Source organism: Nicotiana tomentosiformis, chromosome 8 (assembly GCF_000390325.3).
Source record: "Nicotiana tomentosiformis chromosome 8, ASM39032v3, whole genome shotgun sequence".
NCBI lineage: Eukaryota > Viridiplantae > Streptophyta > Magnoliopsida > Solanales > Solanaceae > Nicotiana > Nicotiana tomentosiformis.
Genome location: NC_090819.1, coordinates 76,582,459 through 76,654,547, shown reverse-complemented (window position 1 = coordinate 76,654,547; position 72,089 = coordinate 76,582,459). Strand labels below are relative to the sequence as shown.

Below are 72,089 nucleotides of genomic sequence, written 5' to 3'. Positions count from 1 at the left end.
GGTGCCAACGGTTTGGGCCAAAATGGAATGTCTGCCAAGAAATTCCGGAGCCATTCAACTTCTTCACCGGCTTTATCTAAGGCTATGAATTCAGCCTCTATTGTAGAGCGGGCAATACTTGTTTATTTGGACGACTTCCAAGATACCGCTCCTCCACCAATAGTGAATACATATCCATTCGTGGACTTAGAATCAGTTGAACCGGTGATCCAATTTGCATCACAGTATCCCTCAATCACCACAGGGAATTTACTGTAGTGCAATTCAAAGTTTTGGGTATGTTCTAAATATCCCAAAACTCATTTCATTGCCATCCAATGAGATTGGCCTTGATTGCTCATATATCGACTCAATTTACTTATAGCACAAGCTATATCTGGTCGTGTACAATTCGTGATATATATTAAGCATCCCAACACACGAGCATAATCCAATTGTGATATGCTTTGGCCTTTATTCTTTGCTAATGCAAGATTCACGTCAATTGGAGTCTTTGCAACTTTAAAGCCCAAGTGCTTGAATTTTTCAAGTACTGTCTTAATATAATGAGATTGTGACAATGCCAGACCTTGAGGAGTCTTATGGATCTTAATTCCCAGAATTAAATCAGCAACTCCCAAGTCTTTCATATCAAACTTGCTATTGAGCATACGCTTAGTAGCATTTATGTTGGCAATGTCATTACTCATTATCAGCATATCATCCACATATAGGCAAACAATGACTATGTGATTTGGAACATTTTTAATGTACACACATTTATCACATTCATTTATCTTAAAACCATTTGACAACATTGTTTGGTCAAATTTCGCATGCCATTGTTTGGGTGCTTGTTTTAGTCCGTAAAGAGACTTAACAAGTCTACATACCTTCTTTTCTTTACCTGGAACCACAAACCCTTCAGGTTGTTCCATGTAAATTTCTTCCTCCAACTCTCCATTTAAGAAGGCCGTCTTAACATCCATTTGATGAATTTCAAGACCATACACTGCAGCTAATGCTACTAACATCCGTATGGACGTAATTCTTGTAACTGGAGAGTATGTATCAAAGTAGTCTAGACCTTCTCGTTGTCTATACCCTTTGACTACGAGTCTTGCCTTGAATTTATCAATAGTGCCATCATCTTTGATTTTTCTCTTAAAAATCCATTTAGAACCCAAAGGTTTATTTCCAGGAGGAAGATCAACCAATTCCCATGTATGGTTGTTCAATATGGATTCTATTTCACTATTGACTGCCTCTTTCCAAAACAATGATTCCGAAGAAGTCATAACTTCTTTAAATATTTGAGACTCATTATCCAATAAGAAAGTCACAAAATCTGGTCCAAATGAAGTAGACGTTCTTTGACGTTTACTACGTCTTGGATCCTCCTGATTACATGTACTTTCTTTTGTTTCTTCCCGAGGTCGTTTAGATCCTTCACCAAACGACTCACATTCCTTTTTATACGGATATATATTTTCAAAAAACTCAGCATTATCTGATTCTATAACCGTATTATTATGAATGTCGGGATTTTCTGATTTATGAACCAGAAATCGATATGCTTTACTATTTGTCGCATATCCTATGAAAACACAATCAACGGTTTTCGGTCCTATCTTTACCCTTTTGGGTTTAGGAACTTGCACTTTTGCCAAACACCCCCACACTTTAAAATAATTCAAGTTGGGCTTCCTTCCTTTCCATTTTTCATATGGAATGGATTGTGTTTTGCTATGGGGCACTCGATTTAATATTCGATTAGCCGTAAGAATGGCTTCCCCCCACAAGTTCTGTGGCAAACCAGAACTTATCAACAACGCATTCATCATCTCCTTTAATGTGCGATTCTTTCTTTCCGCAATCCCATTAGATTGGGGCGTGTAAGGGGCTGTTGTTTGATGAATAATTCCATATTCTAAACATATTTCTTCAAAAGGAGATTCATATTCACCACCCCTATCACTTCTTATCATTTTTACTTTCTTGTTAAGTTGCGTTTCAACTTCATTTTTGTATTGCCTGAATGCGTCTATTGCTTCATCTTTACTATTCAGTAAGTAAACATAGCAATATCGAGTACCATCGTCAATAAAAGTTATGAAATACTTCTTTCCACCGCGAGATGGTATTGACTTCATGTCACAAATATCTGTGTGAATTAAGTCTAAAGGATTTGAATTCCTTTCAACTGACTTATAAGGATGTTTAACATACTTAGATTCCACACATGTTTGACATTTTGATTTTTCGCATTCAAACTTAGGCAGTACTTCCAAGTTAATCATTTTTCGCAAGGTTTTATAATTGACATTTGACGTCTCCATGCTACTGTATACATTATACAGATTATTATCCACTCCGCTAAGAATATAATTCTTGCATAAAAATTAGAATGCTTCCACGCTTCAATCACGAGAAAGCGTTAATTCTCTGGAATTTTATCTGGCAGATCAGGAATATCTTCCTTGATGAACTTCTATAGACATAACGTAGTTAAGTAGAAGAACATCTTCTGCTGCCAGCGCTTGAAATCAATCCCGGAAAATTTTTCGAATTTTTCTGCCGGTGCCAACGCCGGTGTTCGGCTTGTCGATGCGTTGGCAGTCACCGTCGGAACATCTTGGTTTTCGCTATCAGTCATCATTTTTTCTATAAAAAAAAATGACACAAACAAACGTTTAATATACGTTTTCAAACTGGAGTAAAAAATCACGTAAATTTTAATCTCCAACAAAACGCCACGAAGGCTTTACTCTCCAAAACGGGAGTACACAAAACCACAAAGGTTTTTGTTTGCAGAATAATAAGAATAACACAAATACAGAAATAAATATTAAATTCCTTAAGATTGTTAGTCCCGCCAATATTGCTGTATTTGTAAATAATAATTCTGCAAAATATAAGTTAACGTAATGAAACAGTAATTAATTCGAGCCCACTGAATTAACAGTATTTTCTTAAGGAATTTAATCCCCTCCTAGTATCCAAGGTAATGTATTATTTCCTCCCAGGATAGAACGAATCACACACTGGTGTAGCGGTACTTCAAACCTGGTGTAGCGGTACTTCAAACCCCAGTGTTTCAGCAAACACAAAGTTCGGTAGCAAATCACACTTACAGTTGCTTTGTTTGAAGTTAAAATAATGTAGAACGAAGGAGTAGAAACTCAGAAAATCGTATGGAAATGCTGAGAGGAAGGAGTGCAATGTATAGCCAAGTCTGTTGAGCGATTTCAGTCTTGTGTGTTGAGTGTCTTTCTTCAACATCTGCTGCACATATATATAGCAGCCAGTGTTGAAGAAGACCAAACGTCCACCCTCCATGGTGGAGCAAGCATTAGCTTGTTTGTGGAGCAAGCACATTCATGGTGGGAAGAGTATTAGGCGGCTGCCAAATGGTCAATACACGGATTGGAAAATATCCGTTACAAATTCAAAGCCGAAGCCGAAGCCGTAGCCGAGCCGAGCGAGCGACGACGACGGCGCCAGGCTTGCTTTCTTCTTAACTCTTTAAGAGCTACAAGAAGAGCAATTATATATATACCCACCAAAAATCTTTTCTTCTTCCAATATGGGACAATGTCTCATTGTCAAGAGGGGGAAACTTAAAATTTTACTCAAAATTTCATTTTCACTCCATTTCCCATTCACCCTCATTTTAAGACTATTTCATCTTAAAAACAAAAAACTCAACAAGTACATGGTGCGTTCACTTCAACAGTGGATTAACATGAGAACATTTTTGAAATCTAACCGTGGTAATCACTGGTTGATTACATGATTTGAAGACAAGGCCAAAGTATTGCCTTGGGTAACATTGGATTCGCAAATATAAGTATTTGAAGATTGCTAAAGCATAATCAAAATTTTATTGATGTGGAAAACCGATATATATCTCACGGTCCATGAATCAGTGAGTGGCAAGGGGTGTGAATTCAGTGAGATTTTCAACTAAATTGAATGTCGTTGTTGCAACTAATGTCGTGACTTTTCGAATTAGTTTTGTCCAGTGAATTTGTTTCATCGTTCTGTTAGTATGTGGAAATCCATAATAATTTCCAATTCACTTAAAAGTTGTCTTGTGATGATGGAAAGCCGAGCAGTGACTGTAAGTAAACATTGTTGCAGCCATGTAACGTTGGGCGTTCCCCGCAAAACCGGGAAAGTCGCAAAAACGACTAAGTGGAATTGAAAGAATAATATTTCAAAAGGAATTATGTCCTTATATAAATATGATTGTTTTGATATCTCATGGGAACTCTGTCATGTAGTGGAGAGAAATCTCCTGACATGGACGCATTAAAGCATAAATGTGGGATATTCGATCTTGCACTTTGTGATACAACGTTCACATAAGAATCTAGTTAGATTCTTGGTCCAAAGTGTGAATTTCAAAGTTGACATTGAAAATTAAAATATTAATGTGATTTTGTTCATCCGACGTTGGACTACAGGTAGAAGACCCACAATTATATGAATGCTAAAGTGTTGTGACCAATATGACTGACATGGATGACACGTCACAAGCCAACGTGGACACGGTGACTCAGCAGGAGGTTGAAGGCGTGAGAAGGAGTCAGCGCGTGAAGATTCCGTATAAAAGGCTAACTGATTTCGTTGTTGGAGTTGCGGGAAAATAGCGTGGTGCAGAGCATGAGAGCTGGGGGCATATGTGGATACATGATAGTATAGTAGCTAATAACAGACTAGTAGAGTAGGCTATTTTGTTGCATAAGTTCTGGTTTCCTCATCTATCAATTCTCTGTATTCTCTCCTCACCTCTTCTCTGGTTTTCCTTATTTACAACTTACAATTTCATTGCTACAATTGTAATCCGTTTGGTTGAGCTAAATACAATCAGTTGTTTGGGTTTGTTAATTGATTGCTTCGTTGGTGCTTTCATTCAGAGGTCTTTAATGGAAGACCAAAAAGTACTCAAGGCCTTTATCGACTAGTCAATTCGTACCACAGTTCAGGAACTGAAGGATTCGTTTGCCAAGAATCTCACAGAGATGCGAGATATTCTCATGGAAGTGGTCGCAAACACAGCTCCGACGGGTAATAACCGGCGTGGAGCGACAATGGAACTCGCACGACAGGAGCAAACTTATAGTCAGAAGGTAGAGCTTAGTCAATTTCATGGCGAAAACCCAGAAGCTTGGATATTCCAAGCGGAACGTTACTTCGATTTTAATAAAGTCGAAGACGGCCATCAACTTACGGTGGCGTCGTTCTATCTCGACAGCGAGGCTCTACAGTGGTATCGATGGCTCTTTAGGAACAAACAGTTAGTTGACTGGCCGCATTTCGCAGATAAGGTGCGAATTTGCTTTTAGCAGAAGGGGCTGGAGTCGCCGGAAGGGATGTTAGCAAAACTCCGTCTGGTTACCACCGTGACAGAACATCAGGGGAGGTTTGAAGCCATAGCTAATGAGACAGATGATATTTCCGATCTGTTGATGCTGAAACTTTTCATCTCTCGGCTTAGGGACGATATCATAAATTCAGTCCAAAGTCACGGGCACAAAACATTTGACTAAGCCTTAACCCAAGCCCACATACACGAGTGGAGGATCTAGGCGGAAAAGGGGCCGATCCGGCCCGCATTCGCTAACAAATGTACCCCCTTCTCTCTAACCCCATCCACACAACTTCATATCAAAATACCTCTGCCACCCTTGTTCCTTCCAGATCTCCTATTTCCACAGTAAACCGACCTCCTTTGAAACGACTCACACACACTGAAATTCAGAGTGAGCGTGAACGTGGTTATGTTATTATTGTGAGGAGAAGTACACACCGGGACACAAATGTAAATCTCCATCCCAATTATTTGTAACGACCCGGCCGGTCGTTTCAGGAGTTATAGCTCTGTTTCCTCCATTTCTATTTCCTTTATGATCTTAAGCTATATTATAATATACCGGATTAGTTGGTTCGGACGCGGAGTGGTTTCGAAGTGGAATGAGACACTTAGTCTCTTATTTAGAACCTTAAGTTGGAAAAGTCAACTGGATGTTGACCTATGTCTAAACGATCTCGGATTTGAATTCCGATGGTTCTGTTAGCTCCGTTAAGTAATTTTGGACTTAGGAGCGCGTCCAGAATGTGATTTGGAGGTCCGTGGTAGAATTAGGCTTGAATTGGAAATTTGGCGATTTCAGTCGGCAGTGAAAAATTTGATATCAGGGTCGAAATGGAATTCCAGAAGTTGAAGTAAGTTAGTAGTGTCATTTGTTATGTGTGTGCAAAATTTGATGTCATTCGGACGTGGTTCGGTTGGTTTCGACATCAGTTGACGAATTTGGAAATTTAAAAGTTCTTAGGATTGAATCCGAGGGTAATTTGATGATATAATGTTGTTTTGAGTGATTCGAAGATTCGACTAAGTTTGTATGTTGATATATGACTTGTTGATATTTTTGGTTGAGGTCCCAAGGGCCTCGGGATGATTCCGGGTGGTTAACAGATTTGTCGAAGTTGGAAAATGCAGCTAAAGCTGCTGCTACTGCTATTTTTGCACCTGCGGAAGAAAGAGTCGCAGGTGCGAGGCCGCTGGTGCGTTTGGGGAAGCCGCAGATGCGGAATGGAAGGCCAAGGCTGGGAATGTAGGTGTGAAGAATTGGCCGCATCTGCGCACCCGCAGGTGCGAGTCCTTGAGCGCAGATGCGGAAAGGAAGAGTTGGGCCGGTTCCACAGAAGCGGAAATATTACGCAGGTGCGCGCCCGCAGGTGTAGAACCTGGGGTCGCAGGTGCAGAATTGAGGGCTTAAGTGGTTCTCGCAGGTGCGAGGATTCGACCGTAGGTGCGGTTCCGCAGGAGCGGACATATGGCCGCATGTGCGACTGTGCTGGGCGGAAAAGCCCCAGCTCGTGTGTTTTGTCTTTATTTTCCATTTTTGGATTTGAGAAACTCGGGAGAGAGGCGATTTTTCGAAGGTTTTCAAGGAGCAACGTTGGGGTAAGTGATTCTAACACATAATGGTATAAATTTCGTGAATCTATGGCCTTGTTCATCATTAATTAGTAGGATTTTGGAGTGAAAGTAGGGGGTTAGGTCTTGGAATATTTAAGAGTTTAATTTAAGGATTTGAAGGACCAAACGATGTCGGATTTTGATGAATTTGGTATGGTTAGATTCGTGAGTGAATGACCTTTCTAGTTTTGTAAATTTTGTCGGATTTCGAGACATGGGCCGGGTTTGAGCCAATTTCGGGTTTTGGTATAGTTTTGTAGCTTTTCCATTGGAATTCATTCCATTAGCGTATACTGATGGTATTGTACTGATTATGAATAGATTTGGAGAATTTGGAGGCCGAGTCCAGAGGCAAGAGCATTGCGGGGTAGAGATTTGACCAGTTTGAGGTAAGTAACGATTGTAAATCTAGTCCTGGATTTTATATCATTCTACTATTTTTAGTTACGCACATGCTAGGTGATGGGTGTGTGGGCGTGCACTGTTGGGGATTGTGACTTGGTCCGTCCCATAGCAACTGTAAAGTTGCATACTTTGTTGAAACTATGTGATACTTATATGTTTTAGAAAGAGTTTCTATAAACTGGGCGGAATGCCATATTTGGGCCTTGCGCTAGTGCTGTTTGGACCCTAGGGTTTTTTTTCTTACTATCCTCTCATTGTTTTCGATTGAAAAATCTATACTCAGTCATGTTTATACTTGTGTACCGCATAATCTCAGTTTTATTACTCTATTTTGATGCATATAAATGTTTTGGGCCGAATGCCCTGTTTTACTAAAATGCCCAAGGGGCTTGAGAGGTTTATGACTGAGTGAGGCCGAGGGCCTGATTTGTGAGGATATTTATGGGATCGGGCTGCACGCCGCAGCACGTTGATATCGGCCGAGGGCCTGATTGTGAGGATGAGTGTGGATCGGGCCTGCCTGCCTGCAGCATACTTTATTATTATAGCACGTGAGTTGTCCGTGCAGATTATAGCGCTTGGGCTGAAGAAGCCCCTCCGGAGTCTGTACACACCCCCAGTCAGCGCAAGTACCTACTGAGTGCGAGTGCCGAGTGGTGATGCTGAGTGCTGAGTGATTGGGAGGCATGAGTGATTGTAAGGTATGCCCGAGTGAAAAGAGTGATGGTGAGGTATGTCCGAGTGGCACGATTGACTGTAAGGTTGCCCGATGGGCTGTATATGAGTGATGTTTTTCCTGAGGGGTTGTTTATGATCTCATCATTTTTGCTCATCTTTGCATTTTTCCTCTGTTTGGAAACTGTTGAAAAATATCTTTAAATGATTTTTACTGGAACTGGGTTTAAACGAGATATTTTGATTCAAACCCTGATTTTAAAAGCATGTGGTATTTTACTGAGATTTCCTGATATGAATGTTATATGCTTTATTGCTCGTCACTACTGCTCAGTCTTTATTTATTATTGTTACTTACTGAGTTGGCGTACTCACGTTACTCTCTGCACCTTAGGTGCAGATCCAGGTGTAGTTGGACATGGTAGCTATTGTTGATTATTTTGGTTGCAGATTTTCTCGGGGATAGCAAGGTATCTACTTGGCAACCGCAACCCCTACTCTTCTCCCTCTTATCTTCCTCTAGTTGTATTTAGCTATTTTCTAGGCTGAGTTCGCCTTGATATTGTTAGACAGATTGTAGTAGATGCTCATGACTAGTGACACCCCGATGTCGGGCTTTTCCTTCCGCACTTTTGTTTTGATTGAACACCTTTGCGAAGGTTTTTATGTTAAATAGAACTGAAATTATCTTTGAAATGCGGCTTGCCTAGTTCCATGATAGGCGCCATCACGATAAGGGTTTGTTTGGGTCGTGATATTATTACTTCTCACAGATGGGTCCGATATAGAACCGACTTTACCGGAGTCCTTCGTGTCTGATGACATATCAGCCGAAGAACTGCAATTTTTGGAGGTGCAGAAACATTCAGCTCTAACCTATCACGCCTTGGCTGGGGGTACTTCATCATCTACACTCCAATTTTTGGGTCACGTGAACGAATCTTCGGTCCAAGTCCTAGTGGATGGGGGCAGTGACAATAACTTCGTCCAAACTCGAGTGGCAACCTTCCTTCAGATGTCAATAGAGGTCATTTCGAGTTTTGCAGTAATGGTGGGTAGTGTTCAACCACTAAGGTGTGACGGAGTGGTTCGGCAAGTTCCACTCACTATTCAAGGATGTAACCTCATTCTCAACCTATATGTGCTTGCGTTACATGGCGTCGATTTTGTTCTAGGTGCATCTTGGCTATCCACATTGGGTCGGGTGATCACTGACTATGCTGAACGATTCTTCGAATTTGTTCTTGAGAGAAACACTATTAGCTGGAAGGGATTGATACCCTCTTGTGCCCATCCAGTACAGCTACATAGTCTACGATGATATACTGCAACAGGCGCCGTCTCTTCCTATTACTGCCTTCTGATAGTGCCTACCATAGATAACATAGAGGAGCAGCTTCATCCGGGATCAATAGATCTGCTAGAATCGTTCGGGGATGTATTTCAAAAGCCACAAGGGATACCTCGCTCTCGACCATAGGACCACGCCATTCACTTGGCTGTAGGTGTAGAACCTCTCAATGTTAAACCTTATCGGTATCCATATTTCCAAAAGCAAGTCATGGAACGGAAGTAAGCCAGCACCAGTCCATTCTCTTCACCGGTGTTATTAGTCCGTAAAAAAGATGGAACATGGCGATTTTATGTGGACTATAAGTGTCACGACCCGGAATTTCTCACCTTTCGGGACCGTGATGACGCCTAACATTCCACTTGCTAGGCAAGCCAACGTTAGAGGATTATTAAGCCAATCCTTATTCAATTCAATAAATAATAGCAAATAAGGTAAAACGAATAAAAGCGAGTGCAGAATAATATAATAGCCTCAATATTTACTACAACCTAGATCTGAAGTCACAATTCACAGGATTTACTACAAGCAAAAGTCTGAAAGAAATATAACTGTTTGAACGAAACAAATAGTAAAGAAAAAATAGAAAAGATAGACGGGGACTTCAAGGTCTGTGAATTCCAACAGATCTACCTTGAGTCTCCGATGAACCAGTCCGAGCTGCTACGCCTCTCGATCAGCTAGGAGCAATACCAAAATCTGCACAGGAAGTGCAGAGTGCAGTATTAGTACAACCCATCCCATGTACTGGTAAGTGTCGAGCCTAACCTTGATGAAGTAGTGACGAGGCTATGACAAGACACCTACATAACGAACCTGTGCAATTTAACAGTATATGTACAAATAATAGCAAGGAAAAACTTGACAGGTAATATCGGGAGGGGGAACATGCTAAGGGGAATACGAGATAGAGAACTATAGCAGAATGGTAACTTGGACAACCAATATACTATGAACCAATAAGAACAAGTAAACACAGTAAAGGGAAAAATGCACGGCATCACCCTTCGTGTGTTTACTCTCAACCTCACCATAAAATTAATAGAAACGGCACGACATCACCCTTCGTGCATTAACTCTCATAACATGGAACGACATCACTCTTCGTGCATTAACACTCATAATATGGCATGACATCACCCTTCGTGCATTAACCCTCATAATATGGCACGTCATCACCCTTCGTGCATTAACACTCTCATTTACCATAATGCAATGAACAAATCACAACAGACAGATAGAATAACAAGTACAAGCCTTACTTCAATATTTGGTTCCACAATATCAACCTCATCTTCGGAATCAATACTCAATTATCACCAGAAGATCCGAAAACATGATAAGAACAATCAATTTAACAATACTAGTCTAAACACGGAGAACATGAACAAAGGAAGCTATAATTGCGAGAAACCAAGCCCCACCCGCATGCTTTAACCCGACTACAACGCATAAGTATTCATCACCTCACATATACGTTGTTCCCCAACATTTAAACATGTAGGAAATAGACAAACAAGTTCTATTTCCTCAAGTCAAGGTTAACCACGACACTTATCTCGCTCCGAAGACCAAACGCGAAGCTCAACCACAGCTTTTCCTTTCAAACAAGCCTCCGAGCCAATATAATCTAGCAATTTACCAACCAAGCGATTCAAATTAATCCTTAGGAACTACCCACTATTGTAAAGAATTCAATTTAGGCCATTATTGAAAAAGTCAACACCCGGGCTTGCTTGGTCCAAATTCGAAATTCGGACCAACACCCGATTACTCATTCACCCCCGAGCCCGGTTATGTAATTTGTTTTAGAATCCGACCTCAATTTGAGGTCTAAATCCCCAATTTACCAAATCTCTAATTTCTACCCAAAACCCCCCAATTTCACCATGGAAACCTTAGATTATTGGTTGAAATCTTAGAAAAAGAAGTGAAAGATTGAAAGGAAATAGGGTAGAATCACTTACCAACGATTTGGGGAAGAAAGAGTCTAGGAAAAATCGCCTCTAAGATTTTAGGTTTTGAAAATTTGAAGAATGAACCAAAAATCCTGTCTAAGTCATATTTGATCAGTTGCACATGTCGCATTTGCGACCTCGTGTTCGCAAATGCGAGCCCCGAAAATGCGAAGAATTCATCACAAATGCGAGAATCATCACACCTCTACTTTCTTCGCAAATGCGAAGAATAGTTCACAAATACGAACTCTGGCTTGATCGCAAATGCGACACAGGATCGCAAATGCGAAGAATCCCCCCCAACTCCCATCGCAAATGTAAAACCAGAGCTCTGGTCTCCCCAGCTACTCTTCGCAAATGCGATGAGTAGATCGCAAATGCGAACCCAACAGTGGTCGCAAATGCGATAATTGATCTGAGGCTTGCAACAAAAACTGAAGCATAACAACAATGTTCTAAGTCCAGATTCACTCTGTAGCCTATCCGATACTCACCCGAGCCCTCGGGGCTCCAAACCAAACATGCACACAAGTCCTAAAATATCATACGAACTTGCTCGCGTGATCAAATCACAAAAATAACACATAGAACTATGAATTAAATACCAAATCAAATGAAATTTTCAAGAAAACTTTAAAACTTCTATTTTCACAACAGGATGTCCGAATCACGTCAAACCAACTCCGTTTCTCACCAAATTTCATAGACAAGTCATAAATATGCTATTGGACCTATTTCAGGTTCCAAAACAAAAAATACAGACCCGATATCCAAAAAGTCAACTATGGGTCAAACATTTCAAATTCATTAAGCCTTTAACTTTCAAATTTCAACAAAGTCCGATATCTCGGGCTAGGGGACTTCCGAGTTCAAATCCGAGAATACGCCCAAGTCCCAAATCATGATACGCACCCATCGGGATCGTCAAAACATGAATCCGGGTCTGTTTGCTTAAAATGTTGACCAAAGTCAACTCAAGTGGATTTTAAGGCAAAATTTCATATTTTTCTCAGTCTTTAACATAAAAGCTTTTCAGAAAGACGCCCAGACTGCGCACACAAATTGAGGAAGGCTAAAACATGAATTTTACGGCTTCGGATCACAGAATTAGGTTTTAAAATATGAGATGACCTATCGGGTCATCACATTCTCCACCTCTAAAATAATTGTTCGTCCTCGAATGGATATAGAAAAGTACCTGAATTGGTGAACAATCATACTGCCCTGCTGGAGACGCTCGAACTGATGACGATGCTCCTCTCTCAATGTGATAGGGAGATACTTCTCTAGAAAGAGCTGAGAGAACCGGTCCCAAGTAAGAGCAGGCGACCCAGCTGGTCTGGTCAACAAATAATCTCTCCACCATTTCTTGGCGGAACCAGTCATCTAAAATGTAGCAAAATCGACCCCATTGGTCTCTACTATACCCATGTTCCGTAGCACCTCATGACAGCTGTCAAGATACTCCTAGGATCCTCTGAAGGAGAACCACTGAAGTGAACAGGGAAGAGTTTGGTAAACCTGTCCAATCTCCATAAAGCCTCAGAAGACATAGCTTACCCATCACCAGCCTGTGCCGCAACAACCGGCTGAACTACTCGGACTGGATGAGCTGCTGGAATCTGATGTTGGGGAACCATTTGCTCTGGAGTGTGAGTAGTAGGAGTTTGTGCTCCTCCTCTAGCCTGAGAGACGGCTAATGCCATGGGGAATGCGCCAGTCTAGGCCACACTCTCCATAAGGCCCACCAAACGGACCAAAGTATCCTAAAGTACTGGGGTGGCAATGAACCCCTCCGGGACCTGAGCTAGTCCGACAGACACAACCTGGGCTGGTACCTCCTCATCAAATCCTAAGATGCTGCTCGTGCTCCCCTCGACTGCGAGAGTAGATCAAGATATCATTAATAAACACAATTACAAAAGAGTCCAAGTAGGGATTGAACACCCGGTTCATCAAATCCATAAATGTTGCTGGGGCATTTGTCAACCCAAAGGACATTACTAGAAACTCATAATTCCCGTACCGAGTCCAAAAAGTTATCTTAGGGACATCGGATGCCCTAATCCTCAACTGATGGTAGCCAAAACGCAAATCAATCTTCGAAAATACTTTGGCACCCTGAAGCTGATCAAATAAATCATCAATCCTCGGCAATGGATACTTGTTCTTGATGGTGACTTTGTTCCACTGCCGATAATCTATGCACATCCTCATCAATCCATCCTTCTTCTTCTTCATGAACAATACAGGTGCACTCCAGGGCGAGACACTAGGTCTAATGAAGCCCTTATCAAGCTTATCTTGCAATAGTTCCTTCAATTCTTTCAACTCTAGCGGAGCCATACGGTATGGCGGAATGGAAATGGGCTGAGTTCTCGGAGCCAAATCAATACAGAAATCAATATCCTTATCGGTGTCATCCCCGATAGGTCTGCAGGAAACACCTCTGGAAACTCACGAACATCTGGTACTGAATCCATGGAAGGAACCTCTGCACTAGAATCCCGAACATAAGCCAAATATGCTAGACACCTCTTCTCGATCATACGCCGAGCCTTCAGATAAGAGATAACCCTGCTGGTAGAATGGCCAGAAGTCCCTCTCCACTCTAGTAGAGGCAACCCCGGCAAGGCTAAGGTCACCGTCTTGGCGTGACAATCCAATATAACATGATAAGGTGACAGTCAATCCATACCCAAGATAACATCAAAATAGACCATATCGAGAAGTAGAAGATCTACACTAATCTTAAGACTCCCAATGGTGACCACACATAAATGATAAACACGATCTACAATAATAGCATCCCCCCACAGGTGTGGACACATACACAGGAGCACTCAAAGAATCACGGGGCACAACCAAATATGATGCAAAAGTATGACATATAAGAGTAAGTAGAACCCGGATCAAATAGAACTGAAGCATCTCTAAGGCAAAACTAAATCAGTACCTGTGATAATAACGTCACATGATTTAGCCGCAGGCCTGGCTGGAAAAACATAACATCGGGGCTGGGGCCCATCACCCTTAACTACGTCTCTAGGACGGGCCCTAGCTGGCTGGCCTCCACCTCTAGCGGCATGACCTCTACCTCTAATGGCCTAACCTCCACCCTCTAGCTGCCTGACCCTTACCTCTAGCTGGCTGAGCGGGCGGTGAAGCACCTGGTGCCGGGTCCATGGCACGAGAACTCTGATGTTGTGAGCTGCCCGATGCTCGAGGGCAGGCAAAATCTAACAATGTGCCTCGGATCACTACAAGTATAACAGGACCCCGGCTGCTGTGACTGTTGACCCTGCAACTGACCCTGTCGACCTGAGTAACCACCCTGAAAAATCTGGAGCGTAGGTGCACTAACAGGAGCTGGTGGTGCACTGTAGGCTAGCTGGTTGGAATAAGGCATATGCGGGCAACGACCACCTGAGGCACCGTGGGATGCCTGGAGTGATGAATGAAATGGCCTAGGAGGATGGCCTCTACCAAAAGTACCCCTACCTCCAGATGAGGCACCGCTGAACCCTACGGAATGATGTGGTATCTTGTCAGACCCCTGACCTCCCTGAGCAAGAACCATCTCGACTCACTCTGCGACATTGGCAGCCTCCTGAAAAGCAATCTCACTCCAGTCTCCTTAGAAATTTGCAATCTGATAGGTTGAACAAGTTCGTCAATAAAACTCCTCACATTCTCTCTCTTGGTAGGAAGCAGAGTAAGAGCATGACGGGAGAAATCCACAAAACGGGTCTCATACTGGGTAACAATCATACTGCCCTGTTGGAGATGCTCGAACCAACGACGATGCTCCTCTCTCAATATGATAGGGAGAAACTTCTTTAGAAAGATCTAAGAGAACTGGTCCCAAGTAAGAGCAGGAGACCTAGCTGGTCTGGTAAACAAATAATCTCTCCACCATTTCTTGGCGGAACCAGTCATCTGAAATGCAGCAAAATCGACCCCATTCGTCTCCTCTATACCCATGTTCCATAGCACCTCATGACAGCTGTCAAGATACTCCTGGGAATCCTCGGAAGGAGCACCACTGAAGTGAACTGGGAAGATCTTGGTAAACCTGTCCAATCTCCATAAAGCCTTAGAAGACATAGCTTACCCATCACTAGCCTGTGCCACAACAACCGACTGAACTACCCCAACTGGATGAGCTACTGGAGTCTGATTCTTGGGAGCCATCTACTCCGGAGTGTGAGTAGTAGGAGTCTGTGCTCCTCCCCCAGCCTGAGAGACGGCTGGTGCCATGGGAAATGCGCCAGTCTAGGCCACACTCTCGATAAGGCCCACCAAACAGACCAAAGTATCTTGAGGCACTAGGGTGGCTATGAACCCCTCCGGGACCTGAGCTGGTCCGACAGACATAACCTGTGCTGGAACCTCCTCATCAAATTCTACCTGCGAGAGAATAAGAGTAGAAGAGTTCAAATTAGCATTGAGAGAACAAAAATCGCACGACAGAGAAGAATAGAAGTGAAATTTGTTCCAAAACTTCATAGCCTCTGGAAGATAAGTACAGACATCTCCATTCCAATCCTCCAGACTCTACTAAGTCTGCTCGTGAATTGTGAGACCTACGCAACCTAGTGCTCTGATACCAACTTGTCACGACCCAAAATTTCCTACTTTTCTGGATCGTGATGTCGCCTAACATTCCATTTACTAGGCAAGCCAACGTTACAGGATTATTAAGGAAATCCTTATTCAATTCAATAAATAATAGCAAATAAGGTAAAACGAATTAAAGCGAGTGCGAAATAATACAACAACCTCAATATTTACTATAACCCGGATCTGGAGTCATTATTCACGAACTTCTAAGATTTACTACAAGTAAAAGTCTGAAAGAAATACAACTGTTTGAACAAAAAAAACAGTAAAAAAAAACAGAAAAGATAGACGGGGACTTTAGGGTCTGCGAACGCCAACAGATCTACCTTGAGTCTCCGATGAACCAGTCTGAGCTGCTACGCCTCTCGATCTGTTGGGAGCAATACCAAAATTTGCACAGGAAGTGCAGAGTGCAGTATCAGTACAACCGACCCCATGTACTGGTAAGTGTCGAGCCTAACCTCGTAAAAGTAGTGACGAGGCTATGACAAAACACCTACATAACAAACCTGTGCAATTTAACAGTATATATACAAATAACAACAAGTGAAAAACTTGATAGGTAATATTGGGAGGGGGGACATGCTGAGGGGAATACGAGATAGAGAACTACAACAGAATGGTAACTTGAATAGCCAATATACTATGAACCAATAAGAACAAGTAAACACAGTAAAGGGTAAAATGCACGACATCACCCTTCGTGTGTTTACTTTCAACCTCACCATAAAATCAATAGAAACGGCACGGCATCACCCTTCGTGCATTAATCTCATAACATGGCACGACATCACCCTTCGTGCCTTAAAACTCACAATATGGCACGACATCACCCTTCATGCATTAACACTCTTCCTTACCATAATGCAATGAACAAATCACAATAGGGAGATAGAATAACAAGTAAAAGCCTCACTTCAACATTTCATTCTACAATATCAACCTCAACTTCGAAATCAATACTCAGTTATCACCAGAAGATCCGTAAACATGATAAGAACGATCAATTTAACAATACTAGTCTAAACACGGATAACATGAACAAAGGAAGCTATAATTGCAAGAAACCAAGACCCACCCGCATGCATTAACCCGACTACAACGCATAAGTATTCGTCATATCACATATAACTTGTTTCCCAACATTTAAACATGTAGCAAATAGACAAACAAGTAATATTTTCTGAAGTCAAGGTTAACCACGACACTTACCTCGCTCCGAAGACCAATCTCAAAGCTCAACCATGGCTTTTCCTTTCAAACAAGCCTCCGAGCTAATATAATCTTGCAATTTACCAACCAAACGATTCAAATAAAGCCTTAGGAACTACTCACGATTGTAAAGAAATCAATTTAGGCCATTATTGAAAAAGTTAAAAAAAGTCAACAGCCGGGCCCGTTTGGTCCAAATCCAAAATTCGGACCAATACCCGATTACCCATTCACCCCCGAGCCCGGTTATGTAATTTGTTTTTGAATCCGGCCTCAATTTGAGGTATAAATTCCTAATTTACCAAATCCCTAATTTCTACCCAGAAATCCCCAATTCCACCATGGAAACCTTAGAATTTTTGTCGAAATCTTAGAAACAATAGTGAAAGTTGAAAGAAAATAAGTTAGAATCACTTACCAATGATTTGGGGAAGAAAGAGTCTTGGAAAAATGGCCTCTACGATTTTAGGTTTCGAAAATTTGAAGAATGAACCAAAAATCCCGTCTAAGTCATATTTGATTAGTTTTAGATGTCGCATTTGCGACCTGGGGTTCGCAAATGCGGGCCCCGCAAATGCGAAGAATTCATCGCAAATGCGAGAATCATCATACATCTGCTTTCTTTGCAAATGCGAAGAATAGTTCGCAATGCGAACTCTGGCTTGATCGCAAATGCGACCCAGTGATCGCAAATGCGAAACATTATTCGCAAATGCGAACTCTGGCCTCCCCAGCTACGCTTCACAAATGCAATGAGTAGATTGCAAATGCGAACCCAACAGTGGTCACAAATGCGATGATTGATCTCGCAATTGCGAGATCTAAGGCCCGCAACAAAAATTGAAGTACACCAGCAATGTTCTATGTCCAAATTCACTCTGTAGCCTATCCGAAACTCACTTGAGCCCTCAGAGCTCCAAAACAAATATGTATACAAGTCTTAAAATATCATACGAACTTGCTCATGTAATCAAATTACCAAAATAACACCTAGAATAATGAATTGAACATCAAATAAAATGAAATTTTTAAGAAAACTTTGAAACTTCTATTTTCACAGCCGGACGTCCGAATCACGTCAAACCAACTCCGTTTCTCATGAGATTTCACAGACAAGTCATAAATATGGTATTGGACCTATACCGGGTTCCGGAACAAAAATACGGACCTGATATCTAAAAAGTCAACTATGGGTCATACATTTGAAATTCATTAAGCCTTTAGCTTTGAAATTTCAACAAAGTCCGATATCTCGGGTTAGGGACTTCTGAGTTCGATTCTTGTCATACGTCCAAGTCCCAAATCATGATACAGATTGACCGGGATCGTCAAAATATAAATTTGGGTGTGTTTACTCAAAACGTTGACTGAAGTCAACTCAACTGGACTTTAAGGCAAAATTTCATATGTTTCTCAATTTTTACAATAAAAGATTTCCGGAAAGACGCTCGGACTGCGCACGCAAATTGAGGAAAGCTAAAACATAATTTTTTAAAGGTTTTGGATCATAGAATTAGGTTTTTAAACATGAGATGACCTATCAGGTCATCATAATAGGCCATCAATTCAGTGACCATACGGGACATGTTCCCCATTCCAACAATTGATAACCTTTTTGATGAGCTTCATGGCGCGAAATATTTTTCCAATCTTGATTTATTATTGCGCTACCATCAGATTAGGGTTAGACTAGAGGATGTAGCAAAAATTGCCTTTCGAACGTATGAAGGGCACAACAAGTTCCTTGTCATGCCGTTTGGGCTGTCTAACGCACCATCCATGTTCCAATACACCATGAATGATGTCTTTAAACACATCTGCATCGATTTGTTCTTGTTTTCTTCGAAGATATATCGATTTATAGCTCCACTTGGGAAGAACATTTGAAGCATTTACAGTTGGTTCTTAATTCTCTACGACTACACAAGCTCGTGGCAAAGAGGAGCAAGTGTCAATTTGGCCAGATGTCAGTCGATTATTTGGGGCAGGTGATATCTGAACAAAGATTGAGTGTGGATTTAGCAAAAGTTTAAGTGATTCAACAATGGCCCGAGACTAAATATGTGAAGAAAGTTCATAGTTTCCTCTTCCTTGCTGGGTACTATAGACGTTTCATCCACCATTAAGCTGCAATTGCTGGACCTCTTACTGATCTCCTATGCAAGGATTCTTTTCACTGGTCACCTACGACTCAAGTAGCGTTTGAGACTCTCAAAAGTAAGCTTGGTTCTACATCGGTGTTGGCATTACTAAACTATACTCAAGAGTTTCAACTTGAGACTGATGCTTACAGCTTCGGGATTGGGGATGTACTTTCACAAAAGGGACATCCAGTAACATATTTTAGCAAGAAGTTAAGTATTAGGATGCAGGGTGCATCCACCTACCACCGGGAAATGTTCGCCATCACTCAGGCAGTTAGCAAATAGCGCCAATACTTGCTTGGGCAAAGATTCACAATTTATACTGACTAGCAATCCCTTCGAAGTTTGACAAACTAGACTATTCAGACCCCGGAACAACAAAATTGGCTCAGTAAGTTAGTTGGATTTGATTTACAAATTATTTACAGACCGAAAAATTGAACAAAGCTGTTGACGCCCTCTCCCGTACTTGTGATGTTATTTTCCTCACCATCATAGTCGGAGGTTATGATTTATAGTGTGAACTCATGGACTTGAATCAAACTCACCCCTAGTTATTAGCTCTACAATAGTCCTTACAAGACCCAAATTCCTCTGTCTCGGGATTCCAATTCCGGAATGGCCTTCTATTCTTTCATGGATGATTAGTTATTCCTATTGACTCCCCACTATGCCACAAGTTACTCTACGAGTTTCATGATACCTCAATTGGTGGCCATGCGGGTGTTGCTCGTACTTACCACCGGATGGCCTCTAATTTCTATTAGAAGGGAATGAAGAAAGATGTGCACAATTTTGTGTCCGCTAGTCAGATATGCCAACAAATGAAGGATTCTAATCATCTTCCATCAGGGTTACTCCAACCTCTGACCATTCCCACACAGTAATCGAGGATATCACGATGGATTTCATCACTTGTTTGCCTAGCTCGAAGGGAAAGTCAATAATCCTGATGGTGGTGGATAGGCATTCTAAGTATGGGCACTTCAATGCTCTTCCTTCTACATTCTCTGCTCAATCGGTTGCTGAAGCATTTGTGGTGGGCATCATTCGTCTTCATAGGCCACTGAGGTCTATTTTGTTTGATCGAGACCCTCGCTTCTTGCACATATTTTGGCGAGAGTTAAACATGCTACAAGGCATTACTCTGACCACGAGCACATCATGTCATCCTCAGACGGATAGCCAATCCCGAAGCATTAAATAAATGTGTGGAACAGTACCTCCGGTGCTTTGTGGCTGATACACCCACTAAATGGGTGGCAATGTTACCATGGACTGAATACTGGTACAATACCTCCTACCAGTCCTCTGCTGGCATGACGCCCTTTAAGGCATTGTATGGAAGAGATCCACCTACTGTTGCGCGCTATGTTCTGTGCAGTAGTCCGAGTACTTGTTCTGTGCGCACTAACAAGTATGCATATATTTCTTTATATGTTACAGATAATTGTGCTTAGGTGTACCTTATTTGTGAATAATTTTCTTTTTGTATATGTTACAAAAGAAAATTTGAAACTAAAAAGTATCTAAGGTTTTAAGTATGAGGTTTACACTGATACTTGAAGTATTCATGAGATCATGAATAAGTATATAAAAAACTATACATATGTTTGTTTGATAAGAATAATATATCAAACTATTGAAATGTTTAGGGGTTACAATGGTTTTGTTGGAAAGCTATTTGAAAAGAAAATTACAATACTTGAGATTTTCTACCCTATTATGGAGACTAAAATCTTTGTGATTTCTAATCCTGCTTTGAAATTAAAATATGCATGATCTTCTACTGGTTCGTTGAGATTAAAGTCTTAGTAACTTTCTACTAGCTCGTTTTGGAGATTAAAATCTAAGTGATTTTCTACTCCAATTTATTACTCGGTTTGAAGATTAAAAAAAAACTTCACCGTTTATTAAATTTGGTTGTATCATATATTACTCGATTTGAAGATTAAAAACTTCACTGTTTACTAAATCTAGTTGGGTCAGATATTACTCATTTTGAAGATATAAAATGTCACAGTTTATTAATTGTGGTTCTATTGTGATACAAATAACAGTTCATGTGGTTGGCTCTACAAAATATTAGAGGCGGTGAATGTGAATCTCATTTTGAAGAAATATGTTTGGACTATGGTAGTATTCATCCAATGGCAGCCCCTTAGTCAGTGCAATCTAATGAAATTGCAGAAAGAAAAAATAGAACATTAAAAGAGATGGTGAATGCCTTGTTGATAAGTTCTGGTTTACCCCAGAACTTGTGGGGAAAAAGTTATTCTTATAGATAATTGAATACTCAGTTGAGTTCCCCATAGCAAGACGCAATCCACTCCATATGAAAAATGGGATGAAAGGAAGCCTAACTAAAATATTTTAAAATGTGGGGGTGCTTAGCTAAAGTGAAAGTTCCTAAACCCAAAAGGGTAAAGATCAGACTAGAAATTATTGATTGCGTTTTCACAGGATATGCAACAAATAGTAAGGCATATCATTTTCTGGTTCATAAATTAGAAAATCCCGATATTCATATTAATACGGTAATCGAATCAGATAATGTTGAATTTTTTGAGAATATTTATCCGTATAAAAAGGAGTGTGAGTTGTCTATTGAAATATCTAAGCGACCTTGGGAAGAAAAAAATTAAAGTACACCTTATGAGGTGAATCTAAGACGTAGTAAACATCAAAGGACAACTACTTTCATATGATCAGATTTTCTAACATTCTTGTTGGAAAATGAGCTTCAAACTTTGAAAGAAGTTATGTCTTAATTGGAAAGAAGAAGATAGTGAGATAGAATCCATATTAAATAACCATACTTGGGAGTTAGTTGATCTTACTCTAGGGAACGAACCATTGGGTTCCAAATGGATCTTCAAGAGGAAAATAAAAGATGATCGCATTATTGTAAGGACCCGACTGGTCGTTTTGAGCAGTTGCACTTCGTACATTTATTTGAAGTGTTGAGAAGCTTCGTATAATGCATTGTGATTGTTTCAATAGTTGGTTTTGGTTTTCAGGTATTTCGGAATTTGTTTGGGAGAATTAGTTTCACGATTTAAGCGTTAAATTGGAGTAGTTGACAAAGTTGGACTTTTGTGTATTTGATCTCAGATCGGAGTTTTAAAGGTTTCGTTAGGCCCGGATGGTTATTTTGGACTTGGACGTATGCCCGAAATTTTATTTGCATATTTCTAGAAGGTTTCAGCGCTAATTGGCAAAAGTTGGAAATTTGAAGGCTTAGAATGTTCATAAGTTTGACCGAGAGTTGACTTTTATGATATCGGGTTCGGGTTATGGTTACGGAAATTTCAGTAGCTTTATTATGTCATTTGGGACTTGTACGTAAAATTGAGTTCATTCCGAGTTGAATTGATATGGTTTGGACGCTTGGTTGCGATTTTAGAAGTTTTTGAAGTTCATTGTGATTCTAATGCGTTTTGGCGTCTGATTCGTGCTTCTAGAGGTTATTTTGGTATTTTGATCATGTGATCGAGTTCGTGTTTTATTTTTGACTGGATTGGGTGTTTGGTTTGGAGCCTCAGGGGCTCGGATGAGTTTCAGATAGGTTTAGGTTGTGTTGCGCTTGCCTTTGATATTTTGACGTCGTTTCTTCAAGTATAAATGATACCACATTATGAATATGAGCTCCAAATTCAGTTTGTATTGAATAATTAGATCCATATTGTAATTATGAATCCATAGCAAAAAGAATCGTCAAATTCAGACATCATATGAGAGAGTTATGCCCATTTCCGTATCGGGAAAGACTGCTGGTTTCTGGTGAGGTACTATTCAGTTGGCAATTGCGAAAATTTTTGCACTGTTCAACTTCGCAATTGCAAAGAAATATTGGCATTTACGAAGGTTTCGCAATGGCGAACCCCGGATCGCATGTGCGACATCTACAACTTGTTTTCAGCTGTATAATTTTGGTTTTTGATTTATTTTTTGATATTTTTGAACCCTAGGTCCGAGTGGACGATTTTGAGAGAGGAATTTCATATACAACCGTTGGGTAAGTGTCCTTGTTCAATTTTTATGTATACTTCATGATTATATTTGAGTTTTAACATCAAAATGGTGAGAATCAAAGTGAAGAAATTGGGAAATTTGTAAAATCTTTCAAAAATAAGAATTTAGGATTTGGAGGTTGAGTTGATGTCAGAATTTGATAATTTTTGTATGGTTGGACTCGTATCGGAATGAGTGTTTGGATTTTATAAATTTTGTTGGATTATGAGAAGTGGGCCCCAGTATTGACTTTTGGTTGACTTCGGGGTTGTAATTATAAATTCGACCTTTATTATTTGGAATTGTTTCCTTAAGCTTTAATTGATGTAATTGAGTTCCTTTTGGCTAGTTTCGAGCCGTTCGGAGGATGATTTGAGTGGGATGGAACTCCCAGTGTATCGAATTGGCTTATTTGAGGTATGTGTTTTGCCTAACTTTGTTGAGAGAATCTTTCCTACTAATTGCCATTGTTTGCTACATGCTGGGTGATACATATATGAGGTGACAAGCATATATACACGTGACAGGGTTAATCATGCTCGAAGGTAAATTATACAACTTATTGTGCTTTGTAGAATTATGTGAGACTCGGGTTGCATGTCTTCTTTTACTTCTAGATTTCTATGAATATGATATTAAATTCTAGAAACCATGATTTGGCTTATTATAATTTGATTAAAACTTGATGCACTTTTGTGAAATAATTGACGTACTAAATCTGGTCGTTATTATACTTAATCACAAATACGACGCTACGACCGTTATTCTTGAGATTTTGAATTCTATACTTGAGTGGAAGATCATTTTTGAGACTTGTTGAAATACTTGAATAAAAAAGTACTTGAGATTTATTGAATTGTTATTGACTTGAAAGCCATGATTGATGTTCAATTGGAACATTCGTTTAAACATTTTCCTTGATGTTATTTATGCTTCCTACCTTGCTTGTTAATGATATACATATGCTTGGTAAGGAAGAGTGTAAAGTACGAAGGGTGATGCCTTGCCATTTCATATACATTATCATGTGAGGGAGAGTGTAAAGCACGAAAAGTGATGCCGTGCCATTTCGTATATATTATCATGCGAGGAAAAGTATAAAGAACGAAGGGTGATGCCGTGCCATTCATATACATTATTATGCACGAAAGAACAATACCGTGCCATTTCATTACATTATCATGTGAGGATAAGAGTAAAAGCACGAAGGGTGATGCTGTGCTATTATTTTTATATTATCAAATGTTCAAGGCACGAAGGGTGCTTCCGTGCAGGCGAGGACAAGAGACATACATTATATTATGATATCTTTTCGTTATGTATACATTCATGCCTTTATCTTGAGCTGTTATTGTGTACCTATGTTTTCTATGTGACTTGTAGTCGTTGTTCTTTCTGTGTCCTCTACCCCAAGTGTTACTGTTTTATCCATGCCTTCTATCTGCTTAACTTGCAAATATTATGATTTTCTTCTTGTTTGTTATATTTGCATCTAACCCTTCTACCATGCTAATTAGTGAAATTTATATTCTTCCTTCCTAATTGTTGGTATAATTTCTATGCCCTTTTTCCCAGTCTATTTCCGTGGTGCCTCCCACTTTATTTATTTTTATTGTTATTGAAATTTCTCCCACCTAGTTGGTACTGTTATATGTATGTTCAGTGAGAAAATAAATGCACGAAGGGTGTTGCCGTGCCAATTGATTTGATCTACATATATATATATATATATATATATATATATATATATATATATATATATATATATATATATATATATATATATATATATATTGGGTGAGAATGAGATAAGTGCACTAAGGTATTACCATGCCATTCAATTTGATATCTTGAATATATTCCTCACACCAGTAAAGTTATGAAGTTAATGAGATAAATGCACGAATGTGTTACCGTGCCATTCGATGTGATATCTTAAATATATTTCTCACACCAGGAAAATTATAAATTTACTACTGTGACTTCTCCTAGTAATCATTTACTGTCACGACACAAAAATTCCACCTCAGGCGTCGTGATGGAACTTAGTTATAGACTAGGTAAGCCGATTATAATTACAATTCGAGCCATTTTTTTTAAACCAAAAATGGAAACAAATATAACAACCTCTTAAGACTGGTAATACTGAGTCATGAACTCTAACTAAATACATGAAATGATCTCAAGAACCGAATACTCAATACTGTTTGATTAATAATTAATAGTACAATAAAATAGAAAGAATTCAAGGGACTACGACGACCAAGCAGCTCTACCTTGAATCCTTGCGATCACACTTTAACTTTGTCCGAGCCCGATAGCTCCAATACCTAGTTCTGCACACAAATATGCAGAAGTATAGTATGAGTATACCACAGTCAGTACCGAGTAAGTATCAAGACTAACCTCAGTGGTGTAGTGACGAGGTACAATCGAGACACTCACCAGTCTAATAACCTGCGCAATATAGTATACAAAAATAATAGGAAATAAATAACAATAATGGCAACAATAATCAACCAGTGATATACACAGTAGGGTGATAAGAACGCCATAAATATTGCACAATAAATAATGAATACAAGTACAACCAATTAATCAAGTCCTTCCAATATAAATCTTTAGCCTATATATTTTCAAATAGAAATATTTAGGATATAATACTTTCAAATAAATCTCTTTCAAATAAATCTCTTTCAATCTCTTTCAAATATAATTCCTTCAAATAAATATTGTTCAAATAAAATTCTTTCAACTAAATCTCTTTCGAATAAAAGTCACCCTGTGACACAGCATTTCAAAATCATAAAATATGGGTCTCATCCAACTTTTATATTTCCACGGCACCTCGTGCCAATTTCTCTATCACAACCGCACGGACAACTCACGTGCCAAATATCATCATTCATTTAACCACGACACCTCGTGCCCACATTTCATATCACAACTGCACGGATAATTCACGTGCTAATATCATCATTATTTGCTCACGGCACCTCGTTCCCACATTTCATATCACAACTGCACGGACAGTTCACGTGCCAATATCATCATTATTTACTCACGACACCTCGTGACCACATTTCATATCACAATTGCACGGACAGTTCACGTGCCAATATCATCATTATTTACTCACGGCACCTCGTGCCCACATTTCATTTCATAATCCACCTGGCAATAACCACAGGCTCCCAATTTCAACATAGATCAGACTATTATTAATTTACCAACAACAAGACAAATTGCACGAGGTATAAAAATGAACACAAGAAAAATCACAACATCACATGAAAATTACCAACGCAATAACCTCACATCATCACATATCATCCCTGACAATAGCCACCCTTATCACTCCTATATTAGCCTTCATTATCCCTCCGCCCTGACAATATCAATAGCCACCCTTATCGCTCCTATATCCATCCTTATCACTCCTATAATAGTCTCCATTATCCCTCTGCCCTGACAATATCAATAGCCACCCTTATCACTCCTATAATAGCGTCCCTTATCCCTCCGCCCTGACAATATTAATAGCCACCCTTATCGCTCCTATAGCCACCCTTATCTCTCCTATTGCCACCCTTATCTCTCCGCCCAGACAATATCCCAACACACATAACAACAGTAAAATGCCACCCGTATATCCTCAAAATAATAACTTAAATAACACAACAACGTACATGGAATATTATCCCGATAACATAACAAAATCAATTCATATCACAATTTTCCCAATGGCCATAACCAATTCCAAAGATATAACAAAATCAATTAATTTCACAACAAATAGCCCATGGCTCCACACAATGTGTATAAAACCTAAAAACAACAACAGAGATGGAAAATACTCAGTATAGGGCAACGCCTTCATTAATCCAAATTCTAGATAATTATATAACGCCTCGGTTTAAAATTATTTCATTAATTATTTACAGATGGACAATCCATAATATAATTATATCCAGATTATATCACATCACCCAACTCACGGAATTCACATAAATATACAAGCAATAATCACATCAAATTGTCATATAAAAACAAATTCAACAAACGCGAATTGAGGCATAGAAAATAGACGATTTAATAAATGCCAACAATTATCCACTTTACTACAAATATGCCTAAGACTTTAACCCAATCAATTTTGCAAATTTTAGACCGAGTACGTACTCGTCACCTCGCGTACACGGCTTTTCACATTTTACAAATAGCACATAAGACTCGATGCCTTAGAGGTAATTCCCCCAAGGTTAGGCAAGATACTTACCTCGTTTCGCAACCAATTTCAAGATTCCAATAAACCTTTGCCTCGCATATTCGTGTCCGAAAGCTTCAAATCTAGTCACAAACAATTCAATATATTCAACACGAATCGTAGGAATTAATTCCATATGAAAATACTAATTTTCCAGCAAAATCCAAAATTTAACTCAAAAATTGCCTGTGGGGCCCACGTCTCGGAATACGATGAAACTCACAAAATCCGACAACCTATTCAATTACGAGTCCACCCATATCAATTTTATCAAATTTTGATATCGGAGTGACCTTCAAATCTTCATTATACATTTTTGGAAGATTTTACAAAAATCTGATTTTTCTTCCATATATTCACGGATTCATGATGCAAATGAGTATGGAATCATGAAAGATAATCAATATAGGATAAGGAACACTTACCCCAATATTTACCCGTGAAAATCGCCCAAATATCGCCCAAACCGAGTTCCCCAACTCTATTTTTGTCAAAAATGGTAGAAAACCCCCGTTTATAGGGTCTCAGCTATTTCGGGAGCCACAGGTGGCGTGGGGCATTGCCTGTGGTGCTATTTCCATTACCTTTAAATATCCTAGTGCCAAGGATAGCACCCCACGGTACCCTGGGTGCTGACGGCTACGGAAAATTATTCTTGACACGGAAATTGGCATAACTCTCTCATATCGATTCTTTTTGCTATGGCTCCAAAATTTCAATACGGACCTAATGCTTCAATCAAAACTGAATTTGGAGCTCATTTTCTTAATGTGATACCACGTATTCTTGAAGAATCGATGTCAAAATATCCTAGGTTCGATGTCAAAACATAGCAAATCAAGTCTGATTGACCTCAAATTTTGTACACAAATCATAATACATCATATGAAGCTATTCAAGACTTCAAATAGTAGAAAGGAGAGTAATAACTCAAATCGACAAGTTGGGTCATTACATTTACTGCCTCGCATAGCTGGTTTATTGTACCCTTATCTGTTATGCTCTATAATTGTTTCTATTACTAGTCCGATGTACATGTTTTAATGGTGAGTATCTTTTAACTAAAAAACCTCGTCACTACTTCGACGAGGTTGGACAATATACTTACTGGGTATATGAGATCGGTTGTACTCATACTACACTTCTGCACTTTACAAGCAGATTATGGAGCAGGAGTCGTTGTACGTGGAGAGAGCTGACATTGAAGATTTACCTGCATTCCGGTTATAACTGCCACTTGTTCTTGGTAGCTTTAGAATCTTTAATCTGTTCTCGTGTATTTCAACAGATGATGTATTTTATTTCTTACCAATTTTTTTTAAAAAAATATAATTCTAAATCTTAGATGCTCATGGTTTGTACTACTAGTCCTTGGGAAAAGTAGAAATGTTCAGTTATTTTATTATTTATTTTCCTCGATAAATCTAATTAAAGTGGATTATAGTTAAATGGCTTACCTAACGGGTTGGGTTAGGTGCCATCATGACTGGTCAGATTTTGGGTCATAATAATTATTGACAAGTATAAGGCAAGACTTATTGTCAAAGGATATATACAACAATAATTCCTTGACTATTTTAACAAATACTCGTCGGTTATGAATATTACGTACATATGGATGTTAGTTGCATTGGCTACAATGTATGGTCTTGAAATCCGTCAAATAGATGTGAAGACAACCTTCTTAAATTGAGATTTACATGGAACAACCTGATGGGTTCATGGTTCCTGAAGGGAAAAATAAGGTGTGCCGACTTGTTAAGTCACTTTACAGACTAAAACAAGCACCCAAACAATGACATGCGAGATTTAACCAAATAATATTGCAAATAATTTCAAAATTAATGAGTGCAATTAAATGTGTTTGCGTTAAGAATACTTCAAATCATATAGTCATTATTTGATTATATGTGGATGATATATTGATGAAATATTTAAAATGTGGGGGCTTTTTTCTTATGCGTGACAAAAACCAATGTTAGCCGTAATAGCTAAATGATATAATTTTTGAGCCCACCAATCCTTAGTGGATATTGATATGATAGTCGGTGAATTCATTACTTGTTATCTTAGTAGTGACTAGTGATGAAACTATAAATTTAAAAGTTGTTTACATGCTTTTCCATAAATGATTGGTTCTTTCTTGAACATTTATAATGTTTAGATCTTTTATAAAAGGGTGTCACCTGGAAGGTTGTGACTTTTCATGAAAAGTGTGTTTGTATGTTTTGTATAAACATGAACGTTCATGAACGAATGTATTAATACATTGATCTATAATAAGGTGAACCAACCGATGAACATGACCAAAAACCATTGCAAGTTGGATTTGTTTCATGAATGAAGGTACTATAATTTGCCTATCATATAGACGTATGAATAAATTACATACAAATGCTTGAAAATGGCGGAGTGATTGCGAAATATGTTATATATTAAAAAGTTGCGGCCACAACGGATGCCAATCATTCCATATATTATTATAATATACTATTGCTACATTAAGTGTAGTCAATAATCTAATATGCAATAGAAAGTTGAGACGTATTTGTCTACGATATAAGGAAGTTCGCATTGAACTGTTATGACAATAAAATGCATTTTGGGATATTTGAAATATATCCATGGCTATGCATTGCACTATAATAAGTACTCTGCATTTATTAAGGGGTATAATGATATAAATTAGATCATCGGATCAACCTAATCTAAATTTATAAGTGGATATATTTTTACAATCAGTGGAGGATCAGTGTCTTGAAAATTATCCAAACAAACGTGCATTTTCGCTCTACAATGGAGTCTGAGTTTATAGGCTTAGACAAGGTTGGTGAAGAAGTTGAATGGCTTCGAAATTTCTCGAAGAAATTACATCTTAGCCCAAAATATTGGCACATATATGCATACATCGCGATGGTCAAGCGGCAATAGGAAGGCCGGGATCATCATGTATAACGAAAAAATCTTGTCATATACGACGAAGACATAAAACCGTTATGCAACTACTCTTTAGGGGAATAATCATAATTGACTATGTGAAGTCAAGAGATAATGTGTCTGATCCATTTATAAAAGGCCTAACTAGAGAGGTAGTTGAAAGATCATCAAGGAGAATAGGACTATGGCCGAGGACAAGTCATTGTTGCGGTAGCTCTACCTAGAAGACTGGAGATCCCAAGACCTAGGTTTAAGGAGCTCAAAGAAAGTCATTAATGACGGTTCAACATTGTCAAATAAAATTTATTTTTGGTCCATTCTCGTGATGAGACAATGTTCAGTACCAAGGATAAAGCGTTAAGGCTTTTTAGTGGTTTCTAAGTTTGATATAGTATATATCAAATAGTGTATCTATGGGATACCACGTTTAGGAATCACTTATGTAAGTGTGAAGTGTTAGCCGCTTCAAGGAGAGTTCTGTAAAGCCAATTCTCTATGCACATATAAAATCAGGCAGTGTTCATGACTGAAACGAATACAACAATGAGAACCAAAAACTAATAAGGGTTGATTGTGTGACCTATGGTTGTGTAGGTATATACCAAATCTTGACGGTTCAAAGATATCAAATATACCGATTGACCGAGTATATCCGACTTATGTTCACTAAGGAAAGTTCGAAGGGAAACCTACTTATTCAGATGCGATTAATCCATACTTGTTAATCACACAAGTATTTTGCATGTTATTAAAGCATATTTCCATTCCCCATTGATGTGGGGAATTGTTAGGTTTTGTGAATGGGTGTGAATGGGAAATGGAAGAGGCACCTTTTGAATTACACCTCTTCATCTCACCCTTTCATTGCCTATAAATTTAGAGGCTTGGCTTCATTTTTCAGACATGAAAAATCTAAAAACTTCTCCCCTCTTTTCTACATTGTTGCATTGCTTTTTCAAATAAAAGTGTCAAGTGTGATTTGCTCTATTTGTTGAGTTCGCTGAAGTTTTGTAATTTTAATTTTCAGTATTACATAATAGTTTTTCCGTTCTATCCTGGGAGGAAATAATCCATAACATTGGGCAATAATGAGTGGACTATATGCCTTAAGGACACACAACTAACTTGTGGTCTTAGAATTATTTTAAGATTTATTTATTGAACTAACATTTCTTTTTGCTCTGATTTATGTTTTCGAACACAGATTTTACTAACAATTTCTTGATAGTAAGTGAAAGATTCAATAAGCTCATCCAAACCATATAAATCTGACCCTGAATGGCAAGTAATTGTTTGTGCTCTAACACCTAGTATGACTAACAGCTTCTTTCTTGAATCTTAACTTCCTAATCTACGTAGATATACTGTTCCTTGAAAATACTAATCCTCAAATTCAGCTCCCTCTCTGATGCTTGAATATGACAAGAATTTGTTCGATCAAAGAAAAGTTGATGATCCAACGGCTTCCATTGAAGGATCGGAATTGGTGTTTCATATTGGTCAAGAAAATATAACTAGACACTAAAAGAAAAATCCAACATTGAATTGGGTATTACATGTAGAATTTAAGTTATACGTACTGACACAGTTAGGTAATTTAACATGTCACAGCTGGCTACTTACATTTATTCTAGCTTATTAATTAATACAACTAAACACAATTACCTGCATTTACCTTTTAAGTGACTTTAACTTTATGGTCTAATCTTAGTATGAAACTACAGGTCTAAGACACATCTCAACCCTCAAATTGAGCAGTTAGGAATAGAACTTCCTAACCAAGGGGTAAATAGATTCCTCTACTCTATGCCTCTTCTTTTTTTTCTTTTTTTTCCCATTAGTATGTATGTATATGATCGAAATAGATTTCGGCCCTCGTACGTTTGATCGGGTTTGAATGGTAAGCGACCGAAGTGAGACTACGAGATGAGTTCCGAAGATAGTACAAACAAGCTTCGAGCTTCAAGACCGATCGAGGAATCGACTCGGTATCATTATCGAGTCCATGACCAAATCGAACCGCAAGGCAACATGAAGGTAGTCGGAGAATCACAGACCGATTGACACTCACCCCGAATGTCGAACTCGAACAAAGGCCGAGGGCTTGAGCCAATAACGAGCTCGAGCCAATATCGAGTTCGCAGACAAGAGCCGTTGCAATCGTACTAGGGGAGAGAATCTTGGCGGGAATCGAGTAAGAGACAATTCATCATGGGTTCTCCACTGTATATTTTTTATTGTAAATAAAGTAAGATCCCTCTACTATAAAAAGGGGAATCACTGTAAGCACAGGACAGGTTCACATATTGTAAGAAAAGACTACTTCTATTTATTGAAGAATAAATCTCTTAAGCTTGTTTCACTCAGCAAACTCACTCTCCTCATTCAATAATTCATATCCCGTTTTTATAGCCAAGAATCTAAACATTTCCACTTCTAGTACGATTTATGTCAAGCTATATCACATATCCTTAGAACTACTAATAAATTCAACTATATCCGATTTTCGGGGTAAACGGTTTGGCCCCAACGGTGGGGCTAAGGGTAATAGTGGTTGTTTGATACAAATCTGCAATACACACCAGTTTACAACTTCAAATCAACAATGACAAACCCTCGATTGATGGCTTTACCTATCGACCACAAAGCCAGCCTTCAAGATGAAACCAACAACTTGGAACCCAGGGCCGAAAGGCAAATTAACGATGTCACCGAAGCTCGAGTTGAAGTACCGCTAGATGTCAATTCACAAATCGCTATTGAGGAGAACCAACATTCCGAACCGGAAAAAAGCATTCAGGGCGGTACTCGATCTGTAGCTCGAGATGTTACAAGCCCAACAAATAGGGATAGCTCAGTTGTAGAGCCAAACTCAGGTACAAAGCAGGCCGGAGCCCAATCCGCTTCGAGAAATCACCCACATGACGGAACCAACCATAGTGAAGTCAAACGAGCAAGAATCAGGGACTACTCCCAAAATTACTAAACTACTCGAGGAACTCACAAAATGAGTCGAAGCCAACTATAAAATAATAGAAACATATAAATCCAGGGTCGATCAAATCCCAGGAGCTCCACCAATGTTAAAAGGGCTGGATTCAAAAATATTCATACAAAAGCCTTTTCCCTCAAGCGCAGCGCCAAAACCAATCCCCAATTATTTCCGCATGCCCGAAATTAAAAACTAGAGGGACATCGATAGGGAGCAAAGGTCGAACAGAGACCGATATCAACCGTACATCGCAGATCGAATGAACAATAGTTCAACGCGCAATCGAAGAAATGATCAAGGACAAAATTCTTGGGGGCTTATGAGCAAGAATGGCTTTGATAAATGATCCTATAGAAGCACCTTGGCTATCGGAGTACAATTTCATCATCGACGCATCGGGCATTGTATCGGTGATCGGAAGAATCAAAGACACTAGGTGGCCCAGACCCATGCAAACCGACCCTTTCCAAAGGAACCTGAATTCGATGTGCAAGTATCATGGTACGCATGGCCACAAGACCGAGGATTGCAGACAATTGAGAGAAGAGGTAGCCCGTCTATTCAATGAGGGCCACCTTCGAGAGTTACTCAGTGACCGAGCCAAGAATCACTTCAGAGAAAGGGACGCCAGCAAAAAAGATAAACAAGAGGAACCTCTGCATATCATTCATATAATCATCGGTGGGGTCGATACTCCACAGGGACCCGTGCTCAAATACGGCAAGATAACGGCCGCAGGGGAAACACAAACTCGAGGATATGTACCCGAGGGCACTTTATCATTCAGAATTGAAGAAGACGAGTGCATATCTCAACCTCACAACGATGGTCTGGTAATTTCTATCCTATTAAATAAAGTTCAAGTTAAGCATGTCTTAGTGGATCCAGGTAGCTCTGCGAATATCATCCGATCTTGGGTAGTGGAGAAGCTCGGTTTACAGAATCAAGTCGTTCCTGCAGCTCGGGTCTTAAACGACTTCAATATGGCCAGTGAAACAACTAAAGGGGAAATTATTCTGCCTGTAAATGTAGCTAGAACCATCCAAAACACCAAGTTCCACGTAGTCGAAGGCGATATGAGGTACAATGCCCTACTCGGAAGACCATGGATCCGCAATATGAGGGAAGTGCCTTCGACTTTACACCAAGTGATAAAATTCCCTACGTCGAACGGTGTGAAGACAATGTACGGGGAGCAACATGCTGCGAAGGAAATGTTTGTGGTCGATGAGATAACACCAATACCAACGTTATCGGCCTAAGAAAAGTCGAGCACACAAGATAGGCGGGAAACCCAGTAGCAATCACAGCAACCGGGCTTGACCGAATTGGTGAAGCAGGAAATATAAGATGACAAGGAAGAGTTTCCGACACCTCCAGCTCTCATTGTCCCTGACGACTCCGATGCCACCAAGTGAATGATCAAAGAACTGGAACAGGTTATATTAATCGAACGTTTACCCGAGAGAAAGGTACACCTGGGAACGGGGCTGACACCCGATCTCAGGCAAAAACGTGTTCAATTTCTTATTGATAACATAGATTATTTTGCTTGGTACCATTTAGACATGACATGGATGCCACCATCGATAACAACGCACCAGCTAAGCTTAGAACCTAGGTTCAAACTGGTGAAGCAAAAAAGAAGACCTCAGTCTGAGGTAAAACACGCATTTGTAAAGGATGAGGTAACTAAATTTCTCAAAATAGGGTCAATTTGGGAAGTAAAATATCCCGAGTGGTTAGCCAACGTAGTTGTAGTCCCTAAAAAGGGGAACAAAATTAGAATGTGCGTAGATTATAAAGATCTAAACAAAGCATGCCCCCAAAGATTCTTTTCCACTGGCTAGCATCGATCGCATGATCGATGCCACAACCGGCCACGAGATCCTTACTTCTCTCGACGCCTACTCCGGGTACAATCAAATTCGAATGAACCCAGAGGACTAGGAAAAGACTTCATTTATCACCAAGTACGAAACCTATTGCTATAATGTAATGCCATTCGAGCTAAAAATCGCAGGAGTTACTTACCAACGCCTAGTGAATAAAATGTTCGAAGAACAAATAGGTAAGTCGATGGAAGTTTACACTGATGACATGCTAGTTAAGTCCCTGCGCGCAGAGGACCATTTGACTCATTTGCAGGAAACGTTCAAGATCTTAAGGAAATACAACATGAAGCTCAACCCCGAGAAATGTGCTTTCGGGGTTAGATCGGGCAAGTTCTTTGGTTTCATGGTATCGAATCGGGGAATCGAGATCAACCCCGACAAAATTAAGGCCATAGAAGACATCACCATCGTTGATAGCGTGAAAGCAGTGCAAAGGCTAACCGGGCGGATAGCTGCCTTAGGCCGATTCATTTCGAGGTCATCAGATCGAAGCCACAAATTCTTCTCTCTACTCAAAAGGAAGAACGATTTTGCCTGGACACCGGAATGCCAACATGCAATAGAACAATTAAAGCGCTACCTATCGAGCCCACCACTACTTCACACTCCGAGGACAGATGAGAAGCTTTATTTATACTTGGCGGTATTAGAAATTGCGCTAAGTGGCGTCCTAATTAGAGAAGAGCAAGGTACACAGTTTCCTATTTATTATGTAAGTCGGACCTTAGGAGAAGCAGCGACTAGATACCTTCACTTAGAGAAATTAGCACTTGCACTAATAAGCGCCTCTAGAAAGTTAAGACCATACTTTCAATGTCACCTCATATGCGTTTTAACCACTTACCCACTTCGTAATATTTTGTACAATCCCAAATTATCGGGTCGATTGGCCAAATGGGCTATCGAACTCAATGGGTAGATATCGAATATCAACCCCGTACGACCATCAAGTACCAAATTTTGGCGGACTTCGTGACCGATTTCACGCCAACCCTCATACCCGAAGTTGAAAAGGAACTCTTGTTAAAATTGGGTACGTCGCCGGGGGTTTGGACCCTCTACACATATGGTGCTTCAAATGTGAAGGGGTTCGGGCTTGGCATCGTACTGAAACCTCCCACAGATGGCAATATTAGGCAACCCAGCAAAACCACTAGATTAACTAACAATGAGGCCGAGTACGAGGCCATGATTGCAGGTCTCGAGCTAGCTAAAAGCCTGGGAGCAGAAGTCATCGAAGTTAAATATGACTCTTTACTAGTGGTGAACCAAGTAAAAAAAACTTTCGAGGTTCGAGAAGATAGGATGCAAAGGTATCTCGACAAATTACAAATAACTCTACACCGTTTCAAACAATGGACCCTACAACATGTGCCTCGAGAACAAAACTGTGAGGCTGACGCACTCGCAAATTTGGGGTCGTCGGTCGAGGAAGATAAGTTCAACTCGGGGACTGTCGTTCAACTCTCGAGATCTGTAATCGAGGAGGGACATGCCGAAATAAATTCCACGAGCTTAACTTGGGATTGGAGGAATAAGTATATTGAATACTTAAAGAACGGAAAACTCCCATCGAACCCTAAAGAATCGAGGATTCTACGAACCATGGCTGCTCGATTCACACTGGTTGAAGATGGAACATTATACAGAAGGACGTTCGACGGACCAATGGCGATATGTTTTGGTCCAGGAGACGTCGATTATGTTTTACAACAGATCCATGAAGGCACTTGTGGAAACCACTCTGGCGCCGAACCATTAATTCGCAAAATCATCAGAGCAGAGTACTACTGGGATAGCATGGAGAAGGACACTAAGGAGTTTGTTCGAAAATGTGATAAATGCCAAAGTTTTGCAACGATGACCCATCAACCCGGAGAGCAGCTTCATTCGGTCATTTCTCCATGGCCATTCATGAAATAGGGAATGGATATTGTCGGCCCTCTACCATCAGCCCCAGGTAAAGCTAAATTCATTTTGTTTATGACTGACTATTTCTCTAAATGGATTGAAGCACAGGCGTTCGAAAAAGTGAGAGAAAAAGAGGTTATAGATTTCATCTGGGACCACATCAGGTGTCAATTTGGGATACCAGCAGAAATAACATGCAACAATGGTAGACAGTTTATCGGCGGTAAAGTGACAAAATTCCTCGAAGACCATAAAATAAAAAGAATACTGTCTACAGTATATCATCCTAGCGAGAACGGACAGGCCGAATCAACAAACAAGATTATCATCCAAAACATAAAAAAAATTGAACGAAGCTAAAGGAAAGTGGAGAGAAATTTTGCCCGAAGTCCTTTGGGAATATCAGACAACATCTAAATCCAGTACAGGAGCGACCCCATTTTCCTTAGTGTATGGCTCCGAAGCTTTAATTTCGGTCAAAGTCGGGGAACCAAGCATAAGGTTACGACATACATCGGAAGAATCAAACTACGAGGTAATGAATACTAGCGTCGAATTATTAGATAAAAAACTAGAAGCGGCATTGGTTCGAATGGCTGTACAAAAACAACGAATCGAAAGGTACTACAACAGAAGAACCAACCTCCGACATTTCAAGACCAGGGACTTGGTCCTAAGGAAGGTCACCATCAACACTCAAGATCCTAATGAAGGGAAGCTCGGCCCAAATTGGGAAGGACCCTATCAAGTCCTCGACATAGTTGGGAAAAGGGTCTTATAAACTTGGCACAATGGATGGAAAACCATTACCAAACAATTGGAACATATAGCTTCTCAAACGATATTTATGTTAAGGTATGATTTTCTATTCTTTATCATCTATATACGTATATTCGACACTAACTCATTGCAGGAATTTGACGAAAAACATCAAGACCTCTGGTTTCAAAGCACGCGTTGTACTCTTTTTCCCTTAAGTTTGTCTTTTATCCCAAATGGGTTTTCCGGCAAGGTTTTTAACGAGACAATAACTATGTGCTACCCGAGGACAAAAAAATAGTATTTGAGGCTCCTTCGTAATCATCCTCGAATACTGGGGGGCTACCAATTAGAATAAATCATGTTTGGCGTAAGAAAGTTATTTCATATCAAATTCATGTCGAACATGGTCTCGATAGAGAAACATGTAAGGGCCAAATGGTCAAGACGAACCTTGCCCACGTAATTTGGCTCGAACTATGGCACAAGATACAAACACATGTACAATAATTTACAAAGGAGAACCTTTTTTTTCTCAGATATCTCACACTTTGAAAAGATCTTCCTGCTTCATGATTCAAACAGGAGCCTACGGGCTAATATATTTTGAGTTCGAGTTCGAAAACAATCACTCACTAAATTATTAAAGCCCAAGTGCTATCTTACTTCGAGTTCGAGCAATAGCTCACTTGGTCGTAAAAATCCTACGGGCTAAGATATTTTGAGTTCGAGTTCGAAACAATCACTCACTCAATTATTAAAGCCTAAGGGCTATCTTACTTCGAGTTCGAGCAATCACTCACCCGATCAAAAAAAGCCTACGGGCTAAGATATTTTGAGTTCGAGTTCGAAACAATCACTCACTCAATTATTAAAGCCTAAGGGCTATCTTACTTTGAGTTCGAGCAATCACTCACTCGATTATAAAAGTCTACGGGCTAATATACTTTGAGTTCGAGTTCGAAACAATCACTCACTCAATTATCAAAGCCTAAGGGCTATCTTACTTCGAGCTCAAAACGTTCACTCAACTACTAAGCCTATGGGCTACTTTTATTTTTTGATTTCGGGCAAGCACCCACTCGACCACTAAGCCTATGGGCTACTTTTATTTTGAGCTCGAGCAAACACTCACTAGGACATAAAGGCTACGAAGGCCGAATTCGATAAAATCACCTAAATCCTCATGAAAACATCCGCAAGGCATGAATGAAATCTCCACGAAGCAAGTCAGTAAAAGAAAAAGATATTTGTATATACAAAGATGGTTTACATAAATAAAAGCAACATAGAAAAAGCTAAGGGCTAAGCTTCTGGGTTATCATCGAGAGCGGTCTCTTCTCCACCTGGCTCCCCCCAATTTTCGGACCTGCTCTTGCTACTGGCATCATCATGATCACCATCGCCATCAGAAGCCAAGGCTTCAGCATCAGCTTCGAGTTCTTTGGCCCTTTTTATCTCTTCAGCAAGGTTGAAACCTCGAGTGTGTATCTCCTCGAGGGTCTCCCTCCGAGACCGACACTTAGCAAGTTCGGCAACCCAATGTGCTCGAGTGTCGGCGGTATTCGCTGCCTCTCTTGCCTCCATTTAAGCAGCCTGATCATCGGCCCGATACACGGCAATGGTCTTGTCCGCCATGACTTTTGATGATTCGATCTCCGCCTTGGCCTCAACAAGCCTTGTTTCAAGATCCTCGATCCTCTTGGCATGAGCCAAACCTTTTTGCTTGATACTTCGAAGCTGAATATCGGCCGATAATAATTTGGCCAAGATGGTTTCTTTTTCTGCAGCCAGGCGGTCGATAGTCTTCTTCCACCGTCACATTCTGCCTTGATTTGATCGACTTCTTCCTGAAGCAACCCGATCTTTTCAACCTTTTGCTACAGCTGAGATAATGAAGGGTTAGCTTCCACAGTTGGGTCAAACCCATACTCTAACAGAACAAGCCTTACCTGCTTATCTAGTTCGGCCTCTTCTTCGCGAGCCTTAGCAAAATCTGCTTGGAGGTCCTTTATAACCTCGTTCTTTTGGCTGCAAAGAAGCCGCATAGCATCTCTCTCCCCTGAGACCTTCTGAAGCTCGACTTCACATTGGCTGAGGTCGACTCGAAACTTGCTAATGGCCTACACAGTATGGAAAAAGCACAAGTCGGGTTTAGAAAAGAACGAAGAAACCAAGCACAGTTGGGCCTCTTCTAGGAGAAGAGAAGCGTCACTAATATCGGAGGCATCATCGAATCAATTAAAGCAATCCCGAAAAGGGTCCCCTACACTAGAGCCCCCGCCCATATCGGGGGTATCGGGGGTCTTCAATTCTCAAGCTTCCTTTAACGCCTCCTTAGAAAAGGTCGGAAGAGAAGGCAAATGACCCACTATCATGGTCCCAAGCGAATCGCTCGGGACGCTATGGTCGAGACTCGGGGTATCAAAACCGACCCCGACCAGTATAACCGTCATCGGCTCAAAAGGTCTGGCAACCTCGATAGCTTTCGTAGATCGGATCAACAGAGCCGAAGCATCTTCTTCTTCTTCTTCTTCTTCTCTCAATCGTTGGACCGAGTCCGTCAAAAGAGTGATTGGCTTCCTCCTCACCCTTCAAGTTTTGGTCTTGGGGTGCTCTGACCGAGAGACAACTTTTTGCTTTTTATCTTTCCCCGGTTCCGGGACCGGGGCCTTGGTTCCTTCCTCACAACTCGAAGGCCACAAAACAGCATCCTTGGTTACACCTGTATAAAAGGAAGTCGGTAACGAATGGAGCATAAAAAACATTTCGAAAAACATGAGAAGTGACCCTTACCATGATTCTTAGCATCCCATCTACCTTTTTCCAAGTCATGCCAAGCGCGTTCGGCATAAGAGAAAGTCGAGGCTAACTTTCGAACCCAATCCTCGAGGTCGGGTACCGCTTGTGGCATCCAAGGGGCAGCTGTATATCAGAGAAAGATTAGATAGAATCAGGGAAAGATACGAAAAGCAACGCCTTATGAAAATCACTTACGACCGAAATTCCATTCCTCGGGGAATGACATCTTCTCTTCCGGGATGAGGTCACAGGTCCTCACCCGAATATAACGGCCCATCCAACCCTGATCCTTGTCTTCGTCGATGCTCGACATTAAAGCTTTCAATGCCCGACGATGGAGCCTATTTAGTCCTCAAAAGATTTGAGGCCAATACAATTGTTTGAGGTGATTTAGGGTGAAATCTAGCCCCCCGGCCTTGTTAGAGAAGAAGCGAAGTAAGATTACTATGCGCCATAGAGAAGGATGAATTTGACCGAGGGAGACCTGATATCTTTTGCAAAAATCAATGATCTCTGGATCGACGGGACCCAACGTGAAGGGGTAAGTATAAACACTTAAAACCCCTCCACATGAGTGGTGTTGCTCTCTTCGGAAGAGGGAATTTGCAATACAGCATCGGGACCCAATTGCAGTCTTTCCTCATAGCCTCGAGTACTTGTACATTGACACGTGCTCACATCAACTTGGAACCGACGAAGTGTTTTCAACCTTAAAATCAATTTTTAGAGTGCACGGGCCAGGAACATACTCATGGGGAGGCGGCTCCACCGGCGCCTTGTCGCTGGACGGCCGTAAAGAGGAAGCTTTATCCTTCCGAGGTATGGATTTTAAAGTTTTTTCAATTGACATAAGAAAAAGAAAATCTAAGGAAGATGAAAGGCTGATGGTGCCAAACGCTGGTGAAGGTGGCTCTACGAGCGGCGAAATAGAGGGAGAAAGAGTAAGAAAAATTAGAAGATTGAAGATGTAAAAGTGGTAAATGATAAATGGAGGGGTTATTTATAGGATTATACCATGGCGGTACAGTATCAGCGGTGGTCGACAACCGTCTGACATGTATTAAATACCTTGAAAAACTGAATCGACGGGACAGCTATCATGTACATCATGATCTAAACCCAGTGAAAAAGTCAGCTTATAACCCGATCAAACCGTTGCAAATCATATCGCTTCTCACCACATTCTTTCTGAAAAATGAGGGGACTATCTGTATACGGTCGAAATAGATTTTGGCCCTCGTACGTTTGATCCGGTTTAAATGGTAAGCGACCGAAGTGAGACTTCGACATGAGTTCCGAAGATAGTACAAACAAGCTTTGAGCTCCAAGACCGATCGAGGAGTCGGCTCGGTATCATTATCGAGCTCATGACCAAATCGAACTGCAAGGCAACGTAAAGGTAGTCGAAGACACACAAACCGATTGACACTCACCCTGAATGTCGAACTTGAACCAAGGCCGAGGGCTCGACCTAATAACGAGCTCGACCCAATATCGAGTTCGTAGACAAGAGCCGCTGCAACCGCACTAGGGGAGAGAATCTTGACGGGAATCGAGAAAGAGACAATTTATCATGGGTTCTCTATTGTATATTTTTATTGTAAATAAAGTAAGATCCCTCTACTATAAAAGGGGGAATCTCTGTAAACACAGGGCGGGTTCATACATTGTAAGAAAAGATTGCTTCTATTTATTGAAGAATAAATCTCTTGAGCTTGTTTCACTCAGCATATTCACTCTCCTCATTCAATAATTCATATCCCTTTTTATAGCCAGGAATCTAAACATTTCCACTTCTTGTACGATTTATGTCAAGCTATATCACATATTCTTAGAACAACTAATAAATTCAACTATATCTGATTTTTGGGGTAAACACTTCACATGCACCATATGTATATAAAACCTACTAATATTTAAGTTATGTAGTTTAATCATTCTAGAATTTTGCTAATTTATTCCATATAGTACCGATCCTGCCATATGATTGGTTAGTGTTGCTCCCAAATGCACATGCAAGTATACATGGTCGTACAAGTAATAAAATGATAAGTCGAGTGTCGAACCCACAGAGACTTATGTTAACTACTCACTTGTTTCACCAAGATTATTATTCAGTCAAGTCAATCAGAGTTCAAAAGTGTGATTATACTAAGCAATAACAAGTAACTAATTTATCAAGTAGCAAAATGGTTTTTGTGTATTCAGTAGAGACGAATATTCCAGGGTTGTGATCGACTCACCAATCCTATTGTGCTCTAATTAACTTTTCCTTTCATACAATTCGCTCATGGTTGCTAATTAATCGAACAATTGCTCTCGTAGTATTCTCCCGAATTCCTACTTGCCTATTCAAAAAAGATTAACGCCTATATTCATATGGAATTAATCTATTAAGAACGCATTAAGATTATTATATTCAATTAAGCATGGTGAATAGGTATATTCCTATCCTAACCACAAACCTCCCCCCCCCCCCCCAAAAGTTAAGATCATGCCCTTTTCAATTCTTCTCTAATCTAAATATGGCTTTCCCAAGCATAGCATAGATAGTAATCAAGGTTAAGTCAACTTTAAACAACAATATTCATGGCTAAATCACAACCCCAGAACTATGGGTTTTAGCCACTCATGATAATATCAAAACAAATTCACAAGTGTTGACTAATTTAAAATACTAAGAAAAGATGAAGAAAACTCATATATCCTTGCTCCCAGATGTTCCTTGTGTGTATTTTTCCTTCAAAGTGGCTTTTCTCTTCCCAAAATAAGCTTAGACTTTCTTTTATACGCGTTGGGTAGGTCTTGGGCCAATATAACCTTGTCCCGGGCAAAGTAGGAGACGTTTCCCGTCACCAGCGCCCAGGGTAGCGTGGGGCGCTATCCCTGGGGCTGAAAAAATAAAGCTTTTGGAAATTGCACCACAGGTAGCGCCCCACACTGCCCGTGGCGCTACAATGGCCATTTTCAACCTTTTTCTCCTTTTTGGCTCTAATCTTGCACCTTTCGCCCCTATTGCCTTCGGATGATTCCTACATATAAAAACACCACTAATTAACATAAATCAATACATTTTACATCCGAAATCCATGAAACACGAGTAAAACATGAGGCGATATACATATAAATATATGTACTTTAAGCTAAATATCAGTTACATATAGTTTGTATCTTGTTAGGACAAATATTCTATGTAGTGTAGCTGTAAAGGTCAGTGTAGTGGTTATATGTAACGACCCGACCAGTCGTAGCATTTATGTTCCTTTCAACTATTTGAAGTCTTGAATAACTTCCTACGAGATATTATGACTTGTCTGAATTGTCGGTTTTGGTTTTAAGGTATTTCGGAGTTAGCTTGGAAGAATGAATTTTCATGTTAGAAGCTTACGTTGAAATAGTTGATCGGATATTGACTTATGTATAATCGACCTCGGAAGGTAATTTTGATGATTCCAATAGCTCCGTATGGTGAGTTTGAGCTTAGGAGTGTGTCCGGAATATTATTTGGAGGTCCGTAGTAAAATTTGGCTTGAAATGCCGAAAGTTGAATTTTTGGAAAGTTTGACCGGGGGGTTGACTTTTTGATATTGAGGTCGAAATCCGATTATGGAAATTGTAGTAGCTTCATTATGTTATATATGCTTTGTGTGCAAAATTTGAGGTCAATCGGACTTGATTTGATAGGTTTCGGCATCGAATGCAGAAGTTGAAAATTTCATAAGACTAAAGTTTCAAGTGAGTTCGTACATGACCCAACTTCAAATGAGCATAACTCTCATGATACGAAGTTTTATATGGTGTATTACCTATCTAATGAAAGATCTTGAGTCTAGTTTCTAACGCTTCAAACCGTTCTTCATTTGGACATTCCTACAAGAAGTTATGATCAAATTATCAAAGGCTGGAAAAATATAATTCTGCTACCAATTATACGATCGCAAAACTGCTTCTATGACCGCAAAACAGGTCGCAGAATGGACCACAAGAGCGGAGTTTTGAGCGTCTATTTTTCGATCAATTTTGCGGCCTGCATACCCATTCTGCGGTCCATTATGCGACCGCAGACCTGCTTTCGGAGGGTTAATTTTTCTATTTTCATAACCCGACCCCATTTTGATAAATAGGCTTTGGGGTTTATTTTGGGGCAATTATCTGATGATTTTAGAGAGAAGTGAGAGTGTTCTAGAGAGAGGAAGTAGATGAAGTGTCTTTCTCATCAAATTCTTGTCCAAGCCTTGAAATCCAACAAGAAATCCCTCAAGTTCTTCATCAAAGAGGTAAGGTTCTAACCCTTAATCTTTAATTTCGAGTTTGGATAAAGATGGGTGATTAAGAGTATGATTCTTGGGAGTAATAGTATTATTTATACATATCAATAAGGTTTATGGAAAGATTGTTGAATTCAAATGGGTAAAGATTGGGTTGAAAATGGAGAAATCTTCAAACACTTTAATTGAGGATTTGAAGGCCGAGTTGTGGTCGGATTTGAGTAATTTTGGTATGGTTGGACTCGTGGTTAAATGGGGGTTCGGATTTTATGAGTTTTATTGGATTCCGAGATGTGGGACCCACGGGTGATTTTTGGGGCATAATTTCGGAGTTTTGAAAAATATTAGTATTTTGATATGGAATTACTTCTTATAATTTTTGTGAGATGAATCAAATTAATTGTGACTAGATTCGAGCCGTTTGGAAGTTGATACGCGTATAATGGAATTTTTGGAGCATTGTTTAGGTTGCTCGACATTGGATTCGGCTTGTTCGAGGTAAGTAACTCTTCTAATCTTGGAGTTGTGAGTATGAACCCTGAATATATGTATTTCATGAATTGTTGGGAGGTGACGCACATGCTAAGTGACGGGCGTGTGGGCATGCACTAAAGAAATTGTGACATAATTATTTCTGTGGAATTTTGTAGTTAAATGATCTTGGCATTTTCCATGCGGTTTTATGAGTTAAAGAAATTAAGCTGAAAAGCATATTAAAAATCATGTTGTGGCTATGTGCCATTATTATTGGGACCCACAGAGGTCATATTGCTGTGAATTATTTATTTTAAATTAAAAATTTATACTCAGTCATATTCATGTCATTACATATCATATCTCAGTCTCTGTTATTATTTATTGATACATCATATCATCATTTTGGGTTGTTCTCATGACATTGTGAGCCCATAAAAGAGAGAATGGAGAGATTGATGACTGAGGGAGGCCTAGGGCCTGATTGTGAGGATATTTTTGGGATCGGGCTGCACACCACATCAGGCCATGTTGGATTTATATATATTATTACTATTATATAGATCGGGGCTGCCCGCCTGCAGCAAGCCTTATTGGCTTATATTATGGTACGTGAGTTGTCCGTGTAGCACGTGGGTTGTCCATGCTTATAGCGCTTGGGCTGTAGGAGCCCATCATGAGTCTGTACACACGCCCAGTGAGCGCAGTCGACTATAAACAGGGATCGGGCTGCATGCCGCGGCAGGTTTTATATAGCGCTGAGTGATTGAGTGTGCTAAGCACAGTGAGAGAGAATGCGAGACAATGAGATTGAGTACTCTCAGGGTGTACGCACATGAGTGCAATCTCTGAGATACATTGCATTGACATGCACACATGACATATATGCATAGAGATATATTTTTCTCATGCTGTGCGGTATCACATTATTCATGATTTCTCACACATGTTGGCAGATGGGTATAGTGATGCATTTGTTTTACACTAGTTATCTGGGAAAGAAAATGAGATATTTTATTTATTATTGAAAGGATTTTTGGAAAAATTACTGTTTTCAAACTTATTCATAATTTTGGTAACTTCGGTAAACGATTTGATGTTTCATTAATGTACTTGAAAGGCAGAACTATTTCAGAAGTCATGATTTAGTTGAGCATTTATTCTTTGAGTTACTTCTGGTATTACTTGTTTAATATTGTTATGAACTACTGTTGGTTATGGAAGTTGGACTCTGACGCTTGGTAGAAGCTCGTCACTACTTTCAACCTACGGCTAGGTTTGTTACTTACTCAGTACATGGGGTCGGTTGTACTGATACTACACTTCTGCATATTGCGTGCAGATGTTGACTGTTGTTGTTGATGTGCTTGATGGTTGCGGGATTTGAAGATATACCTGCGTTCCTGTTGTAGCTGCCTCTTGTTCATGGTAGCCTTAGATTTATAAAAGCTCTGTTTATGTATTATTCAAATAGACTATGTATTTATTTCATTTTCGCTTTGTATACTCTATTCTTAGAAACTCATGCTTTGTACTACTAGTTCTTGGAGGATGTATAAGATTAAGATTTTTATTCACTTAAATTACTTTAATAATTGTTATTGGAATTGGATAATTGAAAGTTGGCTTACCTAGCGGGTTGGATTAGGTACCATCACGACTAGTTGGATTTTGGGTCGTGACATTATAGTTTATGGAGTCCCCATTTAGGAGAGACATAATCAGAGGGAGATCTAGAATTTTTAAAACATGAGTGCACCACCAATAAAAGGAAAAAGAAAAGTATTAAGTTTGAATTGATCTTCAGTCCTCTAAGTAAATAACTCAGTATATATTCAACCAAGTACACCATCCAACATTTTTTGGAGCATAGGGATCAATAGATAATATTAAATTAATTCTTAAAAACATATACACGAAATATCTAATTTGACGAAAAGACCATGAGTTCACGTGCACCTAATTTGATGCGCAAAATTTTATATACGCAGTATTTTAGTTTTGTGATTCCAACGATCAATCTAACCCAAGATCAATTTGAATCATTAGCGTACTTTAATATTTTGAATGAAAACTAGTACACTTACCTTGATCCATCGATGAAAGCAAATGAATGCGGTTAAGCCGAAGCCCTGAAAAGTCATTTAGATCTTCTACGGGATAGACTGAGAGAAGATGATGGCAATAATGAAGAAAGATTAACCTATGAAAATATGACCCGATATTTAGTAACTCAACCATCTTGACCCGTCAAATTCAGCTCATCTAAAGTAAGCTGAGTTGGCTAAAACTTTAGCCCAATTGACCCATGAAAAACTATGTTAAAATATTTAATAAATATTTTGTTTGATAAGTTATACAGTCAGACATCTCTATAATAGTATCCTTATATAACAGTCATTTACTATAAAAGTCAAGTTTTCCTCAGAATCGATTTTTTAAGTTATATTTTACCTCTTTATAACAGCTTTTTACCCATAACAATAATAACCATATTTATAGTAGAACGATCTTTGTAAAATTACTCCTCTATAACAACCATATAGAATTTTTAAGATTACTAATAATAATTCTAAAAATATGCATACAATCATTTCTATTAAATAAAGTTTCTATCTTGTATAAGATATAAGATTTGCACATGATATCTTTTTCATTGGACAAATTTCAAAAAATATTTAGATAGAAAATTTAATTGTTAAGCTCTTAGATTGTCTTCAAGGGAAATTATTAGATACCTTTTTGCTGAAAATTTGGACATGAACATTCACCAATTCAAACGCTATATCGCTAGTAAAAAAATAAAATCTATATAACAAACTACAATTACAAAGTTCTTTCATCAATTTTGAAAGAATTTATTTTTCTAGGTATCTTTAAAATATCTACCTTAGAGTTTAAATCTTTATACGTTTAGTTATGAATTTATTAATAATGTATTAGTTTTCTTCAATATTTGACTAGTGAAATATGAATATTTTTTGAGATTTTAAATTTGAATAATTTTCTTATATTTTATATGTAACATTAAAAAAGTAAAAATAATCGAGTTTTGGATAATTTTTATCTATAACAGCCAAAAAGTATTTAAACGTCAAATGTTGTTATAGGTGTATAACAACACTTAAACGTCAAAATACTTGCGACGCGAGTGAACATGGATTTATTAGAGTTATTATAAAATTCTTCAATTCTTCCCAAACATAATAAATCCAAATTGGAGACTTTAAATTTTAAAATCCTTAATCTCAGCTCTATTTAAGATAATTAATATGCATAATCAACATAAGAGTGCAAACAAATCATGATTTAAATCTAAGACTACCCGGACATCACATGGAATTTAGCTACGCACGGACTCTCGTCACCTAGTGCGTACGTAGCACCCCACACAAGTAATTCACAACAAATATACCTAAGGGGATGAGTTCCCTCTTACAAGGTTAGGCAAGAGACTTACCTCGTTCTCAAGCTCACTCCCGATCCACAAATATGCATTAAATCCTCAACTCAGTGCCAAACAACCCGAAACTAGTCAAATGTTATATAAATTAATCAATATGTGTTCAAAAGTTCATAAATTAACTATTAGAGTAATTACCCAACCCGAATTGAAAGATTCTAAAAATTCACCCCTGGGCCCACGTGCCCGGATTTCGAAAATTTTGGAAGATAAATGTTAGCCATAACTTCATGAACTCAAATATATAATTTTCACCCAATTCCATAATCATTTTCGTGGTTAAATCCCTTTTTTTTTAAATCAAAACCTAGGTTTTTCATCTAAACCCAAAATGTTTACAACTTTTCATGTTAAAATCTATCCATAATCTATGTATTTAACATACATTGGATAGAAATTACTTAACTCCAGTAGCTAGGTGAAAACCCTCTCTCTAAGAGCTCCAAAATCGCCCAAGGAAAGCAATTAATGAAACCAAAATGGTCTAAATCCCGACTTAAATGAAGCTTCTGTCTCCAACGATTTTTGCTTCTACGGATCTGGGACCGCATCTGCGGAGCTGCACCTATGGAAAAGCCATCGCAAGTGCGGTCCTAGCCCAGGATGGCAGACTCCGCTTCTGCGGATGGGCTCCTGCTTCTGCGGTCCCGCTTCTGCGTAGGGTGGAGCATATCTGCGACATTCTCGCACTTGCGGGCTCGCACCTGCGGCCAAAAGCTTGCAGGTGCGGGTACACCGGAACTGGTGCACCAGCAGCCCCTTTTAAGCTCTAACTCGATCCGTGCAACGTCCGAGTAGTACCCGAGGCCTCATCCAAACATACCAACAAGTTTGTAAACATGAGACGGACTCTCTCGAACCCTCGGAACGCAGAAAACAACACCAAAACTAAGAATCGCACCCCAAACCAAATCGAATCAACTTATGAACTTCAAGTTCTTCCAACTTGCTCCGAGCGCGCCAAATCATACTTAAACTACTCGGAATGATACCAAAATTTGCGTAAAAGTCTTAAATCACCATACGGAACTATTCCCGGGCTTGGAATCTCAAACGGGCCTCGATTGCACCAAAACCTACTTCAAACCAAATTTAAAAATCTTTAAAACCTTCAATAAGCCAACTTTCAACTATAGGCGCTGAAATGCTCCCGGGTTACCCAAAACTCGCTCCGAACACAGGCCCAAATCCAAAATCATAATATGAACCTGCTCGGATTGCCAAATCCCGGTTTCGAGGTCGTTTACTAGAAATATTGACTCAAGTCAAACTTAGCATTTTAAAGCCAATACTAAGGAACTAAGTGTTCCGATTTAACCCGAACCCTTCCAAATACCGAACTAGCCATCCCCGCAAGTCATAAAACAGTAAAAGCATATACGGGGAGTCTTATTTAGGGGAACAGAGATCGAGAAAGAAAAACAAATGTCCGTCCTCGAATGGGTGTAGAATCATACCTGGAGTGCCGAATAAGTGTGGATATTTGCTCTGCATGTCCTCCTCGGCCTCCCAAGTTGCCTCATCGATTGGTTGGCCCATCCATTAAACTTTTACCGTAGAAATCTTCTTAGACCTCAACTGGCAAATCTGCCTGTCGACAATGGCAACAGGTTCCTCCTCAAAATGCAGGCTTTCATCTAACTGAACCGTGCTGAAGTATAACAGATGCGACCCGTCGGCATGATACCTTCGGCGAATAGACATATGGAAAAACGGATGAACTCCAGATAGACTAGGAGGCAAAGCAAGCTTACAAGCAACCTACCCAACTCGTCTCAACACCTCAAATGGACCTATGAACCTTGGGCTAAGATTTCCCTTCTTCCCGAACCTCAAGATTCCCTTCATCGACGAAACCTTCAAGAGAACCTTCTCGCCCACCATGAATGATAAATCACGCGCCTTCTGGTCCACATAATGCTTCTGTCTGGATTGTGCCGTGCAAAGTTGCTCCTGAATCAACTTTACCTTTTCCAAGGCATCCTTCACTAAATCGGTGCCATATAACTTAGCCTCTCTGGGCTCAAACCATCCGAAAGGCGAATGACATCGCCGACCATATAAAGCCTCAAATGGAGCCATCTCGATACTGGACTGATGGTTGTTGTTATAAGCAAACTCGGCCAAAGGCAACAACTGATCCCACTGCCCTCCGAAGTCAATCATACATGATCTGGGCATATCCTCCAAGATCTGAACTGTCTGCTCCAACTGATTGTTGGTCTGCAGATGAAAGGCTGTGTTGAGCTCTATTCGGGTCCCCAACTCACTCTGTACTGCCCTCCAGAAATGCAAAGTAATCTGAGGGTCTTTATATGATATAATGGAGACATGCACACCGTGCAACTGAACAATCTCTTGAATGTAAATCTGGGCCAATCTCTCTGAAGAATACGTGGTCACTACCGGAATAAAATGTGCCGACTTTATCAACCTATTGATAATGGCCCAAACTACATCAAACTTCAGCAAGGTCCGTGGCAACCCAACTACGAAATCCACAGTAATGCGCTCCCATTTCCACTCAAGTATAACCATCTGTTGGAGTAGGCCAGCTGGCCTCTGATGCTCATACTTAACCTGCTGAAAATTAAGGCACCTTGCTACATACTCAACTATGTCCTTCTTCATCCACCACCACCAGTAATACTGCCTCAGGTCACGATACATCTTCGTTGTACCTGGATGAATAGAATACTGAGAACTGTGTGCCTCTTCTAGAATCTTTTCCCTTAATCCCTCAACATTAGGGACATATAGATGATGCTGGAGTCACAGAACACCATCCTCGCCGATAGTAACCTCCTTGGCACCACCCTGTAGTACCGTCTCTCTGAGAAACAACAAGTGCGGATCATTGTACTGGCAAGCCTTGATCTACTCGAATAGTGAAGAATGGGCGATGATGCATGCAAGAACTCAGCTGGGCCCTGAAATATCCAAACTCACAAGTATGTTAGCTAAGGACTGAATGTCCAAAGCTAGTGACCTCTCCTCTGCTAAAATAAATGCCAAATTACCCATACTCTCCACCTTTCTTCTCAAGGCATCCGCAACTACATTCACCTTGGCCGGATCATAAAGGATGGTAATATCATAATCTTTTAGTAACTCAGGCCACCTGCGCTGTCTCAAATTGAGTTCCCTCTGCTTGAACAAATGCTGCAAGCTAAGATGATCGGTGTAGACCTCACATGACACCCCATAAAGATAATGCCACCAGATCTAAGAGCATGAACAATCGCGACTAACTCCAAATCATGTACGGGGTGATTCTTCTCGTGGGGCTTCAGCTGACGTGAAGCATATGCAATAACTTGCCTATCCTGGATCAATACACAACCCAAACCAACACGTGAGGCATCACAATACACAGTATATATCCCTGAACCGGAAGGCAACACTAATGTCATTGCTGAAGTCAATGTTGTCTTGAGCTTCTGAAAGCTCGCCTCGCAATCATCGGACCATCGGAACGGAGCACCCTTCTGGGTCAATCTAGTCAAAGGTGCTGCAATAGATGAGAAGCCCCCCACAAACCGGCGATAATATCCTGCTAACCCCAAGAAGCTCCTAATCTCAGTCGCTGTAGTAGGACGAGGCCAACTCTGAACTGCCTCAATCTTCTTAGTATCTACCTTAATACCTTCGCCTGATACAACATGTCCCAAGAATGCCACAGAATCTAACCAGAACTCACACTTGGAGAACTTAGCATATAGCATCTGTTCCTGCAAGGTCTGAAGCACCACTCTCAAATGCTGCTCGTGCTCCTCTATGCTACGTGAGTAGATCAAAATGTCATCAATAAAGACAATGACAAACGAATCAATATATGGCATGAATACCCGGTTCATCAAATCCATAAACGTCGTCGAGGTGTTAGTCAAACTGAAGGATATCACTAGAAACTCATAGTGGCCATATCTAGTCCAGAAAGCCATCTTCAAAACATCCGAATCCCGAATCTTCAACTGATGGTAACCCGATCTCAAGTCCATCTTAGAGAACACCCTACAATTGGTGAAATATATCGTCAATATACGGCAACGTGTACTTGTTCTTAATGGTAACTTTGTTCAAGTGGCAGTAATCAATGCACATCCGCATAGTCCCATCTTTCTTCTTCACAAATAACACCGGTGCACCAAAAGACGACACACTCGGTCTATTGAACCCTTTTTCTAGCAACTCCTCAAGCTATTCCTTTAAACCATTCAACTCTTTCGGAGCCATTAGATATAGGCTGGGTACCTAGAGCCAAATCAATATAGAAGTCGATATCACGATCTGACGGTATGCCTGGAAGATTAGAAGAAAATACATCGAAGAACTCCCGGACCACGGGCACTGAATCAATCACCAGAGTCTCTGTAGTAGTATCCCGAACATAAGCTAGATAAGCCAAACACCCCTTTTCGGCTATGTGTTGAGCCTTCATAAAAGAGATAACCCGACTAGATGTACTAATAGACGAACCTTTCCACTTCAATCTAGGAAACTCTAGCATCGCCAAGGTAAAAGTCTTGGCATGGCAATCAAGGATGGCGTGATATGGAGACAACCAATCCATGCCCAAGATGACCTCAAAGTCAGTCATATCAAGCAACATAAGATTCGCTTGGGTCTTATAACTATAAAAAGTAACAATACAGGACCGGTAGATCCGATCCATAATAACAGAATCACCCACTGGAGTAGACACATAAACAGGAGTACCCAAGGACTCACGAGTAACACCCAGGAAATGAGCAAACAGAGATGAAACATACGAATATGTTGACCCTGGGTCAAATAGTACCGAAGCATCCCTACCGTAGATAGAAATAATACCTGTGATCACGACATCTGAGGCCACTGCATCTGGTCTGGCCGAAAAATCATAGAATCTAGCTGGAGCGCCACCTGACTGGCCTCCACCTGTCTAACCTCCACCTCTATGACGACCCCTACCTACCTGCCCTGTGCCTCTAGGCGGCTTGACGACTGGTGCGGAAGCTGGTGCTGTAATCATAGGCTGATGACCCTGCTGTACTGCCTTGCCCTGAAGTCTGGGACAAAACCTCTTCATATGGCTAGGATCCCCGCATTCATAACAACCCTTCAAAATGGAGGATCGCTGACCTGAAGTCTGACCCTGACGGCCTGAATACCCACTGGAGGAACCCTGAATAGATGGTGGCCAGTAGGAACTTTGGCATGGCGCTGCAATAGGGGTGCACTAGAGAACCCCAAGGAGACGGCGATGCTGGATTTGTGGGCCTGATAGACTGACCCCTCACGAACTGACCCTTGCCCCCAGACGAGGCACCATTAAACTCTCCGGAATATCGAAACCGCTTATCCCTCATCGCCTTCTCTCGGCTCCGCTGATGGAAACCCTCGATCCTCCAAGCTATCTCTATAACTAGCTCATAAGAAGTCCCCATCTCAGCCTTTCGGGTGTACTAGAGTGCAAACCGAGAACAAACCTCCGCTCTCTCTGCATCGGTAGGAAGTATCATAAGTTTATGACAAGATAACTCAGAAAGTCTTTCCTCATAGTCGGTCACCGACATCTGGCCTTGCTGGAGCTGCTCGAACTGAAATCGCAACTCTTCCCCCTGAGAGGGTGGAATATATTTATCCAGGAAGAGGCGTGTGAACTGGTCACAAGTCATGGGAGGGGACCCTACTGGTTTGCCGAGAAGATAGGACTGCCACCATCTACTGGCCCTGCCCTCCAGCTGAAAGGTGGTAAAGTCCACCCCATGGGACTCCAATATCCTCATGTTGTGCAGTCTGTCCCTGGACCGATCAATAAAGTCCTGGGAGTCCTCATGTCGCTCGCCTCCAAAGACAGGAGGATGTATCCTGGTCCTTCTATCTAATAGCTTCTGCGGATCGCCAGCCGCAGCTGGTCTGGGATCAGGTATAGTTGCTGCAACTGGCTGAGCTCCGCCCACGGGTAGTGCCCCGGGGTCTGATATACGGCAGCTGCATGCCCTGGAGCCTGAGCGGTAGGGTTCTATGTCCCCCCCCCCCCTCGCTTGAGATGTGGCTGAGTCTTCTGGAAATAAACCGACCTGGGTCATAGAATCCGTGAACCGCAGCATACAACCCATGACCTCCTAGAATTCTTGCGCGGACATGAAATCTGATGGGGCTGGCTATGCTGCAGGCGCCTCGCCCTGCTCCTCATTAATAGGATCCTCTACTTGATCCTCTAGTGGCATAGCTGGGGCAACTCTAGGACACCCTCGCCCATTACCGCGAGCTTGAGCCCTCCCTCGGCCTCTGCTTCAGCCTTTAGCAATAGGGGGAGCAGCTCCTCCATGATCGGGTACCTCCGTCGCGTGCGTTCTCACCATCTATGAGAGAATAAGAGAAAGATACTTAGCACAACATCAACTGCACGTTAGGAGATGAAGAAAGAGTGGTTTCTTAACACACTATAGTCTCTCGAAGATAAGTAAGGACGTCTCCGCACCGATCCGCAAGACTCTATTAGGTCTGCTCATAACTTGTGAGACCTATGTGAACCTAGTACTCTGATACCATGTTGTCACGACCCAATTTCCCTATAGGCTGTGATGGCGCCCAACGTCCCCACTAGGCAAGCCAACAGTGAACTAGCCATGGATCTATTCTTTTAACATTTTAGGAATAGTCGATTTTTCTTAATTATTAAATAAGTAAGAGGTGAGAATTTTAATAAAATAAAGTGTGAACGATTTTACGAACAGGTATGGTGAAATAAAATACACAAAATAATCAAGTGTTTACTAGTAAAATTTTAAGACCTGGTATCACAAGTCTATGAGCTACTAGTAGAATATACAAAATACTAAACTGTTGTCTGAACGGAGTAGACAGAAAATAAAAGCAAAAGAGAGACTCCAGGTGCTGCAGGAAGGACTCAGAAAGTAGCTCACCACTAAGTCTCAAAGTATCAAGGGTGTGCGTCGGGATAACTACCAGATGCACCTACCTCAGAATTAGCACGATTAGTGCAGAAGTGTAGCGTGAGTACATAAACAACATGTACCCAGTAAGTATCTAGTCTAACCTCGAAGAAGTAGTGACGAGGGGTCGATATCGACACTTACTATGGGCTAACAATAAAATACAGGAATTCTAAATAAGCATGGATTATGTAAATAATAAATACAACTCAGTAACAAGCAGTGAATAATAATCCTTTCACTAATAATAAATTCCAAGTCAATTTCTGTCATTAAATAATTCTAACAGCTCAAGCAATAAAATAATATAAAGTATAATTAGGCTCCGGGTATTATCACACACGATTTATGCCGAGGTCGTACGGCCCGATCCAAAAATACACTGCGAGCACTGCCAAGGATCGAACGACATGAATCATAGATGCATCTATTAACTTGCCGAGGTTAACGGACCACTCCCATGAGAGTAGAGGAATTTACCTCGCTCGCGGAAATACTTGCGACACGAGTGAATATGGATTTATCAGAGTTATTATAAAATTCTTCAATTCTTCCCAAACATAAGAAATCCAAACTGGCGACTTTAAATCTTAAAATCCCTAATCTCAGCTCTATTTATGACAATTAATATGCATAATCAACATAACAATGCAAACAAAGCATGATGTAAATCTAAGACTACCCGTATATCACATGAAATATAGTTACGCACGGACTCTCGTCACCTAGTGCATACGTAGCTCCCCATACAAGTAATTCACAACAAATACACCTAAGGGGATGAGTTCCCTCTTACAAGGTTAGGCAAGAGACTTACCTTGTTCTCAAGCTCACTCCCGATCCAAAAATATGCTTTGAATCCTCAACTCTGTGCCAAACAACCCGAAACTAGTCAAATGTTATATAAATCGATATGCAAAAATCTATGAGTTTCCTTATAAAGGGCTAAATCATTTTCAGATAATAATCTAAAAGTAGCATGATCACTATCTACTGTGATAATCTCTTCAGTAGCTTTAACTACTTGTTTTAATCCTATGTTCTCAAAGGTACCTAATTGGTATATAACCTTAGGTTGGATTCTAGGAATCGTCCATTTATTAAGTAAATTTAATTGTTGGGGCATATCATACTATTCTTTCCTACTGTTTTTAATAGTAGTTTGTTTCCTAATGATATTCAATAGAGAAAATGTGTTGAACTTAGCACCTATTTTTACTCCTAGCCATGGCTCAGATACCAATTCTATGCAGGATTGCTACAACGGAGCTACAGGGAGGATTTTACGACGACACCAATCCCGTCAAGCCACAGTCATGTCAAGCAAACCCTAAACCACGATCCTTCTTATGACTCTCCCAACGCCCACCTGGCTAATATGAGTCTAGGGACCACCAGTTATGTTGTCATAACTAGGATATATATATATATATATATATATATATATATATATATATATAAAATATCGCGACCTCAATTTTCTTCCATAGGATGTCGCGTGATAGTACCTAGTCTCTAAGACTAGGGTAAGCCTAACAACATGCGGAATAATTAAAATAACAATAGATATAAGTCTCAAACTCAACAGTTGTAATAAAATAATGTTAGAACTAAGCATATACAAATCCCAAAACCCGGCGTAATACAAGTCACAGGCTCTAAGTATGAATAATGGATAATCCTATACATTCGGTCTATATATAAGGACAATGAAATAAGAAATAGAGAGGGGGGGACTCTGACGTCTGCGGACACCGGCAGGTATATCTTGAAGTCTCCGCAGTAGAATCCCAACTAATGCCTGGACAGGTAAGAGGTACTTAGATCTGCACAAAAAGATGTGCAGAAGAGTATATGAGTATACCACAACGATACCTTGTAAGTGCCAAGCCTAAGCTGGTAGAGAAGTAACGAGGTCAGATCAGATCCCTACTGGAAATAATAAAAGTCTGAACAAATATAGGCAGTGTAATAAAGACAGTAATGAAATTGAAAAAACGAATAGTATAACAAGATTAGCTACACAGAAATAAGCAATAGCGCAACACGGAGAAAGATAATTATTAGAATGCTAAGGAAACAACGATCAAAGACAAGTACAAATGAATGGGAAATGTCAACAAGAGTCATTGAGGTACTGCCTCGTAGTCTCAAATCACAAAATAAATCACAATCTTTCCTTATATCACCGCGGGAGCCTTTATATTTAGTTTTGAAAATTATTTTTTCCGAAATAGCATCTCGCATTTTAATCCAACTTATCACACCACATGGCTTCAAGTATGTCCCCTACTAGCCATGCGTATCAAGCCCACCTTATCTCACTGCATGTATTTCAACACCCAGACCTTATACCACCACATGCGTATCAATATCACAACGTATCAAAAATCGTACCTCAAGTGCCCAATATCACAATTTGCTAGAGAAACCAAACAATAACAGAATTTCACAATAAGGAGCCCAGGACTCATCCACAATGTGCACAAAGTCTCAACAATAATAACCGTAAGAATAACTCAATGGAATGATATTTCACAACTTTACACTTTGCCTCATAGGAATCATAGCCTTTGCAACTCAATACTAATTTCAACAACAAGATATTCCAAGAATTAGCAATTTCAAGTAAGAATTCAACAGTTAAATAAAGAATATGGAATAAGGAAAGAAGAATTTCAACTAAGCATGTAGAGCAATTAGCAAGTAAGAGATAAGACAATTACACATGTGAAATTAAACTAAATATGATGACTATAACATGTTAAAGTAACGCAATTAAAGCATGGAGGGAATCTACATAGCTAAAAACAGGCAATTTACAGACCGACAATTTACACATATAGCCCGAGTACACACTTGTCGCCTTGCATACACGGCTCTTAAACATCACAATTATCACAAGCAACACCAATCCTAAGGGGAAATTCTCCCACACAAAGTTAGGCAAGCCACTTACCTCAAACCACGCTAAATCAATTCATTAGAAGGCCATTCCCTCGATTTTCAACTCTGAACAGCTCGAATCTAGCCACAACAATTTCATACTATAAATATAACTATTGGAAGCTAATCCAAACAATGAAATTTTGATCTTTGCAAAGAATTGAAAAATCGACCCAAAATGACAACCCGGGCCCGCGTCTCGGAACCCAACCAAAATTAAAAAATCTGAATACTCATTCAATATCGAATCCAACCATACAAGAATTATTCAAATCCAACCTCATTTCACCCTTGAAAACTCAAAAACTTAGTCTAAGAAGTTCTAACACTTTTCCCCAATTTTTTCAACTCCAATCCATAATTACATGATAAAAACAATGATAGATTCGAGTAATTTAACCAAAATTGAGTTAGGAATTATTACCCCAAAATTCTCTATGCAAATCCCTCAAAACTTTGTCTCAAACCGAGCTCTCTATGTCCAAAATGTGAAATATGAAATAAACCCTCGATTTCAAACTTAAGTTCTGCTGCCCAGCGAGTGAAGAACAAAACAAGGCTGCCCAAAGAATGGCCTTCGCGAATGTGGTTGACTCCATGCAAATGCGGATAACTGATACACAGACCCACGCGATCGCGGACACGCCGACACGATCGCGAAGAACAATCTTCGCGTGACCCTGCTGCTCAATGCCTTGTACGCGAACGCGATCCTTTCTACGCTTTCGCGAAGCACAAGCTTCACCACTTCCGCAATTGTGTCCCTCTCTCTACGAATGCGAAGAATAAAAACCAACAATCCACAAATATCCCTTCGCGATCGCGGACCAAACCTCGCAATCGCATAGAAGGAAACCAAACCGGAGAGAAACCATAAATTCAGCTATTCCAAACTGATCCGAAATGCGCCGAACATGGTTTGAATTATACCCGAGGCCCCAGGACCTTAATCAAGCATAGCCATAAGTACTAAAACATCATACGAAATGCTCGAAGCGACAAATCACATCAAACACACAAATTCTACGAATCGCAACCCAAATTCACGCCTATGAACTTCCAAATTCCGAAACCAACACCGATTCATACCAAAACAACTCCGATTGACTCCAAATTTTGCACATAAGTCATAGGTGACATTACAGACCTATTCAAACTTCCTCAATTAGGATCTGGCCACTATATCAATAAAGTCAACTCTCGGTCAAGCTTTCCAAAATCTTTCATTTTCTAACTTTCGCCAAATCATGCTGAAACGATCTATCGACCTCCAAAGCAACATCCGTACACGCTCCTAAGACCAAAATTACTCTACGGAGCTATTCGACCGTCAAAACTCCATTCCGAAGTCATCTTCATACAAGTCAAACTATGGTCTACTTATACAATCTAAACCTCCAACTTAGGGACAATGTGTCTCATTTCACTCCGAAACTCACCCGAAACCAAAACCAAACACCACAGTAAGTTACATAACCACAATATAACATAGAGGGAGCATACATTAGGGTATTGGGGCTTAAATACTCAAAACGACTGGCCGGGTCATTACATCCTCCCCATCTTAAAACATATGTTCGTCCTTGAACGAACATAGAGACATACCTGAAGTGGTGAAAATATGAAGATAACGGCTACGCATATCATGTTCGGTCTCCCAAGTCACCTCCTCAGCTGGCTGGCCCCTCCACTGAAGCTTCATTGAATGAACCTGCCTGTCCAAAATAGCCACCAACTTCTCAACATAAGACAGATCCTTGTCCAACTGGACTGAGCTGAAATCCAACACACGAGACGGATCATCATGATACTTTCAGAGTATAGAAACATGGAATACTGGATGAACTGCAACTAGACTGGGTGGTAGTTCAAGTATGTAAGCTACCTCTCCAATCTCAAAAGGTCCAATATACCTAGGGCTTAGCTTGCCTTTCTGCCTGAACCTCATAACACCCTTAATGGGTGAAACCCGGAGCAAGACCCGCTCCCAACCATGAATGCAACATCACGAACCTTCCGATCCGCATAATGCTTATGTCTAGATTGGGTTGTACGAAGTCGATCTTGAATCAATTTAACCTTTTTTCAAAGCATCCTGAACCAAGTTTGTACCCAATATCCTAGCCTTACCCGGCTCAAACCAACCCACCGGAGATCGACACCGTCTCCCATACAAAGCCTTGTACGGATCCATCTGAATGCTCGACTGGTAGCTGTTGTAGGCAAACTCTGCAAGCGGCAAGAACTGATCCCAAGAACCCCCAAACTCCATCACACAAGCACGAAGCATATCCTCAAATATCTGAATAGTGTGCTCGGACAGTCTATCCGTCTGAGGGTGAAATATTTTACTCAACTCCACCCGCGTGCCTAACTCATGCTGTATTGCCCACCAAAACCGCAATGTAAACTGCATACCTCGATCATTGATTATAGATACCGGCACACCATGAAGCCTAACAATCTCGCGAATATAGACCCGAGCCAGTTGCTCTAAAGAATAAGTAGCTACCACTGGAATGAAATGAGCTGACTTGGTCAATATATCCACAATTACCCATACAGCATCGAACTTCCTCCGAGTTTGTGGGAGCCCAACAACAAAATCCATAGCGATCCTCTCCCATTTCCACTCTGGAATCTCTAGCCTCTAAATCAACCCACCTGGCCGCTTATGCTCATACTTCACCTGCTAACAGTTTAGGCACCGAGCTACATATTCCACTATGTCCTTCTTTATTCGCCTCCACCAATAGTGCTGCCTCAAGTCCTAATACATCTTGGCGGCACTCAGATGAATGGAGTACCGCGAATTATAAGACTCTTGGACAATCAACTTACGCAAGCCATCTACATTGGGCACATATATCCTTCCCTGCATCCGTTACACACCGTTATCCCCAATAGTGACCTCATTGGCATCGCCGTGCTGGACCGTGTCCTTGAGGACAAGCAAATGGGTGTCGTCATACTGACATTCTCTGATACGATCATAAAGAGAAGACCAAGAAACCACACAAGCCAAAACTCGATTCGGCTCAGAAACCTCCAATCTAACAAACTGATTGGCCAAGGCCTGAACATCCAAGGCTAATGGCCTCTCTACTACCGGTAGATATGCTAAACTGCCCAACCTCTCCGCCTTGCGACTCAAGAAATAAACCACCACATTGGCCTTCCCGAGATGATATAGAATGGTGATATCATAGTCCTTAAGCAACTCTAACCACCTCCATTGCTGCAAGTTAAGATCCTTCTATTTGAACAGATGTTGTAGACTCCGGTGATTGGTGTAGACCTCACAAGGGACACCGTACAAATAGTGCCGCCAAATCTTCAAGGCATGAACAATAGCTACTAACTCAAGGTCATCGACTGGATAGTTCTTCTCATGCACCTTCAGTTGTCTAGACGCATAGGCAATCACCTTACCGTCCTGCATCAACATCGCGCCGAGACCAATACGCGACGCATCACAATACATAGTATAAGACCCCGAACCCGAAGGCAACACCAACACAGGGGCTGTAGTCAAAGAAGTCTAGAGCTTTTGAAAGCTCTCTTCACACTCCTCGGTCCACCTGAACGAAGTACCCTTTTACGTCAATCTGGTTATAAATGCAGCAATAGATGTGACACCCTCTACGGATTGATGGTAATACCCTGCCAAACCAAGAAAACTCCGGATCTCAGTATCTGAAGACTGTATGGGCCAACTCTGCACAGCTTCAATCTTCTTCGGATCTACCTTGATCCCCTCACTCGACACTACATGACACAAAAATGCCACCAAATCAAGACAGAATTAACATTTTGAAAATTTTGCATATAACTTCTTTTCTCTCAAGGTCTGTAGCATGGCCCTCAGATGCTGCTCATGATCCTCTCGGCTCCAGGAGTACACCGGAATATAGTCAATAAACACAATGACAAATGAGTCAAGATATGTGTTACAACCCAAATTCGCATACCATAGATCACGTCGTAAGTTAGTCGATGTAAATCCAAGAAGATATTATCTTTGAGATGATAAGAAGTTAATCCTATTGGTCTTAAACGATACAAGGGTGTATAAGAGTGGTTAACAAATATTAGAAGTTAAACGAATCAAGGATGTTGTAACCCGTATTTTCGGGTAACACTAGAGGTGATTAACTGTCCCAAGAGGTCTTGTTTTAATGTATTTGAATCATATAATATCCGCATCATAAGTCTTGAAGTCAAGCGAGTTATGAAACAAAAGTTGATAAAAGTTGTCGCAACTTAGGTTTATAATTTTACTTAAACTTTAGGTCAAATGTTACTGCATTTTTCTCCCAATGTGCTTGGAATTATGGGGTGATCTACCTATCAAATTGAAGATCTATGAGTCTAGTTTCCAACGCATTAAACCGTTCGTTGATACGATCTCGGAATAGAGAGATATTCGCGTTTTCGCGAGAGTGCGCCAAGCTGCTCTCTATGGGGCCCACAAAGGCGGTTTAAGACATTTGGACATATATAAGATAACTCAACCCCGTTTTAAGTCATTAATTTTCAGTATATTCAGACCTTATAACCCTAAAAACAGTCTCTCAAGGTTCTCTCATGATCCAAGACCCAAACAAAGGGCAAACAACACAAATCAAATGTCGGGAATCCCGTGGCGCTAGTAAGTTTCTTGTTCTTCTTGTTGTTGCTGATTTTTGTGTTGTTACAGCTCGTGTGGGAGGTTGTTTTAAGTGTTTTATGTCCTGTATATACACCTTCAAGTTTTTAATATCAACCCTAGGTGATTTCAAGTCTTCTAAAGTAATTCTAGTGCCGAAAAACCCGAATTAATTGCTAGTTTCGCTTCCTTGTTCTTATGGCAGAATGGAAGGGATATTTCGTGGAAAATTAAGGTCAAATTGGAGTTGTTCTTTCTGTTTAAAGGTAAGGAACCTCTTACTCTATATATATTTAAGATTATCCAAGTTGCAGCTAAGTCGTTGAAGCTAGAACTTGTGAAATATATATCGAAAGGCTTGGTAGTAATGTTGTTGGTTGGTGGACTGTTTTGGAGGCTCAATATGATTATTAATGATGTTGTTTGGGCTGTTTGGTGATTGTATTGACTTGTGGGAAGTCATATAAATAGGGGAGGTGCTGTCCGTTTCATCGTAAAATAGGTTGTGGTTGATACATAATAGTTACGACGCTTAAACGATAATGATAGTGTCATTTGTCTTATTGTAGACTAAGGAGTCGTGATATTTGCATAGCTTGAGGTTGGGCAGTATATACAAGGTATGTGAGGCTATCCCCTTCATTCTTTTGCACGACTCCGATTGTACATAATGTAATGAATGAGCTCCCAAAGATACTCTACTCTTAGAAGCTAGCAGTACTTACATTGCTGCCCTTCTTATGAAACGATTGATATTGATGTTACTTCTCTTATTCTTATATTATCAATGTTGTTGGTAGTTCCTGATTCTTATAAGATTCTTGATGAAAAGTTAATCCTAATAACATGTACGAAGGATACCGACCTTACGTCACTCCGAAAGGTTCAAAATGTGATTCCAATGAGTCCAGCATGCATCATATATATGTATCTATTTTACTCTACCGAGCCGCGCTATAGTCGGCCGGGTATGGCACCTATTGTGCAACCACTGATCAGTTGGGTTTTACCGAGCTCCACATGGCCGGGTACGATTCTACCGAGCCCTATGATGGCCGGGTACGTTTTACCGAGCCTATTATGGCCGGGTACGATATGATGATGATGATGCCCACAAAGGCATATGTTTTAAACGTTTATGTATATATATATATGTATGTATCATGTATTTCATGTCAGTAGCCCTCAGAGGTACCCAGATGTCACAGGTTGTATATTCCCTATCACTGTTTACATTATTGTTCTTACTTATGCTATTCTGCCTTACATACTCAGTACTTTATTCGTACTGACGTCCTTGTTATTTGTGGACGCTGCATGTCGTGCTGCAGGTCCTGATAGACGGGTAGACGCAGCTCCCCCATCACAGTAGGCTATCCGGTTCAGCGTTATTGGCAAGATCCTTTCTCCGGACTTGCCGTGGTCTTGGTATGCATTTTTGTTATAGACCTTATGGGTATGTCGGGGCCCTGTTCCGGCAATGTTGTAGCACTTATGTTCTTTTAGAGGCTCATAGACAGGTGTCGACTCATGTATGGTTTGGAATGCCTTGTCGGCTGATTTTTGTTGTATAGTCTTTCATGGCACCATGGTAGCTTGTACCTTATATATAGTTTCTTGACAGTCTTGTCGTCCCATGTTACGTATGTTCATGACATTATCTTTCATTGTTGGATGTTCATGATCCATGTCTTTCATTTATATTGGTCTTATCGGCCCTTAAAGATAATAAGGAAGGTTAGATAAAATGTACGTTGGTGCTCGGCAAGTATGGCCCGGGTGCTAGTCATGACCCTCCAGTTGGGTCGTGACAATATGGATGGAATACAATGTTCATCAAGTTCATGAATGCTCCTGGGGCATTGGTCAGCCCAAAAGACATCACAAGGAACTCGTAATGACCATACCGAGTCCTGAAGGCTGTCTTGGGAATATCTGGCTACCGAATCTTCAAATGAGGATAGCTTGAACGCAAGTCAATATTGGAGAACACTCTAGCACCCTGTAACTGATCAAATAGGTCATCAATACGTGGAAATGAATACTTGTTCTTCACTGTAACTATGTTCAACTGGCGAAAATTGATGCACATGTGCATAGAACCATCCTTCTTCTTTACAAAAAAGACCGGAGCACCCCAAGGTGATACATTAGGCCGAATGAAACCCTTATCAAGCAACTCCTGCAACTGCTTATTTAACTCCTTCAACTTTGGTGGGCTATACGATATGGAGGAATAGAAATGTGCTGATAAAAATCAATACCAAAATCGATATCCCTGTCTGGAGGCATGCCCGGAAGATCCGCCGGGAATACATCTGGATAATCCCTCACTAATGGAACTGACACAACGGTAGAAGGATCAACACCGACATCTCTTGCATATGCTAGATACACATCACATCCCTTCTCAACCATCCACTGAGGCTTTATAAATGAGATAACCTTGCTAGGAATATAATCTAAAGTACTTCCCCACTCAACCCACGGCAACGTGGCATAGCCAACGTCACCGTCTTGGTGTGATAGTCAAGAATAGCATGATAGGGCGACAAACAGTCCATGCCCAAAATAATATCAAAATCTACCATACTGAGCAACAATAGATCGTCTCTGGTCTCAAAACTACTAAGAGCAACTAAACATGACCGATACACACGATCAACCACAAGGGAATCTCCCACAGGTGTGGACACATAGATAGGAGAACTCAAAGAATCACGGGATACACCCAAATATAAAGCAAAGTAAGATGATACATAGGAATAAGTGGAGCCTAGATCAAATAAGACTAATACATCCCTATAACAAACCGAAACAATACCTATGATAACAGAGTAGGATTCAACTACCTCCGTCCTAGTAGGAAGAGCATAATATCTGGCCTAGCCTCCCCCTCTAGGGCGACCTCTACCTGCCCGACCTCCACCTCTAGCTGGCTTTGCAGGTGGAGTGGCAACTGGTGCAGTAACCATGGCTTGAGGACCAATGGAATATGCAGAGCCTGAGTGATCTGTGGAGGTGCACCCCTCCTGAGTATTGAGAAATCCCTCACCATATGACGAGCGTCACCAAACTCAAAACAAGCTCTCGGAGGACATGGCTGCTGTGAATGGCTCGGGCCTGATCGACTGAACTGACCACTGAAGCAACCCGTGCAGGAGGTGCACTAGATAATGGCGGTGCATAATGGGGAGCTTGGTGCCTAGGAGTGGCCGGAATACCGCTGGAAGCTGGAAGTGCTGAATGAACAGGGTGGCTCACATAGCCCCTACCATGACGGGCTGCAACTGGAGCACGGGCACCACTGTATGTGCTAGAATCTCGAGGCCTCTTGACCTCCCTATCCTCTCTCTCCCAGGCCCATATACCCTCCAATATCCTAGCGATCTCCACTACATACTGGTATGCGATGTCCATCTCTAGATCCCGAGGCATGCTAAATATGATACCAGGGTTCAGCCCCTCGATAAATCGACGGACTCTCTCTCTACCAGTAGCAACCAAGGCTGGTGCAAGCCGGGACAAATCACTGAACCGGACTGCATACTCCAATACAATCATAGAACCCTGGCACAACTGCTCAAACTCTGCGCGCCAGGCATCTCTGAGACTCTAGGGAACAAACTTTTTCAAGAACATATCTGAGAGCTAAGCCCAAGTGAGTGAAACTGTCTCGGTCGGACTACCCAACTCATACGCTCGCCACTACTGGTAAGCCGCTCCCTTAAGCTAGAACGTAGTGAAAGCAACCCCGCTAGACTCTACAATACCCATAGTATGAAGGATACGGTGGCACTCCTCAAGAAAGCCCTGGGCATCCTCTGAAGCCAAACCGCTGAAAGTAGGAGAGTGGTACTTCTTGCACCTCTCGAGTCTGAGCAGCTCCCCCTCAGAAGCTGCTGCCCTAACCTCGGGCTGAACTTGGGCGATCGGCTGCACTGGTATGACCTCTGGGACCTGGTTAACCTGGACCCACTTCTCTAGGGTATGGGCGGCGGGAGTCTATGCTCCTCCCCCGGCCTGAGATATGGCAGGAGCAAGTAGGATCAACCCTACCTGAGCCAGAGTGCCAAACATGCTCAGAAACTAGGCGAGGCTCTCCTGAAGTGCTGGGGCAATAACATGTGTCTCAGGTGCCTACTCTCCAACTGGAGCTACTGGTGACTCCTCTGTAGCAGCTCATGCAAGTGCTCTGGCTGCACCATGTGGGCGTTCTCAGCCTCTACCCCGGCCCCAGCCTCTCACGTCTCTAGTAGGGTCGCGGGTGTCTGATCATCCGATCCGACTATGCGTGTCCTCACCATCTGTGAGCGGATAGAAAGACAGAAGTGTAGTATCCCAAAGTTAACATTTTCGTTCGATAAGGAATCACAGAAGTGAAGCTTTTCCAAACAGTTACATAGCCTCTCGAAGATAAGTACAAACGTCTTCGTACCAATCCGCGAGACTCTACTAAACCTGTTTATGACTCATAACACCTATGAACCTAGAGCTCTGATACCAACATGTCATGACCCAAATTTCCTTCCATAGGACGTCATGATGGAACCTAGTCTCTAAGACTAGGTAAGCCTAACGACATACAGAATAATTGAAATAACAATAGATATAAATCTCAAACTCAATAGCTGTAATAAAATAATGTTACAACTCAGCATATACAAATCCCGAGACTTGACGTAGTACAAGTCACAGGCTCTGAGTATGAATAAAGGATAATCCTATACATCTGGTCTATATATAAGGATAATGAAATAAAAGATCTAGAGAGAGGGGGACTCCGAGGCCTGTGGACGCCAGCATGTATACCTTGAAGTCCCCGTAGTAGAATCCCAACTAATGCTTGGGCTGGTAAGAGATACCTGGATTTGCACCAAAAGATGTGCAGAAGAGTATCATGAGTATACCACAATGATACCCAATAAATGCCATGCCTAACCTCGGTAGAATAGTGACGAGGTCAGGTCAGGGCCCTACTGGAAATAATAAAAGACTGAACAAATATAGGCATTGTAATAAAGACAGTGATGAAATTGAAACAACGAATAGTATAACAAGATTAACTACACAGAACTAAGCAATAATGCAACACGGAGAAAGATAATTAATAGAATGATAATAAAACAATGATCAAAGACAAGTACAAATGAATGGGGAAATATCAATAAGAGTCACTACCGAGATACCACCTCATAGTCTCAAATCACAAAATAAATCAAAATCGTTCCTATATTACCGCGAGATCCTTAACATTTAGTTTTGAAAATTATTTTTCCCGAAATACCATCCCACATTTTAGACCACCTTATCACATCGCATGGCTTCTAGTAATTCCCCTACTAGCCACGCGTATCAAGCCCACCTTATCTCACTGCATGCATTTTAACACGCAGACTTTATACCACCGCATGCGTATCAATATCACAACGTATCACAAATCGTACCTCAAGTTCCCAATATCACAATTTGCTAGAGAAACCAAACAATAACATAATTTCACAATAAGGAGCCCAGGGCTCATTCATAATGTGCACAAAGTCTCAACACTAATAACCATAAGAATAACTCAATGGAATGATATTTCACAACTTAACACTTTGCCTCATAGGAATCATAGCCTTTGCAACTCAATACCAATTTCAACAACAAGATATTCCAAGAATTAGCAATTTCAAGTAAGAATTCAATAGTTAAATAATAAATATGGAATAAGGAAACAAGAATTTCAACTAAACATGTAGAGCAATAAGCAAGTAAGAGATGAGATAATTACACATGTGAAATTAAACTAAATATGATGACTATAACATGTTAAAGTAACACAATTAAAGCATGAAGGGAATTTACATAGCTAAAAACTGGCAATTTACACATATAGCCCGAGTACACACTTGTCACCTTGCGTACACGGCTCTTAAACATCACAATTATCATAAGCAACACCAATCCTAAGGGGAAATTCTCCCACACAAAGTTAGGCAAGCCACTTACCTCAAACCACACTAAATCAATTCATTAGAAGGCCATTCCCTTGATTTTTCAACTATGAACATCTCGAATCTAGCCAAAATAATTTCATACTATAAATATAACTATAGGAAACTAATTCAGACAATAAAATTATGGTCTTTGCAAAGAATTGAAAAATCGACCCAAAAAGTCCACCCCGACCCGCGTCTCGGAACCCGACCAAAATTATAAAATCCGAATACCCATTCGGTATCGAGTCGAACCATACAAGAATTATTCAAATCTGACCTCATTTTGCCCTTCAAAACTCAAAAACTTAGTCAAAGAAGTTGTACCACTTTTCCTAATTTTTCCAATTCCAATCCTTAATTACATGATAAAAAAAATGATAGATTCGAGTAATTTAATCAAAATCGAGTTAGGAATTCTTACCCCCAATGTTCTCTCTAAAACTCCCTCGAAATGTCGCCTCAAACCGAGCTCTCTAAGTCAAAAATGGGAATTATGAAATAAACCCTCGATTTCAAACTCAAGTTCTACTGCCCCCAAAATGGCCTTCGTGAATGCAGTTGACTCTATGCGAATGTGGATAACTGATACATAGACCCACGCGATCGCAGACAGGCCCATGCGATCGCGAAGAACAATCTTCGCGTGACCCTGCTGCCTTAATTCCTTGAATGCGAACGCGTTCTTCTCTACGTATTCGTGCACAAGCTTCACCACTTCCGCGATCGCATCCCTCTCTATGTGAATGTGAAAAGTAAAAACCAATAGTCCACAAAAATTCCTTCGCGATCACGGACCAAACCTCGCTATCGCATAGAAGGAAACCAGACCTGAGAAAAACCAGAACTTCAATTATTCCTAAATGATCGGAGATGCACCGAGCATGGTCTGAATTACATCGGAGGCCCCCGAGATCTCAACCAAGCATACCCACAAGTTCTAAAACATCATAAGAACACGCTCGAAGCGACAAATCACATGAAACAATACAAATTCTATGAATCACAACCCAAATTCAAGCTTATGAACTATGAACTTCCAAATTCTGAAACCAACGCCGATTCATACCAAAACAACTCTAATTCACTCCAAATTTTGCACACAAGTTATATATGACATTAAAGACCTATTCCAACTTATGAAATCAGGATCCGACCCCAATATCAATAAAGTCAACTCCCGGACAAACTTTCCAAAATCTTTTATTTTCCAACTTTCGCCAAATCACGCCGAAACGACCTACGGACCTCCAAATCAACATCCGGACACTCTTCGAAGACCAAATCACCATACGGAGCTATTAAAACCTTCAAAATCTCATTCCAGAGTCATCTTCATACAAGTCGAATTGCGGTCCACTTTTACAACCTAAACCTCCAGCTTAGGGACGATGTGATCATTTCACTCTGAAACTCACCTGAAACCAAAACCAAACACCCCCGACAAGTTACATAACTATAATTAATACAGAGGGAGCATAAATTAGGGGATCGAGATTCAAATACTTAAAACGACCGGTCGGGTCGTTAGAATATATATAGTGATATATAACTAATTATCTTAGAGCTTATTAGGTAAGTAATTATTGTGTTTTGATATGAACTTAATTCAATTATAATTAATTAAAAGATATATACTTATAACTAGGTAATTAATTATTGTGTCTTTGCATCTTCTTTGGTAAGTATTTATTGGCTTAGATCATTTAGTTGCATAATTTCTAATATCAAAATTAGTTGTAACTTATAGAGTTAACTCTTATGTGTGATGAACTGATAGGTTATTTATAGTTTTACCCTTTATTTCTGTGATTCGAGACCTCAAATCGCTCCAATTAGCCTTTTTTGATTTGCGTGCGCAGTTCATGTCCCATTTTCATAAAGTTTTTATGAGAAAATTGATGAAAATACGAAATCGTGCTTTAAAACTCATTTGAGTTGATTACGATCAATGTTTTATTTAAACAGATCAGGATCAATTTTTTGACGGTCCGGATGGGCCTGTACCGTGATTTGGAATTTGAGCATATGCCCGAAATTGACTTCGGAAGCCCCTAGCTTGATTTAACATAATTTGTTGAAAACTAGAAGTTTAAAGGTTTAAAGAATTCTTAAGTTTGACCATGAGTTGACTTTGTTGCTACCGGGTTTGGATTTTAGTTCCGGAACTTGGTATAGGTGCACTTCAGTATTTATGACTTGTCTGCAAAATTTGGTGCAAAACGGAGTTGATTTGACGTGAATCGGACGTCCGGTTGAAAAACTGAAAGTTCTTAAGTTTCTTTGAAAATATCTTTTGTTTTGGTGTCTGATTCATAGTTTTAGGTATTATTTTGATATTTTAATCGCGCGAGTGAGTTCATATTGTTATTGCACTTGTGTACATATTTGGTTTGGAGCCTGAGGGGGCTCGGGTGAATTTCGGATAGGCTACGGATAATTTTGAACTT

At 40.4% G+C, this 72,089-nt stretch overlaps 1 long non-coding RNA gene across 1 annotated transcript; it reads right to left on the bottom strand.

Annotated features, from left to right (window-relative positions):
- Window positions 1–43,464: 43,464 nt before the first annotated feature.
- LOC138896672 (uncharacterized) lies at window positions 43,465–47,948 on the bottom strand. Its single transcript, XR_011410063.1, has 2 exons — window positions 47,745–47,948; window positions 43,465–43,947 (listed from the first exon to the last, which is right to left on the bottom strand). It is a non-coding gene; the product is annotated as an uncharacterized lncRNA (long non-coding RNA).
- Window positions 47,949–72,089: the final 24,141 nt, after the last annotated feature.